This window comes from Macadamia integrifolia, chromosome 4 (assembly GCF_013358625.1).
Source record: "Macadamia integrifolia cultivar HAES 741 chromosome 4, SCU_Mint_v3, whole genome shotgun sequence".
Lineage (NCBI taxonomy): Eukaryota > Viridiplantae > Streptophyta > Magnoliopsida > Proteales > Proteaceae > Macadamia > Macadamia integrifolia.
In genome coordinates, this window is record NC_056560.1 from 29,348,088 (window position 1) to 29,420,176 (window position 72,089).

Below are 72,089 nucleotides of genomic sequence, written 5' to 3' on the forward strand. Positions count from 1 at the left end.
TCATGACCTAACACTATTGACATTCAGCTTTCCCCATTTGATGCAAGAGAATTTTCAAATAGGCCAACAACTTAGCACAATAAGCCCACAAGCCTAAGCGAAAGGATTGAAGTTGGAAATAAAGTTGCAGTCTAGGATTTTAGGGTAACTTAACGGTGACACCTATTCAAACTCAAAAGAACTAGAAGTCATGTCATATATAGATGGAAAGGTATAGAAGTCTATTTTCTAACCAAAAAAAAAAAATGGTGCATCATTACTATTTTCTTGAAGAAGTTATAACCATTTTGGTAAAGTGTGTCTCGCTAACTGCCGACACATAGAATTTTAGAATTCATTTTTTTAGTCCAACTTCGACTCAAATTTAGTTCTAGAACTTCTTGAGTACTTCAAGTATTATGTTTCTAGATTCTTCAAGATGTGAAAAATGCCTTTGAAAGTTCCCAAGTTCCTTTCCTATCGGATAATTGTTTGTCGTCCCAATGTTTATCTTTTCAGTTAGTCTTAATTTTATTCTTGGAAATTGCATATGCTTTGAAGGTTGTTCAATGCTCATCTAAATAAGCTTATACTAGTGAATGGAATGCATACTTGGGATTTATTCATAATTTTATTTGAGCCTTTGGCCTTTGAGAAGAAGTAGTTCTTCTTGAGTACTCTTATCCCTTATGTGGATTTTCTTTGGGTGGCGAGTTCTTTTTCTTTTGAAATGTTCAATTATGTTACCTCCTACTCCTCTACAAAATTTTTGGGTCAATTTGGTATCAGAGCTTAGGTACAGTGGCATGTCATCGGAGATGTTGACTAAACGTTGAATCAAAACCAAATCGAGAAAGAACATGATGATGGATCACTTAAGGAGACAAGTGCAACAATTTCAAGAGCGTTTGTAATGCTTCGAATCTTTAGAACATAATGATTTGTATCATGATTCAAAACATGATTCTTCTAATGAAGAGGATGTTAACCCCTTTGGTCGTGCTCGAGGTAAAGCCTCAAATGGAGGTGGTTTCCCTCAACATCATTATCAAGAACCTCATCAAGTCCAACATAATTTTATAAAGGTTGATATTCTCAAATTTGAGGGAACATACAACCAAAAGTGTTATTGGATTGGCTAAATACGGTGAACAGAGTCTTTGATTAAAAACACATACCTAACGATCGAAGGTGAAGCTAGTTGCTATAAATTGAAAAAGCATGCTTCAATTTGGTGTGAGCACTTGAAGCAACAAAAAGCTCATGAAGGGAGGAGTCGAATTGCAACATGGGAAAAATGAAGAAAACATTATAAAGGAAGTTCTTACCTGAAAACTACCATCAAGATGTATTCTTTAAGTTTCACAATTTTAGACAAAAGGAGCTATCTATGGAGGAGTATATAATAAAGTTTGATCATCTCATGATGTGTTGTGACATCTCCGAACCGGAGGAGCAAACCATTGTCTGTTATCTTGGTGGACTTCGATCAAAAATTAACAATATTGTCCAATTACAACCTTATTGGACTTATAATGATGCTTTTCAATTTGCAATCAAGGTAGAATGATAACTCAAAGAAGCATGTGGTAGTGGCGCTCAATCTTATTATAGAGAAGGTTATCGCAATCGTGCAAGTGCTTCTACTTCCAAACCCAAGGCAAGCCCATCAAAGCCACCCCTTAAGAATGTTGAAGCATCACGCTTCAACCATCCTACCTCTTTCAATTCACAAAAATATTTCAAGTGTCAAGGGTTTGGACATATCGCTTTTGATTGTCCAAAGTGTAAGATTGTTTGTTTAGTTGAAGAAGATTTTGAAGAAGAACAACAAGTGAACTCATCTAGTTCTAATGAAGGATCGAAAAAGGAAGATGTTGTCTATGGAGATCAAGGAGAGTCTCTAATCCTTCATCAAATTTTGAATGCAGCCTCTATTGAAGAAGAAATATGGCTATGAAACAATATATTTCACACTAGATGCATTTCTTATAGAAAAGTGTGTGAAATCATTATTGATGGAGGAAGCTGTGAAAAAGTAGTAGCTTTAACAATGGTAGAAAATTTGCAACTCAAGATGGAGAAGTGTCCTCAACCTTACAAGCTTTCATGGTTTCGCAAAGGAAATGAGGGAAAAGTAGATAAAGTATGTCTTGTTCAATTTTTCATTAGAAAAAAAAATTATAATGATGAAGTATGGTGTGATGTTGTTCCCATGTATGCTTGTCATTTGCTTTTTGGGAGGCCTTAGCAATTTGATAGAAAAACCAAGCATAATGGTTTCAAGAATACTTACACTTTTAAGAAAAATTGAATCAAAGTCACTTTAGACCCATCCAAAAATAGAGAGAAATCACTAACTTTCAAAAGGGGAGGGAAATGATTTACTCTCAAAATCTGAAGTTGATAAGGCCATAGAAGAATCAAAGGTGGCTTATGCTCATGTGGTGTTAGAAGAAAATGAAGCTAACTATGTTATTCCTTCTCAAGTGCAACCTCTTCTTCAAGAATTTAAGGATGTTGCTCTAGAAGATCATCCACCCGGTCTCTCACCCATAAAAAATATTCAACATTGCGTATATTTTATTTTGGAAGCCATCATTCGTGTTACACCCCGTCCACACAGAATCGGACCGGTGACTGAGTTAACTCTGATTAACCCAAACCTGTAAGGATCATCTGATACAGTACCCCACCATAGCATACCCACATCTGAGATAAGTGTTCAAAAGTTCAGCGGAAGACTTAAATTACCTGTAAATATCCCCAATATACTTGATACCCAAATTGTAGTATATAGCTAGGTACATGTGGGGCCATAGGCATGATATTTACACAATAAGAATAACAATTTATGTATCAAGTACACAAAAGGGGAGGTCATCAAAAGAATCAAAAAGCAAAATTCTGTACGGTGTCATTACTGCTGTCCCGCAGCACAGCCCTCTCACATGCAATCAGCACCGTGTTCGTACTCCTCAGGGACCCACCAATCCTCAACAGAAAAATCGACTATGGGGCCTGACTCCTGATCTTCAGGCTGGTGACCTGTAAAATCATCTAAAAAAGGTGTGCACGTGGGATGAGCTCACTAGCTCAGTAAGTAAAAACAAGGACCACACAAACATTCACATCCATATGCACTATATGCTATGCAATTCATTTTAAATCTTATCTACCTAAACAATATTACTAAGTCTTAGGTTATGTGCTACTCACAACCACAGTGCGTGTATGCCCCGGGTACGAGTCGTGAACTCCATCCCGCGATACCCCCATAGGGTTGTTGGAGAAGGCCTAGCGTGAGTACTAAAAAAAGTAAAGCATGTCGACTACCGGCTCTCAACATAAAAGTAAATGATAGAAATATAAAGGTGCCGACCCCAGTAATTTAAAAGTAGTATGATTGGTCCTCTTGAATATACCACTGAGGTTGCCGACTGTCCTAATGGCCAGCTGGGCGTATGTAAACCGCCACAGTGACCCGACAACCACGACTACTACTTCCCCCCAAGTGATAACCCAACACCTCAACCCTTGTTGGGAAGGGTCGTAGCACAAGGAATGATAATCCTAAACCGTATGCTCCTATATGACAAAGTACGATTGCATAGTACCACCACGTCCCATACCACAGGCCACCAGTGCACTTGTTTTCAAGCCAACTACGGCATCTAGTCTAATAAGGCATCATGCACAATAATCCAACCATTCATCACATAAGCACATCAATCATTTAACATTGAGAATCTAAGGCACAACACACATCATAAATCATTTGTTTAGAATGCACAAGCAATGCGTGAGAATGGCATACGAGGATGACTAATCTGCACATAACTTGCATGATGACATGGCTAGTCTAGATACAATTTAATGATGCAAAACAAGCATTAAAATAAAGTAAAATGTCCTCTCCCCACTTACTTGTTGGGTACAAAAGCTCACCTTCGGTATGGGTGAGATCCAGTGTGAGAAATGTAAATTTTAGTGGAACCTATCATAAGCGAATGATGTTAGAATTTCACCACCTTGGGGTCAAAACTAACGAGGTTTGATATTTAAATTATTTTTAAAATCATAAAAGAAGGTTGCTCGCCCGTTTTGGGCCCATTCGAGCTCAAAAATTCAACTGGTGGGCCATCAGGTGAGCTAGACAGCCCACCTGTTTTGGCCCGTCGGTCCAACAAGCGGGCCCGATAGCCCATCGGTTGAACCGATGGGCCCCCTCAGGCGGGAGGGTTCACCTGCTGGTCTTCGACCACCGGTGGGAACTAAGGTGCTGCCCCAACAGGCGGGCCCCTATAGGCAGGCGGCTTCGCCCGCTGGTCTTCGCCCACCTGTGGGGGCAAAAAACGACTTTCACCTTTAAAACATTCCTCAACCTTCGAAAAACCAAATGGAGCTGTTCGATCACATTTTCCACACATCTAAGGTCTTATAAGATGATTCTAACCTAGATCTAAGTTAGATTTAAGGATTGAAAAGCAATCTTACCTTCTTTGCTCAAGAACTCTTCCAAAACCTCAAAATCACCTCTTAACTCAAGAAATCACCAATGCTTCTCAAATCTTGTAAACACTTCTTTAAACCTTCAAAATCAACACATCGACCATCTATTAAACCTTAGATTCATCATCTCAAGTGGGATTAACAAGATCTCAAGGAACTCTACCCAAATCAAGGGTTTCACTTGGGGTTTGGTGAAAGTTTAAGAAGTATAGCCTTCGCTCACCTCAAATCGTAGGTCTCATGTTGGGGATCACTTTTTCGGTGCCGAAATGAGAAGATCAAACCTCGGCGTCGATTAAAATCATTTCTTCCTCTTTTTCTTTTCCTTTCTTCTTCTTCATTCTCTTTTCTTCCTTTCTTTTCTCTCTCTTCTTTACTCTTCTCACCCACTCTTTAATGTATTAAATGAGAAAAGGGAAAAACACAATAAGTACTAGTTATACTAGAAAATATCTAGTAACCATATGGGTGGGTCACACAGGTGGGCGGGGTCGCCTTCCTGTGACCGCCCACCTGTTGGTCAAAACTTAACGAAACAATTGAGATTTCGATGGAATTCGACTCTCGGCACAAGATATATAATACGTATACACTTTAGGATACGGCCACATACCAGCATTACTCGTACATGGCCTTATGATACGTGCATGTACACGGCTTGGGTACACCCATCTGCTCTGGCACTGACTCGGACTTGTCTGGCCAACCTGTGATCAAAGTCACCCTTGCCATCATGGTCTATAGGGAACCCACCTTAACCCTCTCTGGTTCGGGTCCTACATGGTTAAACTGGGTTAACCGTGTAAGTAAACCAGGTTTTAAAAGTAGGGTATCACATTTACCCCTCCCCTTTTTGAAAATTTTGTCCTTGAAATTGACATACTTGGTTGTTAAAAAAGATGAGGGTACTTGGCTTGGATTTCATCTTCTTTCTGCCAAGATGCTTCTTCAAGTGAATGGTTAGCCCATCGCACCTTTACAAAGGAAATGGAGCGGTTGCGAAAGGTTTTCACTTTTTGGTCCAAGATTTCGGTTGGCTGTTCTTTATAGGTCATATCAGCTTCTAGATATTCTGGTTCCACAGGTAACACATGCGATGGATCATGAACGTATCGCTTCAGCATGGATACATGGAATACATTATGAACATTTTCGAGCAAAGGTGGAAAAGCAAGCATGTAGGCTACTGAGCCAACCCGAGTAAAAATCTCAAATGGACCAATGTATCTCGGGCTCAACTTACCCTTTCTATGGAATCTATGCAACCCTTTAGTAGGAGAAATCTTGAGAAATACCTTTTCTCCTGCTTGAAACTCAATGTCTTTTCTACGGGTGTCTGTATAACTCTTTTGACGTGACTGAGCTACCTTAATCCTTTCTTGAATAACATCGACCTTGTCATATGTCATCTATATCATTTTGGGTTCTAACATTCGGCATTCGCCTACCTCATTCTAATACAGAGGAGTTCTACACTTCTTACTATATAATGCCTCATATGGAGCCATCCCAATTGTAGCTTGATAACTGTTGTTATAGGAAAATTCTATAAGGGGTATATATTCTTCCCAACTACCACTCATTTCCATTGCACATGCCCTGAGCATGTCTTCTAATATCTGTATGGTTCGCTCTGACTGACCATCAGTCTATGGGTGGAAAGTAGTACTCAAGTTCACTTGTGATCCCAAAGCATGCTAGAAACTTTTTTAAAATTTGGAAGTGAACCTTGGGTCCCTATCTGACACAATGCTCACTGTACTCCATGCAAGTGCATTATGTTATCCATATAAAGTTGTGCTAACTTGGCCATAGAGAATTTGGTCTTGATCGGAATGAAGTGAGCAGTCTTAGTAAGCCGATCACTATCACCCAAATTGCATCCATCCCCTTAGGTGTGCGTGGTAGTCCGGTGACAAAGTCCATCGTAATCCTATCCCACTTCCACTCTGGTATTGGGAGTGACTAAAGAGTAACATACGGTCGATGCCTCTCAGCTTTTACTTTTTGGCATGAAAGGAAAGTCACCACATATAGGGCTATTGTGGTTTTCATGCTTGGCCACCAGTAGTTTTGTTTGAGGTCCTTATACATCTTTGTACTTTCTAGATGGAGTGAGTACTCAGAGCTATGTGCTTCCTGCACTATCTTGTCTTGTATCTCCAAATCGGACACACACAACCTACCTCGAAACAATAATGCCCCGTCGCTGGCTAAAACAAGGTCAGGGTTATTCATTGTTTGCTCTTGAATCTTAATTCTGATCCATTGCAACTCAGGATCCAAAGGTTGTTTCATTATCGCCTCTTGCCTAATAGACGGGTGCACCTGTAGAGCTTCCAGGGATATAGCTAACCATTTAATGTTTTCTAGTTGATGTTCAAGCTCTAAGGTTTCTCCTTCATATAAGAGGGTTTCATCCATTAGCATCGCCTCTTGTACAAGTTGTGGGCTAACTGCTAAGTATGAGAGTGACATAGTCTGTGCCTTCTGACTCAACGCATCTGCCACTACATTAGCCTTGCCGGGATGATACTGAATATCGCAGTCATAATCCTTCATGAGTTCAAGCCATCTTCTCTGTCTCATATTCAAATCTTTCTGGGTGAAAAAGTACTTAAGGCTTTTATAATCAGTGTATATCTCGCACTTCTCCCCATACAAATAATGTCTCCAAATCTTTAGGGAAAAAATGACTGCGACTAGTTCCAAGTCATGAGTTGGGTAGTTCTTCTCATATTCCTTTAGTTGTCAGGACGCATACGCTATTACCTTACCGCGTTGCATGAGAACACAACCCAACCTGACCTTAGAAGCATCAGTGTAGATTGTCATTCCACCTGTGCCTTCAGGGATGGCCAACACAGGGGCTGACACCAACCTTTTCTTCAATTCCTGAAAACTCTTCTCACATTCCTCTGTCCATTCAAAATTTTCCCCCTTTTTGGTTAACTTAGTCATTGGTGCTGATATCTGAGCAAAATTCTCAATGAAGCGCCGGTAGTACCCAGCTAAACCCAAGAAACTTCTAATATCTGTAACGTTCTTGGGGTTCTCCCACTCTACTACTGCTTTCACCTTATCAGGATCCACCTCGATTCCATCCTTAGACACTATGTGTCAAAGGAATCCAACTTGCTTAAGCCAAAATTCACACTTACTGTATTTGGAAAACAATTGTTGTTCTCTCAGCCTCTGTAATACCATCCTCAGGTGTTGAGTATGCCCCTCTTCTGTCTTATAATAGATCAAGATGTCATCAATAAAAATAATTATCCATTTATCCAACATATTGTGAAATACTCGATTCATTAAATCCATGAATGCTGTCGGTGCATTGGTTAATCCAAAAGATAACACTAGGAACTCATAGTGACCATACCGAGTTCTGAAAGCTGTCTTGGGTATGTCACCGCTCTTTATCTTGAGCTGATAATAGCCTGACCTAAGGTCTATCTTTGAAAATACATTTGCACCTTGTAGTTGGTCAAACAAATCATCACTGCGTGGCAATGGATACCGGTTCTTAATGGTTAGTTTATTCAATTCTCGATAATCGATGCACATACGCAAGCTACCATCCTTCTTCTTGACAAATAATACTAGGGCACCCCAAGGTGAAACACTTGGGCGAATAAATACTTTCTCCAATAATTCTTGCAACTACATCTGTAACTCCCTTAATTCAGCTGGTGCCATCTTGTATAGAGCTTTAGACACTGGAGTTGCTCTAGGAATCAAGTCTATGGCAAATTCCAACTCTCTATCAGGCGGTAGATGCATCAGATCATCAGGAAAGACATCAGGAAATTCTTTAACCACCTCTACCTCTTTTAGAGGTGTAACCTTTGCATCAACATCAAGTACCGATGCTAAATAACCCTGACATCCACTTTCCAACAACTTTACCACTTCAAGAGCGGAGATGAGGACCTTTCTAGTATGTTTTATTTTATCTGCTTGGTATACCAGTTCTTTCCCTTCATCATTTGTCAACCTAATTAATTTTTCAGCACACATCACATTTGCTTGATGGGCTGACAACCAATCCATGCCCAGTATAACGTCAAAATTCTGCATATTGAATTTGATGAGTTGTGCATTCAATTTCTTTCCACTGATTTCAATTGGGCATGGCCCATACACCTCCTTCAACTGTGTAACTTTGCCTGTAGGCATACTAACAATCATTTCATGATCTAGTGTCCTGGGCGACATACTAAGTTTCTCAACAAATCTCTTAGATATGAACGAATGTGTAGCTCCTGAATCAAACAAGACATAGGCTGGTATACCCGATATAGGTAGAACACCTAGTGTAACAATGCATATAAGTATAGAAGGTCATCAAAATTCAGCATAAGGAAAATCTTAAATTAAAATGTACCTGCTACCACTTCCATGCTGGCCTCGACTTCCTCAGCTGATAAGGCATACATTCTTTCTTACGCTCGATTCCCCCGAGTTAAGGGAAGTCTGTACACAGAGGGCTGACTGGATGGTAAGGCTGGTCTGACTCTACAGTCTTTGGCAAAATTCCCATAAGAGTGACAATTAAAGCAAAGGATTTGTGACACGAAAACTAAGGCAGGGCCCCTTTGTACTTGACCTGATGTAGATGGAGGACGGGGAGGCCTTATGACTGTAGGCATCGTACTAGTGTTCGGGCAAAAAGATGTAGAGCCCGGACCACCAGCTGGTTGAGGAAGGTAGCCAAATGGCCTATAAGGATGTCTGTATGCAGGCCCAGAGCTATACAACCCACGGTATACCTTGGATGAGTTACCCATGTCCGGAAATGAATTAGTCCTCTTCCACAATCCAGGTGTGAGGGATTGTTCTCCCTTCTGCTTATCTTCCATGGTTTTAACTTTTTGCATAATATGGCCATAATTTATCAAATCTAAGACCTCGAGCACTGACCCAATAGATGCCTTTAATTCCTTTAGAAACTTTGTAGCATTTTTTTCAGCTGACCTCATATGCCTAGGGGAAAAATGGAACAAGCTTTCAAACTACTGCTGATACTCAAGGATATTCTTATTCCCTTGAGTTAAGGCCATGAATTTCATCTCTTTACGGTCTCTAAAGCTACGAGGGTAATGGTTTGCCAAAAACAACGCCTTGAACTGCTCCCATGTGGGTTCTGGATGTGCGGCAAACAATATAGGTTTAGAGGCTTGCCACCAAGAGTTGGCTTCATTCTTGAGTTGCAGCCCTACACAAATAAGCTTCTGTACCTCAGTGCACTCAACTACCTCAAATATCTTTTTCAGCTCTTGGATCCACTAGTCCGGTTCCAGAGGATCACTCCCTACCTTAGAGAATACAGGTGGCAAGTTCCTCTTGAAAGATTCCACTACCCTTGTCGTATTATTCATCGATGGGTAATTGGGTGCATATGCCGTATAGTAAGGGTACAGAGGGGGCACCATATATGGAGGAGTGCTGAGTGGCAGAATTGGAGGTGTATATCTGGCTTGTGGTCCCATACCAGACCCTACAGGTGGGTCTTATGGAGTAATTATCTGAGGATGTTGACTAAGTTGAGGAAGGTCTAATTGTTGCTGTATAGCAGCCATAAACGCCTGCTGCTACTGGAGCATTTGTTGCTAGAAGGCTTGCTGTGACTGCTGAACTATAGTCGCAACATCACTCGGAGTGATGACCGGTGGAGGATCCAGAAGTGTGGTCAAAGGTGGGTCCCATTGTGCCACACCCTGGTCAAGGGTTTCTTGAGGTTGTGGAAGTGGGGTTTGCCTCACAAAGCGGGACCTTGGAGGATTTGGTGGTCGACCAATAGGACGAGGACCACGTGAGGTTCCTTGAGCATTGTTACCAGATCTAGTGTGTACCATCGTGTCCTTACACCTGGATCATACCGTACACAAAACATTGGTTAAGTACCTTAGAATTTACATAAGCACATAATCATTTCCCATTCTATGACATAGTCCACGAAATCAATTTCACTCTATGGTTCACACACTCTTAGATTGACCTTAAACTTTCAGCCTGGCCATATGATCATATGCCAAAATATGGGGTATTGTAGTGTATGATGTCTTGTATCCAGTCATAGCTTAGCCCCGAGAGTACTGTGCTAGCACTTCGACAAGTAGGACAACGGTCCCGCTTATTTTTTTTTTTCAACCGGTGGGCCACCATTGCCGGGTGGCTCGGGTCGGGGCTCGTCGGTCCAACCCGAGGCGGACAATAAAGAAGCTTTTAAGCCTCTTTCGATCCTTATTTCTCCCATCTTCTACCTTGGCTCAACTCAGGGAAATTTTGGAGGGTTACTTGGCGCATCCATTCACGATTTCACTTAACGATTCCACAGATTTTGAAAGATTCAAGCACCTTTCACTCTCAAGTAAGTCTCTTCTCCATTTCTCTTCTTAGAACATATATTTTGGGTGTTGAATCCCTTTATACTTCCCAAAACTTGATTTTTTTTATGTTTCTTTCCATAAAATAATCATTCCATGAGAATATGATGCTTCCTTTATGACTAATTCATAGTTTTGGGCTTTACTACCCAATCTATGAGAGAAAATCCCAAATCGTGCCCTAATTTCTCCAATTTGTTTTCTTCTATCTCTACCCTTTTCTCCCCAACTAACAACTCAAATGGGATTTCTTATCCTTGATTTGCACTTACATTGTTGGAAAGATCATGGAAACTTGTATATGCTTGCAATTCCATCTCTTTTCCCATGAAAATCCATCTCTTTTGTATTAGGTTTTTTGAAAACAATTTCTGGATTTCTATGATTCTCTTCACTTCATTCCATACTTGTGAACAACTTTGAATCACTTACCATTAATTGTTGGTGCAATGATGTTTGACTTACACTTTGAATCTATACTTGTGAGCAACTTTGAATCTCTCTCATTCCTTGCACCTCAATGTCATAATAGAAATTTTTTTACATATTCTTGGTTGTATAATGATAGGTATTACTATCATTGACATGTAAGCTTCAAGTTTTACACTTTTATGGGATTTTCATTCTCTTGGATTGAACTTGCACATTGAAATTATGGGCTTTCTACCATTTGACATCAATTACCCCACTTGAGGAAATTCTTATGAGGCTTTCCATCACTTCTCACTTGCCATGCTTTATACTCCTTTGTTACTCTTCTATTTTGCAACATGCTAGTGGATGCCATGTTTGGGGATTTCCTCCTATTCATTTCTCCATGGCTTAACCACCCCTCTTTATAACGATCCACATTATGTATTTAGGTGCATTTACATGTGCTTGCTCACCCTCCTGTTTACTTCCTTTGTCATGCAACAATTTTACTTATCACTATTTCTTCTATTTTCTTACTAGGATGTCTTCTCGCAAACGCAAGGAACCCGCATCCTCTTCTAATAGACGTAGGGCCACAACTTCAAAAAGGAAGGGTGTAGGGACGAGTTCCCCAGCCCTTCGTACAAGGCAACAAGGATATGCCTCCATAGATCCTCTAGACTATGATGAGGGACTCTTATAGAGTTTGAGGGCGGAAACTAATTGGTAGACCTTTCTAAAGAAGTCTGTAATGATGGAGAAAACCATGGTAACTAGTGATTTCAACAAGATTCAACTACAAGAGAGGTTTACTGCACTGGGTTGACAGTCCATCCTTAATATTGACTACCCATGCTATGAACACCTTGTTCGAAGATTTTATTATAATTTGGAGGTCTCTTACCAGTATGGGGAGTACTCAATCCCCAGCATGGTGAAGGGAGTGAACATTCGTTTGACTGTGGACACTCTTGCTAGTATTTTAGATATGTCATCAATTAGGCATCAATTATATAGCCCCCGACGGAATAAGCCCGTGGGCCCATCCTTAAGTTCGGAGATGCAGGGCCACATTTACGAGACCATTAGTGGCAGCAAGGTGCATCTGGATTCTGAGATGACATTCAACCTGGAGGCTCGTGTATTTGCTTGCTTGGTTCAGTTTAATTTTCTCCCTAGAGGAGGTCATAGGAACCAAGTGGGCTTCATGGCAGCCTACATAGCCTTCTACATCTAAGGCCTTGGAGGGAGGTGTTGAGCATTTATGCTTGCCCTACATTATACTTAAGAATATGAAGCATCATGCCGCACATCCTGAGGTCAGAGGTTTCCCATATGGTAGGACCCTCACCAGGGTTTTTGAGTTCTTTGGGGTGGATTTGAGGGTCCTCCTCGAGGACCCTCACCAGAGAAAACCTACGCAGGATGGGTCTCCAAGCTCTTATGGATGTACCTCAAAGGGCAGGAGCTCAAGGAGGCAGGAACAGGGGGAATGTCCACATGGAGGAGGAGGAAAATAGTGAGGAGGATGAGGATTATATTCCTCAATTCGAGGAGGAGAACTTTCTGGATGAGGATATCCTCAAGGAGGAGCCTCTTGATTCAAGAGATGCTGATCCTGACTTTGCTAGGGCTGCAGACTCACAACATAGAGCACCACCACCTGAGAGTGGCACATTTGACTTTGAGAGCATGATGACCAGTATAAGGGCCTTGAAAGATGGACAAGATCAGCTTCTGAGAAGACTAGATGAGAGTGCTGCTAGAGAGGAAAATATCTTAGAAAGGTAGGCTACATTAGACAATTCCTTCCTAAGATTGAGCGAGGATTTGGACACAACGGCCAATGCTATTTCAGGGGACTTTACCCGACTCCGAAGGGATGTGCAACTAGTGAATGCAAGGTTTGATTATTACGATCGCTGGCTCAAAGTTAAATCGAGGCCTCAGAGGGATGGAGTAGTAGAGCTAGATGATGATGAGAGTCTCTGAGGACTTAGCTTGCCTATCCTAATCAACTTTTTACTTATCTCTATGTTGTTTATGTATTTATGGTGAACTATTATATATATATATATATTTTGTACTTTCTCTATAATTTGGACTTGCGAGTGTGGTGTTATGATGTTGTTGGTGACTTTAGTTAGTTTTGTTTGCTTAACAAACTTATTGTAATTCAGTTTTAATAGCGTTAGTTAGCCTTTGTTGATTATGCTTATTCATATATGTTTGTTGTCTGTCAGGTGCTTCTATTTGAAAATTTTGAAAAATCTTATTTTAGCGTTGTTATGCTGCCAAAATTTTGTTAAATCTGTACTCGATGGGTTATGCAATCAAATAACTAATCTTTTATTTATTCCAAGTAAACTTTTTCTAATGCATGCCATGAAATGCAATAATTAAATGCAACCATTTTTTCTTTTTTGGCTTTTAATTCTTTAAAGTGTTTTATATTTACCCAACTCCATTTCCTATTATAGATTCTATGGGGTCTAAATGGTATTCTATGAGTGGATAGAGCATCACGCTTTGATACCACCGTTGTCACACCCTGTTCACACAAAATCAGACCGGTGACCGAGTTAACTCTAGTTAACCCAAACCTACTAGGATCATCTGATACAGTACCTCACCATAGCATACCCACATCTAAGATAAGTGTTCAAAAGTTCAGGGGAAGACTTAAATTATCTGTAAATTTCCCCAATATACTTGATACCCAAATTATAGTATATAGCTAAGTATATATGGGCCCGCAAGCATGATATTTACACAAAAAGAATAACAATTTACGTATCAAGTACATAAAAGGGGAGGTCATCAAAAGAATCAAAAAGCAAAATCCAATATGGTGTCATTACTGCGGTCCCGCAGCACAGTACTGGCACATGCAATCAGCACAGTGCTCATACTCCTCGGGGACCCACCAATCGTCAACAGGAAACTCAACTATGGGGCCCGACTTGTGATCTTCAGGCGGGTGACCTACAAAATCATCTAAAAGAGGTGTGCATGTGGGATGAGCTCACTAGCTCAGTAAGTGAAAAGGACCACACAAACATTCACATGCATATACACTATATGCTATGCAATTCATTTTAAATCTTATCCACCTCAACAACATTACTAAGTCTTAGGTTATGTGCTACTCACAACCACAGTGCTCATATGCCCTGGGTACGAGTCACGAACTCCATCCCGTAATACGCCCATAGGGTTGTCGGAGAAGGCCCACCGTGAGTACTCAGAAAAGTAAAGCATGCTGACTAACAGCTCTCAATATAAAAGTAAATGATAGAAATGTAAAGGTTCCAACCACGACAATTTAAAAGCAGTACGACTGGCCCTCTTGAATATACCACTAAGGTTGCCGACTATCCTAATGACTAGCTGGGCGTATGTCTAACCGCCACAGTGACCTGACAACCGCGACCACTACTTCCCCCCAAGTGATAACCCAACACCTCAACCCCTATTGGGAAGGGTCGTAGCACAAGGAATGATAATCCTAAACCACATGCTCCTATATGATAAAGTACGATTGCATAGTGCCACCGCATCCCATACCACGGGCCACTAATACACTCGTTTCCAAGCCGACTACGGCGTCTAGTCTAATAATGCATCACGCACAGTAATCCAATCATTCATCACATAAGCACATCAATCATTTAGAATTGAGAATGTAAAGCACAACACATATATCATAAATCATTTGTTTAGAATGCACAAGCAATGCGTGCGAATGGCATACGAGGATGATTAATCTACACATAACTAGTATGATGACATGGATAGTCTAGATACAATTTAATGATGCAAAACAAGCCTTAAAATAAAGTCAAATGTCCTCTCCCCACTTACTTATTGGGTACAAAAGGTCACGTTCGGTACGGGTGAGATCTGGCGTGAGAAATGTAAATTCTAGTGGAACCTATCATAAGCGAATGAGGTTGGCATTTCAGCACCTTGGGGTCAAAACTAATGAGGTTTGATGTTTAAATCATGTTTAAAATCATAAAAGAAGATTTCCTTCCCGTTTTGGGCCCATTCGAGCTCAAAATCCAACTGGTCGGCCAATAGGTGGGCTAGACAACCCACCTGTCTTTGCCCACCGGTCCAATAGGTGGGCCAGATAACCCACCGATTGAACTGGTGGGCCCCTTGAAGCGGGCGAGTTCACCCATCGGTCTTCGTCCGCCTGTGGAACTAAGGTGCTACCCCAACAGGTGGGCCCCTACAGGGGGCGGCTTTGCCCACCGGTCTTCGCCCACTTGTGGGGGGGAAATTCGACTTTCACCTTTGAAACATTCCTCAACCTTCAGAAAACCAAATGGGGCTGTTCTGATCATATTTTTCACACATCTAAGGTCTTATAAGATGATTCTAACCTAGATCTAAGTTAGATTTAAGGATTGAAAAGCAATCTTACCTTCTTTGCTTAAGAACTCTTCCAAAACCCCAAAATCACCTTTTAACTCAAAAAATCACCAATGCTTCTCAAATTTTGTAGACACTTCTTTAAACCTTCAAAATCAACACATAGACCATCTATTAAACCTTAGATTCATCATCTCAAGTGGGATTAACAAGATCTCGAGGAACTCTACCCAAATCAAGGGTTTCACTTGGGGTTTGGTGAAAGTTTAAGAAGTATAGCCTTCGCTCACCTCAAATCGTAGGTCTCGTGTTGGGGATCACTTTTCTGGTGTCGGAATGAGAAGATCAAACCTCTCCGTCGCTTAAAATCATTTCTTCCTCTTTTTCTTTTCCTTTCTTCTTCTTCGTTCTCGTTTCTTCCTTTCTTTTCTCTCTCTTCTTTACTCTTCTCACCAACTCTTTAATGCCTTAAATGAGAAAAGGGAAAAACACAATAAGTACTAGTTATACTAGAAAATATCTAGTAACCATATGGGTGGGTCACATAAGTGGGTGGGGTTGCCCACTTATGACTGCCCACCTGTTGGTCAAAACTTAGCCAAGCAGTTGAGATTTCGATGGAAGTCGACTCTCGGCATGTATCTTACTCTTGGCACAAGATATATAATACATATACACTTTAGGATACAACTACATACTAGCATTACCTGTACATGGCCTTATGATACGTGCATGTACACGGCTTGGGTACACCCGTCTCCTCTGGCACTGACTCGGACTTGTCTGGCCAACCTGTGTTCAAAGTCACCCTTGCCCTCATGGTCCATAGGGAACCCGCCTTAACCCTCTCTAGTTCGGGTCCTGCATGGTTAAAGCAGGTCAACCGTGTAAGTAAACCAGGTTTTAAAAGTAGGGTATCACAATACCAAAGAAGGCAACCTATAGAATGAGTCCAAAGGGACATGAAGAGCTATAACAAGTAGATAATCTTATGGCTAGAGGAGTGGTTAGGGAAGCAAGAGTCTATGTGCTGACCTTTCCGTTCATGTGTCAAAGAAGGATGTATCTTGGCATATGTGCATTGATAGTAGAGTTGTGAACAAAATCACCATCAAATACCGATTCCCTATTCTCCATCTTGATGATCTTCTTGACTAGCTCCATAGTGCCAATATCTTTTCAAAGATTGATCTTTGAAGTGGATATTGTCAAATTTGAATGAGATTCGAAGACGAGTAGAAAATCGCCTTCAGGACAAGAGATGGCCATTATGAATGAATGGTTATGACTTTCGGCCTTTTTAATGCTCCTAATACTTTTATATGCTTTCTGAATCATATCTTTAAACCATTTATTGACCGTTTTGTTTTTGTTTATTTTGATGATATTCTTATTTATAGTTCTACCTAAGAGAAGCACTTGGTGCATCTCCATCAAGTTTTCAAGGTTCTAAGGGAGCAAAAGTTGTACGCCAACTTACAGAAGTGTCACTTTTTTACTCTAGTAGCCTTATATTTCTAGGCTATGTGGTTTCCAGTGAAGGTATCAAGATGGATCCTAGTAAAGTAGAGGCAACCACAAGCTAGCCTATCCCAACATCTATATATGATATTCAGAGCTTCATGGTTTAGCCTCATTTTATCGTCTCTTCATCAAGAATTTCAGCACTATTATCTCTCCTATCACCAAATGCTTAAAAGAAGGCAATTTTAAGTGGACCAAAGAAGCACAAAAAGCTTTGAACTCCTTAAAAAGAAAGTAACTAAAGCTCTTATTCTTGCACTTCCAAATTTTGATAAAGTTTTTGAAGTTGATTGTGATGCTTCAAATGTGTGAATTGATGCAGTTCTTAGCCAAGAAGAAAAACCTATTGCATTCTTTAGTGAAAAATTAAATAATTCCCACAAGAACTACTCCACATATGATAACGAGTTTTATGCTATTGTTAGAGCTTTGGATCATTAGCAGTATTATTTATTATTCAAGGACTTTGTTCTCTTTTTGGATCATGAAGCCTTAAAGTATATTAATACTCAACGCAAGCTCAACAACTGGCATGCAAAGTGGATAGAATTTCTTCAAGCCTTTACTTTTCTTATCAAGCATAAATCTGGAGCTCTTAATCAAGTAGCGGATGCATTAAGTAGAAGACATTCCTTACTACAATACAAGTGAAGTTCTTAGACTTTGACATGATCAAAGAACTATATGAAGATGATTCACGACTTTAGGAATGTTTGGAGAGCATGTTCTAAGGGATCCATTAAATAATTTTTTTTGCAAGATGGATTTCTTTTGAGAAACAATTGCTTATGCATTCCAAATGTTCTCTAAGGAAAGCCACTGTCAAGGAAAGCCATGGTGGAGGTCTAGCTTGACATTTTGGAAGAGATAAAAGTCTCTTTCTTGTAAAAGAAAATTTCTATTGGTATCGAATGGAGAGAGATGTTATAAGCATTACAAATGGTAAGGCCCCGACCCCATTAACATTGCACAATATTATCCTCTCTACTTTGGCTCGTGGGCCTCAAGGCTTTAAAATGCATTGTGCCATGTTAAGGAAGCTAGAGGTTATTAACTAGTCTAGGAATCTCTTCCTAGGCGATGTGGCACTAAAGTTTGCACACCCTCACTGATCTCCCAAATCCCTTGGTACTTACCATATTCTTGGTGGGGACACCTCACTGATCTCCCAGGTGGGTCTGGTACTTGCCGTATTCTTGGGCATCACAATAAGACATGTGGAGAGATGTAGAACTTGTCATATTGCTAAGATTCATACCCAAAATACTAGCTTATACACTCCATTACTGGTGCCAATGGCTCCTTGGGAAGATGTGAGCCTAGATTTTGTGCTTGGTTTACCTAGAACCCAAAGGAGTAAAGACTTTATCATGATGGTTTTGATTGGTTCTCTAAAATGACAAATTTTGTACCATGTGACAAGACTCTTGATGCTACTCATGTAGTAAATTTTTACTTTCAAGAGATTGTGAGACTTCATGATATCCCTAAGATAGTCACGTCTAATTGGGATTCCAAGTTTATAAATCATTTTGGCACACGCTTTGGAGGAAGCTTGGATAATGCTTCAATTCAGTTCCTCTTATCATCCTCAAACCGATGGACAAACTAAAGTTGGTAATAGAAGCTTGGGAAATCTTATGAGGAGTTTAATTCGAAGCAACTTATGCCAATGAGATCTTATTTTGACTCCAACTGAATTTTCTTACAATCTTTTTTCAATCTAAATAACTCGAAAATGTCCCTTTAAGGTTGTTTATGGTAGACATCCTCTCTGTTTCCCATCACTCAACATCTCAGTGGAGACGTGAGGATCAAGCTAACTACATCAAAAGGATGCATGAGAAAATCATAAAACATAATGAGAAGTATCATGAAAGAGCAAACAAGCATCGAAAGCTTGCTGCCTTTAAAGAATGAGATCTAGTGTATATCCATTTATAGAAAGAAAGATTTCCTCGAGGACGTTATGGTAAGCTTAAGCTTAGGGCTGATGGTCCGTTCAAAGTGTTACAAAAGATTAGAGAAAATATCTATAAAATTGAACTCCCTAGTGACTATGCTATCTCGACAACATTCAATGTTACGAACCTTTCTCCTTATCATAAAGAAGAAAATCTAGAAAACTCAGAGATGAGTTTATGCACAACAAAAGCGTATGATGCAGGACCATTTTTGAATGGGCCAACAACCCAGCACAATAAGCTCACAAGCCTAAGCCAAAGGATTGAAGCTAGAAATAAAAGTTGCAGTCCAAGATTTTGGGGTAACTTCACGATGACACCTATAACAATTCAGAAGGAACTAGAAGTCTATTTAAAAAAAAAAAAATAGACACTTAGAAAATGGATGGAAAGGTCTAGAAGTCTATTTAAAAAATAATAAAAAATAGGGTATATCATTTCTATTTTCTAGAAGAAGTTATGACCATTTTGGTAAAATGTGTCTTGGCTGACTGCAAGCACTTAGAATTTTAGAATTCATCTTTTTAGTCCAACTTCCATTAAAATTTAGTTCTAGAACTTTTTAGGCACTTCAACCATTTTGTTTTTATACTTTTCAAGATGTGAAAAATGCCTTCAAGATTCCCAGGGTCCTTTCCTATTGGATAGTTGTTTGTCTTCCCAATGTTTGTCTTTCCATTTAGTATTAATTTCATTCTTGAAAATTATCTATGATTGGAAGGTTGTTCCATGCCCATCTATATAAGCTTATACCAGTGAATGAAATGCATAATTGAAGTTTATTCATAATTTTATTTGAGCCTTTGACCTTAGAGAAGTAGTTTCTCTTATCCCTTAGGTGGATTTTCTTTAGACAACAAGTTCTTTTTCTTTTGAAGCGGTCACTTGTGTTACCTCCTAGTCCTCTAAAATTTTTTGACGTGACCATTAGTGTTTCAAACTCAAACTTATGACAATGAATTTGTCCATGTATGAGAGATTCTTGGAGCTTGAATTGGTATAATCTTTACAGCATCAAAATTTAGTGTGGGTCAATGTTCTTTGTGTCACCGACCTAACTAGAAATGGGGATCATAATGTTACAGCCGTATCCAAAATTCTAGATTAATTTAATTTAACTTCTGATCTTAGGTGATACACTGAATATGGAAACCATGGGTGATCTATGGCTTGTCATAACCTATTGTTTGGAAGGAAAAAATGACCCTTCATGTCAGAGCAGACTATATAGAGAGACTTAGAGGAGATTCAAACTTGTTAAGCCTTGGTGGTAAATATTCTTGATTTTATGTATGTACTTTGCATGAATAGGACACACCACATATGATCATACAAAGAATCCTATGGGAGCCACACCCCATCTGGACAGAGGCACCAAAGGGAATCAAGTAGACTGACACAACAGGGGTCATCGGTTAATCACCAGCTATGACACCCTACTTTCTAAACCCGGTCTAATTTATTGGTTGGTTAGATTTGATCTTGCAGGACCTGAATCCGAACGAGTCAAGGAAAGTACATTATGGAACATGATGGCAAGGGTGACTCTGAACTCAAGTTGGCCAAATTAGCTGGAGTCAGTGCCTAGTGTAGTCTGCGTACCAAAGTCATGCATTTACATGTATCATGAGACTATATATGCACAATAAAGGTATGTAGCCATTTTTATGATGAGGATGCATATAAATAGTCTACAAGGAGCACAATATGTGTCGGAGCCGAGCCCCATCGCAAACCCCAATGTTTAGGCTAAGTTCTGGCCGACTGGTAGGTGGTTATAGGTGGGTCGACCCACCAGTGTGACCTACCAATCTGGTCACTAGATATTTTTATCCCACTATAAATAGCATTTATTACCTCGCTTTCACCTCATTTATTGTTTTACACGGTAGTTGAGAAAAGTAAAGAAGAGAGAGAAAAAGAAGAAAGAGGAAAGAGGAAGGAAGAATGAAATGGGAAGGGAAACTATCATTGTGCATTGTCAGGGTCAAATCTCTTGAATCCGACATCGGATTAACGATCCTCATCTCAAGATCTACAATTTGAGGTGAGTAAAGTCCATATTCCTTAAGCCTTTATGAAACCTTAAGTGAAACCCTTCGATTTGGGTAGAAATCCTTTGGATCTTGCTACTATCTTTTGAGAATATGAATCTAAGGTTTAATAGAGGTTCTATATGTTGTTTATAAAGGATTTATAAGAAGACTTACAAGATTTGTGCAGCTTTTGTTGATCTCTTGAGCCAAAGAGAAGGATTTGATGGTTTGAGGTGTTCTTGAGCAAAGAGGTAAGATCCATGCTTAAGACCTTGAATCGACCTTAGATCCAGGTTGGAATCATGATTTGGAGCCTTAGATTTGTGAAAAATACGATCGAATCAACCCTTGATAGTTTCCCCAAGGTGGGATGAAGAGTGGGAGAGAGTAGCAAAACTTGGGTCACGAGTGGTGGGTGCTTGGAAATGGACGAGACCCACCAATCTAACGCCCGCTGTCCTGGGTGGGCTGCTGGCTTGACCAATGAGCAAGGACTAGTGGGTGCCTTGCCCATTGATCTAGCCCACTGGTCTATGCAGTGCTCGTTGATCTAGCCCGCAAGGACACCGGATTAACGATCCTCATCTCATGATCTACAATTTGAGGTGAGTAAAGTCCATATTCCTTAAGCCTTTATGAAACCTTAAGTGAAACCCTTCGATTTGGGTAGAAATCCTTTGGATCTTGCTACTATCTTTTGAGAATATGAATCTAAGGTTTAATAGAGGTTCTATATGTTGTTTATGAAGGATTTATAGGAAGACTTACAAGATTTGTGCAGCTTTTGTTGATCTCTTGAGCTAAAGAGAAGGATTTGAGGGTTTGAGGTGTTCTTGAGCAAAGAGGTAAGATCCACGCTTAAGACATTGAATCGACCTTAGATCTAGGTTGGAATCATGATTTGGAGCCTTAGATTTGTGAAAAATACGGTCGAATCAACCCTTGATAGTTTCCCCAAGGTGGGATGAAGAGTGAGAGAGAGTAGCAAAATCTGGGTCATGAGTGGTGGGTGCCTGGAAATGGACGAGACCCACCAATCTAATGCCTGCTTGTCCTAGGTGGGCTTCTGGCTTGACCAACGAGCAAGGACTAGTGGGTACCTTGCTTTTCTCTCTTGGCCCATTGGTCCAAGCAAAGCTACTAGTCCGACAGGCGAGCAAAGACTAGTGGGTGCCTTGCCCGTTGATCTAGCCCGCTGGTCCTAGCAGTGCTCCTGGATCAATAGGTGAGAAAGGACTGGTGGGTGCCCTACCCACTGATCGACATACCAATCTGACTTCTCAAATTCCGATTGGACTCAAATTTTTTGGGCAACCTACTCTGATGACTCTAAACACATTGGAATCATCAAACCTCATTGGTTATGACCTTAGTAGAGGTATACTAAACCTAACTCTTTTATGATAGGTTGTACTAGAATTCGTGTCATCGCACGCCGGATCTACCTTGTACCAAGTGTGATCATCGTACACGAATAAGTAAGTGGGAAGAGGACATTGCATGCATTGATGTCATTCTGGTTGTAGACTAGTCATGTCATCATTTATTATTGTGTAGACTAGTCATCCATGAATGCCATTGTATGCATTGATGTGTGCATTTTGAAATTCAATTATGATTTAACATGTTTATATCTTTAATTGTTAAATGCCTATTCTTGCTCGTGATGTGTGAGATGGGGGATTTTAACTATTGATTATGATGCTTGCTAGACTAGATACCATAGTCGGCTTGGACACGATTACATTAGTGGCCCATGGTATGGGACACAGTGGCACTATGTAGTCATACTATCTCACATAGGAGCATGCGGTTAGGATTGACATATCTCTGTGCTATGACCCTTCCCAGTAGTGGTTTAAGTGTTGGGTATATCCTATAGGCAATTTCAGTGATATAACAGAGGGCCAATCGTACTGCTTTTAAATTTAATGTCACTCTGGGTGAGCATTTTACTTTAATGTCTGTGTGGGAGAGCTCTGTGTGGGAGAGCAATTTACTTTCATGTTGCTCTGGGTGAGCATTTTATTTTTCGGTACCAATGGCTGGCCTTCTCTGATAACCCTATGGGCTCATGACTTAGACCCAGGGCTTATGCTCACGGTGGTTGTGAGTAGCACATAACCTATGACTTAGAATTGTTGTCTAGGTGGACTAAGATAATAAAATGAACTGTATGCATATAGGTTCATTTATATTGCACATAGTCAATCATCATTACAAGACCAAACTATACATTGATAATAATGAGGGCATGTTTTAGATATGTGGTGTGGTGTATCAATATGGCGTGTGATATGAAATGCATTGATTATGGGTATGTGTATGCAAATGTTGTGGCACTCAATCAATGCTTGCATTTTGGAATAATCCAGGTACAGAACACCATAGTACGCACCAGATCTGATGGTCATGCCCATGATGCCTCTCGTGGTCGACCACCCATTTCCTGTGGTCCGAGACCTGTGGGGCAATCCTCACATCCACCACCACAAGTGGATCATGATCCAGAGGAAGTTCAGGGTGACCCAACCATGAACAAAATACCGGGTCCCCCATATGTCATCACTCTTGGTGATGTGACGACCCTTATACAATAGTCATAAGGGGCTTTCTAGTAGCAGTTGCTTTAGTAGAAACAAACATTTATGGCTGCTATGCAATAATATTTGAACTTTACTCTACAGGGCCAGCCACCTAGGGTGGTTACTCCACAGGACCCTCCAGTGGGGTCAGATATAGGAGTATAGTCTGGAGAAACACAACTTGGGGTTGTACCTCAAGATTAACCAGGAGGTACCCCTCCGGTTCCACCATATGGCACTCCACCATTCATGATGCCTCCACCATATCTATACTATCCAAATATCATCCACCAGCCACTACTACGAGAAAGGTGGTGGAATCTTCTAAGAAGTATATAACACCCATCTTCACCAAGGTAGGTAATGACCCGTTGGAGCCGGATTGGTGGATCCAAGAGTTAGATAAAGTATTTGACATAGTGGAGTGCACAGAGGCACAGAAGCTTATATGTGCTGGGTTGCAACTTAGAAACGAAGCTAATTCTTGGTGGAAAGCTTCCAAGCTTATATTGATGGCAACTCACCCAAAGCCTACTTGGGAACAATTCAAGGAATTGTTCTTATTAAATTATTATCCAAAGAGCTTTAGAGACTGCAAAGAGGTGGAGTTTATGGCATTGACTCAAGGGAGCAAGACTGTTCTAGAGTATCAACAGTCTAAAAGCTTGTTGATACATTTTGACATTTAGGGTTGAGATTGGTGTTAGGTTGCGTACGAATTTTACACAAATTGGCAATCCCCAAAAAATAAAATTGTAATTTTTGCTTACCAATGAGATGAGAGTTGTTCCCTATCATGTGAATCCACTATTGCCATGTGGCAATGCTATAATAGTTAGCAGTGAAGAACTCAGCATCACATGGTGCAATGACGCTTAAAAGTTAGAAGCTTGTTCTACTTTGCTCCTCGCTATATGAGTACGGCTGAGGAAAAAGCCCAAAAATTCTTAAAGGGGCTGAAGACATCTATTGGTACAGTGCTGGAGGTATTGGACTTAATTGAATATGCACAGATTGTGTAAAGATCCAAGACAATGGAAGATAGGCAAAGGGGAGAGCCATCCCTTGCATCAGGATTATAGAAGAGGGCAAACTCATATGCTGATTCAGGTGGCCCGAGTAAGAGTTTTCATGGATCAAACTCCTATGATCCCACCTATAAGCAGCCCTATAGGCCATTGGGTTATCCTTCTCGATCAATTAGTGGTTTGAGCACCACATCTTTCTGCCCTACCACTAGTGTGGTGCCTATGGCTCCAAGACCCCCTTGTCCTTCGATTGCACTAGAAATAGTACAGAGAGCTCCTGCTCCTATTCAGTCATTACTAAACTGATGTTTTAATTGTCAATCATACCGGCACTTCGCCAAGGATTGTTGGTACCCAATAGTGCCCCATCTGATCGGCCCTTTGTTCATAGACCTGCATTAACTCAAGGAAACCAGCCTCAGGGTAGGATGTATGCCCTTACAGCTGAGGAGGCTGAAGCTAGTACAGAAGTAGTAGCAGGTACACTTTAATTCAAAAGACCTTATGATTAAAATTTGAGTAACCTATTATACTTATATGCAATGCAATGCTAGGTATCTTATCTATATCAGGTATATGTGCATTGGTCTTATTCGATTTTAGGGCATCACATTCATTTGTGTCTAAGCAATTTGCTAGAAAGCTTGATGTGCCATCGAGGACCTTAGAATGCAAGTTAGTGGTTAGCACACCTACAGGCGTAGTGGAACAGTTGAAAGAGGTCTGTGGGCAGTGTTCAGTTGAGATTGATGGGAAGACACTAGATGCCCAGCTTATCAAATTCAACATGTAAAATTTTGATGTCATTCTGGGCATGAATTGGTTGTCAGTTCATTGAGCAAATGTGATGTGTGTTGAGAAACAAGTTAAGGTGAAAGATGATAAAGGAGTTGAGCTTGTTTATCAAGCTGAAAGGTCAAGGTGACCTAACAAGACTATCATCTTTACATTGTAGGCGGTGAAATTGCTAGAAGACGGAGGTCAGGGCTACCTTCATCAGTACTAGATGTGGATGCGAAGGTTATGCCGCTAGAGGAATTAGAGGTAGTCAAGGAATTCTCTGATGTTTTCCCAAATGATCTAACTCAGCTTCCGCCTGACAGAGACTGGAGTTTGCCATTGACCTAGTTCCTGGAGCTACCCTAGTGTCTAAAGCTCCATACAGAATGGCACCAGCTGAATTAAAAGGGCTACAGACACAATTGTAGGATTTGTTGAAAAAGGAGTTTATATGCTCAAGTGTCTCACCATGGGGTGTACCATTCCTATTTGTTAAGAAGAAGGATGGTAGTCTGTGTTTGTGCATCATTTACCAGGAACTGAACAAGTTAACCATTAAGAACCAGTATGCATTGCCGTGCATCGATGACCTATTTGATCAACTACAAGGTGTTAAGGTGTTTTCAAAGATTAATCTCAGATTGGGTTATTACCAGCTCAATATAAAGGGTAATGATATACCAAAGATAGCCTTTATGAATTCTTAGTGTTGTCTTTCTGGCTAACCAATGCACTGGTTGCTTTTATGGATTTAATAAATCGGGTATTTCACGATGTCCTTGATAAGTGGGTTATCATTTTCGTATATGACATCTTGATTTAGTCAAAGTCAAAAGAAGAACATGTAAAACATCTGAGAATGGTGTTACAAAGATTAAAGGAATAGCAGTTGTTTGCCAAATTCGGCAAGTACGAATTTTGGCTCAAGCAAGTTGGACTCCTAGGGCACGTGGTGTCTGAGAATGGAATCAAGGTGGATCCAGACAAAGTAAAAGCCATAGTTGAGTGGGAAACACCCAAGAATGTAATAGAGATCAGAAGTTTCATGAGCTTAGCAGGTTACTATCTGCACTTTATCAAAAATTTCTCTTAAATTTTGGCATCGATGACTAAGTTTACCAGGAAAGGTGTAAAGTTTGAATGGTCAGAAGAATGCAAGAACAGCTTTCAAGAGTTGAAGAAATGGTTAGTGTCAGCTTCGGTATTAACCATTCCAAATGGTACACGTGGGATGACAGTCTATATTGATGCATCCAAGATAGGGTTGGATCTTGTTCTCATGCAACACGGCAAGGTGGTAGCATATGCATCCAAATAACTTAACGAGTATGATAAGATCTACCCCACTCATGATTTAGAACTAGTAGCAGTCATCTTTGCTTTGAAGATCTCGCATTATTACTTGTATAGGAAGAAGTGCGAGATCTACAGTGATCACAAAAGCCTTAAATACTTCTTCACCCAGCAAGATTTAAATATGAGGTAGAGAAGATGGGTTGAGCTTATAAAGGACTATAATTGTGATATTCAATATCACCCAGATTGACACTCTAAGTTGGAAGGCTTAGAATGTATTGCTTTCGTACTTAGCTATCAGTCCACAACTGATTCAAGAAGCGATACTAATGGATGAAATTCTTTTATACGAGGGAGCAACCTTAGAGCTTGAACATCAACCAGATGATGTTAAGCTATTGACTATATCTCTGCCAGCCTTATAGGTACATCCATCAATCAGACAAGAGGTGATAGTGAAGCAATCATTAGATCCTGAGCTGTAGAGGATCAAACTGAAAATCCAAGAGCAGACAATGAATGATTCTGACTTCACAATAGCCAATGATGGGGCATTAGTATTTAGGGATAGGCTATGTGTGCCTGATGACATGGAGATATAGGATAAGATTGTGAAGGAGACACATGGTTCTGAATACTCACTTCATCTTGGAAGTACAAAGATGTATAAGAATCTTAAACAAAGCTATTGGTGGCCAATAATGAAGACCACAATTGCTTTGTATGTAGCAAAGTGTCTCGTGTGTCAGAAGGTCAAGGCAGAAAGGCATCAACCATATGGCACTCTTCAGCCACTCCCCGTACCAGAGTGGAAATGGGACAAGATCACCATAGACTTTGTCATAGGCCTACCCCGTACACCCAAGAGAATGGATGCAATTTGGGTGGTAGTTGACAGGCTTACTAAGACTACTCATTTTATTTTGATCAGGACCAATTTCTCCATGGACAAGTTAGCCCAACTTTATATAAATAACATAGTCCGGCTACATGAAGTACCAGTACGTATTGTGTCAGATAGGGACCCAAGATTCACATCTAGGTTCTAGAAGAGTCTCCAACAAGCCTTGGGGACACAAGTGAATATGGGTGCTGCCTTTCATCCACAGACCGATAGGCAGTCAAAGTGAACTATACAAATACTAGAAGATATGCTCAGGGCCTGTGCAATGAAAATGAGCGGCAGTTGGAAAGAATATATACCTCTCATGGAGTTTGCTTATAATAATAGCTATCAAGCCACATTTGGAATGGCTCCTTATGAGGCATTGTATGGAAAAAAGTGTAGAACGTCCTTATATTGGGATAAAGTAGGTGAGTGACGGATGCTTGGACCAGAAATGATACATATAACGTGCGACAAGGTCAATGTCATTCAGGGAATGATTAAAGCAGTCCAATCACACCAAAAGAGCTATGCAGATAACCACAAGAAAGATATTGAATTTCAAGAAGGGGAGAAGGTATTCCTCAAAATTTCTCCTACCAAGGGTTGCATAGATTCAACAGGAAGGGTAAGCTAAGTCTGAGGTATATTGGCCCATTTGAAATGTTGGCTCGAATTGGCTCTATAGCTTATATGTTGGCTCTTCTGCCTTCTTTCAGCAATGTTTACAATGTGCTCTATGTGTCTATGCTGAAGCGGTACATCCATGATCCATCACATGTGTTGCCCGTGGAACCTGAATATTTAGAGGCTGATATGACCTATGAAGAGCAGCCCGTTGAAATTCTAGACCATAAGATAATGACTCTTCGCAATCGCTCCATTGCCTTTGTGAAAGTCTGATGGGCAAATCATTCGCTAGAGGAAGCATCTTGGGAGAAAGAGAATGACATTCAAGTCAAGTATCCTCATCTTTTTAGACAACAAGGTACCCCAATTTTGAGTACCAAATTTTTAAAAAGGGGGGTAAATGTTAAACCCTACTTTCTAAACCCAGTCTAATTTCCTAGTTGGTTCGAACTGGTATTACAGGACTTGAACTCGAGCGAGTCGGGGCAAGTACCTTATGAAACATGATGGCAAGGGTGACTCTGAAATCAGGTTGGCCAAATGAGCTGGAGTCAGTGTCTAGTGTAGTTCGCGTACCAAAATTGTGCACTTGCATGTATCACAAGGCCATGTATGCACAATAAAGGTACATAGCTATATTTTATGATGAGTATGCATATAAATAGTCTACAATGTGCGAAATACTTATCGGGGCCGAGCCCTATCGCAACCCCCAATGTTTAGGTTAAGTTCTGGCCAACTGGTAAGTGGTCAAAGGTGGGTCGACCCACCAGTGTGACCTACCAATATGGTCACTAGATATTTTTACCCCACTATAAATAGCATTTATTACCTCTCTTTCACCTCATTTATTGTTTTACACAGTAGTTGAGAAAAGGAAAGAAGAGAGAGAAAAAGAAGAAAGAGGAGACAGCAAGGAAGAAGGAAATGGAAGGGAAATGATCATTGTGTGTTGTAAGTGTCAGATCTCTTGAATCCAACACCGGATTGGCGATCCTCATCTCAAGATCTATGATTTAAGTGAGTAAAGTCCATATTCCTTAAGCCTTTATAAAACCTTAAGTAAAACCCTTTGATTTGGGTAGAAATCCTTTGGATCTTGCTACTATCTTTTGAGAATATGAATCTAAGGTTTAATAGAGGTTCTATATGTTGTTTATAAAGTATTTAGAGGAAGACTTGAAAGATTTGTGAGGCTTTTGTTGATCTCTTGAGCTAAAGAGAAGGATTTGAGGGTTTGAGATGTTCTTGAGCAAAGAGGTAAGATCCATGCTTAAGACCTTGGATCAACCTTAGATCTAGGTTGGAATCATAATTTGGAGCCTTATATTTATGGAAAATGAAGTCGAATCAATCCTTGACAGTTTCCCCAAGGTGGGATGAAGAGTGGGAGAGAGTAGCAAAACTTGGGTCACGAGTGGTGGGTGCCTGGAAATGGACGAGACCCACCAATCTAACGCCCGCCTGTCCTGGTTGGGATGCTGACTTGACCGACGAGCAAGGATTGGTGGGTGCCTTGCCTACTGGTCGACCTGCCAATCCAACTTCTTGAATTCCTGTTGGACCCAAATTTGTCGGATAACATACTCTTGTGATTCTAAACACATTGGAATCATCAAACCTCACTGGTTATGACCTTAAAGTGGAGGTATACTAAACTAACTCTTTTATGATAGGTTGGACTAGAATTCGTGTTATCGTACACGAACAAGTAAGTGGGAAGAGGACATTGCACCATGTCATCATTTATTATTTTGTAGACTAGTCATCCATGAATGCCATTGCATGCATTGCTGTGTGCATTATGAAATTCAATTATGGTTTAACATGTTTATATCGTTAATTTTTAAATTCCTGTTCTTGTTCGTGATGTGAGATGGGGGATTTTAACTATTGATTATGATGCTTGCTAGACTAGATGCCGTAGTCGCCTTGGACACGAATGCATTGGTGGGCCGTGGTATGGGGTGCGGTGGTACTATGCAGTCATACTATCTCACATATGAGCATGCAGTTAGGATTGACATATCCCTATGCTACGACCCTTCTCAGTAGGGGTTTAGGTGTTGGGTATATCCTATCGGCAATTTCAGTGATATAACAGAGGGCCAATCGTACTGCTTTTAAATTTAATGTCGCTCTGGGTAAGCATTTTACTTTAATGTTGCTCTGGGAGATAAATTTACTTTCAAGTCACTCTGGGTGAGCATTTACTTTCCTGTACCAACGGTTGGCCTTCTCTGACAACCCTATGGATGTATCATGTGATGGGGCTTATAACTCGGACCAAGGCTATACATGCACTATAGTTGTGAGAAGCATATAACCTTTGACTTAGAATTGTTGTCTAGGTGGACTAAGATAATAAAATGAACTCCACGCATATAGGTTCATTTGTATTGTGCATACTTGTGTGGTCTTTCTTTTCACTTACTAAGCTAGTGTTTGAATTTTAAAAGTAACCGTAAGCATACGGATCAGTGTAGCTAACGGGTCGAACACAAGGAGAGCAACCACTTTATTTTAAGCTTCTTCTAGTAATGTGAAAGTGTAATGATTGATTATGGTGATTTACTTCTAACTACTGTCCTAACACAAATGCATCTAAAAATGTCCTAACCAACAGATCTAGGGATGTTGGAATTGGAATTGCAATAAAATTGAACGACCTAACCATTCACATTTAGGAATTTAAATACTCAAACCACGCAATTAAAAAGCAAATAATTGAAAGTAAAAGTGCTGAAAAGTAAATAAATAAAATAAAAAGGGGAAAAAGCTAGAGAGAGGCACATAAGTAGGTATCTCTACTTAGCCTGCGGGATGCACCATAAATAATATGAGCTTTCCTACTTAACCAGAGAGTACTCTTACAAGGGCTTTTCTACTTGTCTTAAGGGAAGTGATGCAATATAAATAATCAAAATAAAAGGATGGTTCCATAGCAAGAAAGGGGCAAAGCCAACGCATAATCTAGCCATGAACCTTGGGGAAAAGGGAGAGCAAAAATGTAAAACTAAAATTTAAAACCTAATTTAAGAATGAAAGGGTAGTAAGAAGAGGGAATAAGATGGGGGGTGAGAAGACTACCATAGAAGCCCACTTACTTGAACTGAAAACTTGATCAATTTGAGATACTACCAGTACTAAAAATCAGATCTAGAATAAACCAAATCTGAAATTGCTAGTACTAGAGAAAAAAAATCTGAAAGAGAGACTTGAACTTGAAAGGAGTTGCTCCACAACTTGTTCTTGTCACCTAGAACTAAACCTAGAACTAAAACTTGAAAATTATAACTTCAATTGCATAAAATATAAAATTAAAAGACTAAATCAAAGACAAAAATGCTTACATTCATTCAATAAATGAGGATTACAAAAGTGTTTAATAGCAAAAAAAAACTAGAACTAAAGGGAAAGAGAGAAAGAGAGAGAGAGAGAGAGAGAGAGAGAGAGCAACTAAAAAAAATCCTAAGAAGAGAAGTAGATAGGAAGAGAGGGGCAACCCTTTAGGTTTGGTGGACTCCCTTTTATAGGGAATAGGAAAGAGAGAAGGATGTCCAAGGGTGGATCCCCTTGGACGTTTTTGTGGTGAGGTGGAGGAGAGAGAAGAGAGAGAATCGTAAAAAGTAGAAGGTTCCCATGATTTTTCTTTCATTTTTTTCTATTTTTTCTTTTTATTTTCTCTCTCTGCTTCAATCTTGCACAAAGCCCCCTCTTGTACGATTTTCTTCCCTTGATTAGATTGATTTGGACAATATTCTATTTTATTGGAAGTTCCATCATGCCCTTGTCTTTTTCTTTTCTTTTTTTTCTCTTCAACTTGCGCACAACCATCTTGGCCTACCTCCTTGCTTTAAGTGGTGAGTAGGAGAGAGAAAATCTTTCAAAACAAAATCTCCAAAAAATGGTAACTAAGAGGTTCGAACTTAAGACCTCCTATAAGGAAGGGATTTTGCACACCACAACTCACCAACTATGCTAGGTAGTTGTTGTTATCAAAAACGAATCTTTAATCTCTTAAGGATGGGGTCCATCGATCCTTGTTGGTATTTGAAATATTCCTTGTACCCCTAGGACAACTACAAATGGGTTGGTTCTGCATCTCTATTCAGTTCTGATCCATTATTCTTTTTCTGGCCTGAAAAGAATAATCACTTGTACGGGTGATCAAATGAATATGTACTTTTAATTGAACATGTCCATCTTGCTCAGAATTTTGTCCTCTACGCAATCATGAAAAGAAACAAGACCTCTTTAGTGTAAAATTAGAGATATAGCGTCCGATAGTCCTTGAGGCCTTGAGAATATAAAACCTACAAAAAGAGAGTAAAACCCAAGGTAGCTTCATTCTAAATTTGTAAATTGCATATTTTACTACCATAGATTTCACACATAAATGTGCTCATCAGAATTCCCCCACACTTAGACTTTGCTAGTCCTCGAGCAAAATAAAAAGAAAAATAATAAAAACAAAAATAACCTAACTCACTTTCGTAGGAATCACGGTTGCACTTAGCATGTGCAACAAGCCTTTAAACCCTTAGGTCACCCCTAGTGGACGAGTTATGTCTCGTGGGTGTTTGTAGTGAATATACACCCAAAACTCAAAATAAAATGAAATCCCAACCTTGGCTAAAGGTAAGGGCCATATGTAGAAACCCAATTTTGTCACCCTCCTCTGACTATGATGAAATATAGATCTTAGACGTGACTTTCGGCTTCTGACAAACAAAGATGTTGATAGAAAAATTCCCTACCCAAAATCCTGGAAATCCTTGCACAGGAGAGAGGAAGGTCTAATTTTGAATTTTTATATATGAAGGAATCTGGTCAAGATGACCATCCAAATGAATAGTGCTCAGAAATACGATTTCGACGATATATGATACGCCAAAATCAGACCGAAAGATCTCCGGCAATCATTCCCAAAAAATCACATTTTTCTGTGCGCATGTCGAGCCTTCCCGCACATATGTCGCGCACATTGACAGTCCCATTGGAAAGCTGAAAAATCCCTCACCTGACCCAAACACCCTAAAATTCATCCCCTACCTGCCCAGATAACTCTGAAACACTCCAGGGTCTGAAACCCTAGAAATCCCGTGCGAGAGGGAACGGGTCAAATTTTGACTTTTCATATATGAAGGAATCCGGTCAAAATGACCATACAGATGGATAGTGCTTGAAAATATGATTTCGACGATATATGATATGCCAAAATCTGACCGATGGATCTCCGGCAATCATTTTCAGAAAATCACGTTTTTTCATACACACACCGGCCCAGCTGGCCACCAAACTGGCCGGCCCAGCCAAGCCAACCAGCCCAGCCAAGCCTACCAGCCCAACCAGCCCAGCCAAGCCTAGCCTGGCCGCACACCTGTGCATGGGCCTGCCGCAAGCTGTGCACGGGCCTACTGTACGCTGTGCACGGGCCTGCATCACGCTTTGCGCAGGCCTGCTGCACCCTGTGCTCGGCCCCGCAGCACAGTGTGCAAGCCCCAGCCGCACACCATGCACACTGTGCCCGCACACCTGGCCCGCACACCATGCACGTGGCCAGCACACCATGCACACATGGCCCGCACACCGTGCACATGGCCCGCACACCGTGCACATGACCCGCACACCCATGCATTCACGTACCCGTGACACACCCGCACCCCTGGAAAAATTTTCTCTCTCCTCTCGCTTGTTCAAAAATTGCCTTTTCTAACAAAATTTTCTCTCTTGTTTTTTCAAAAACTGCCTTTTTCGATAAAATTTTCTCTCCCTTCTCTCTTGTTCAAAAATTGCCTTTTCTAGCAAAATTTTCTCTCTCTTCTCTCTTTTCAAAAACTACCTTTTTCGGTAAAATTTTCTCTCTCCTCTCGCTTTTCAAAAGCTACCTTTTCTGGTAAAACTTTCTCTCTCCTCCCGCTTTTTTGAAAACTACCTTTTCCAAACTTTCTCTCTCCTCTTGCTTTTTCAAAAATTTCCTTTTCCAAGCTAAAATTTCTCTCTCCTCCCATTTTTTTTGAAAACCCCCTTTACCCATTGGACAAAAACCCTCCCCACCTATTTTTGTCTTCACCCCCTTTTTACCCATCGGACAAAAATCCTATCTCTTCACTTTAGGCAAGAGCCCCCCTTTTGTCCACTGGATAAAGGGATTCCCCTCTCCTACTTAGTTGAAAAAAAACTATAAATACCCCTTTCTCCCTTAGGAAAAAGACACCAACAAACACCTGAATCCCCTTTCATAGTGAAATTTTCCTCCCCTCCCCCCTCTTGATTTTCTTCTGATTTTCGGAGTGATATTCATCAAGATCCAAAAACTCATTCGGATCTTCGAAGTATTCTTCGGGATCTAGAAGATTTTCAATCCAAAGCCTTAGTTAGATCTAGTTTTTAGCCAAAAATAGTATGTTTTTGAGCCACCTCCCTTGAGTGTTCTTGAGCTTTCTTGAGCGTTCTTGAGATAGAACCCCCCCTTTTTGAGGTTCTTCGGGTCTACGAAGAGATCTTTGTTAAGATCTGAAACTCTATTCAGATCTTCAAAGTGTTCTACGAGATTTTGGAGTTCTTCAATCCATTTTTAGGTTAGCCCATTTTTTTTTTTCAGAAATATCCTTTCCTAGCTGAACCTCTGTCCAAGTGTCCCTAGAATCTTTCCAAAAATAGCCATTCCCAGTGGAAGCTCTACTAAAGTGCCACCTCAGCCTAGCCCTCCCTTAGCCTATCCCAAACGGAAGCTCTGCCAGAGTGCCACCTCATCATCAAGCCTAGAAATACTATCACAATCAACATCTCTCAAGAAAGGAAGTGGGAGGCCAAGACCATCTTCCCTTGAGCCAGGAGAGCACGAAAGACAGTCCGAGCCAGTACCAATCAGGGGCCCACCCCTCTTGACCCAAAATAGGGGTCAAATTTAGGTAAAATCTCCCTCCCCATTCAAGCATAATGTAGACATCTGATAAGCCTTGTTTTAGTGTATATAATAGTTTGAATTCAATTAATGTATATATGTGTGATAACTTAGCCATACATGTGGAATAGTAATAATTGTGGAAAATGTTCGTTCTCAAGCATCTAGCAAGGAGACCAGTTGAACCGGGCAAATTGGGTGCTTAACAGCTCCCAACTCTGTAACCTAACACTTACCCTAAATCTCTGGACCAGACCAAAATTTGGGCCTTTTTCTTAGGAATCAGGCCAACCCCCGGGTCCTAGGCCCATAACCCTAGGTGGCAACTCCAAAACCCATTTGCATGATCCCGATCCCCGAATTGGACCATCATCAAAAGCCTTATCTCAAATGATGAATTTTACACTCTTACGAAATAGGCCTCCACGAATCTCCAAGTAGTGATACGGCGGTGCAGGGCTCGTAAGCGAAGCACATATGACTCGAGCCACCTTCCCCCTCATCATGAAGGTGTAGGGAGAGAGAGGAGGGAGGGCGGGGATCCATCTCTAGCCGCTACCCTCACAGTGGTGACTCTACTAGGGACTAATGTCAAGCTTCCAATACTAGATGCTACCTTTAAATGCAAGAACATTTTCCATCACATTTGTTTGAAAATGTGTTTGGCTAACCCCATGTTTATCGCTAACTACATCATGCATCATGCTCGAAGTGAAATCATTTGGTGAGGGACTCCCTATCATGCCTGCACCCTTGGGGAGGTCAGCGCATGACATGGAGAGTACTCTGAGAGCAAATGATACCCAATTCCTGTACAAGAATGAAAGGTATCATCAAACAGTGAGGATGTTGTATTTGTGCCAGCACCCTCAGGGAGGTCTGTGCACTTTATAGCATTCTGATATCGAATGCTTCATCAAATGGTGAGGATGTTCGTATTTGTGCCAGCACCCTCGGGGAGGTCCGAGCACTTTACGACATTCTGAGATTGAATGATGGTTACCCTACATTACACTTTTGTACATAATCACTCACGGTTCCACCACCCTGTGGCCAATTGCTTAACCTCGTGTGTAGTGACGAATAATGGGCAAGGAAGTCACCCCCTTGATCTCGTACCTATGGGTATATCAAAAGGATCACGTACCTTACATATATAGATCCTGTCAAGGAAGTCTTGTCGGTCCTATTGCATCCACCGCATGCTCGCATCATGTAGAAAATAGATGAAGAAGCTAGGAGCGCCACAAGCTAATTGTAGAACTTGTTTGCGGTCTTTAAAAGGAAGGTTCCTACACTATATTCCCATCGTAAAGAATTGCTTTCCTAAAGTGGGTTTCGGATAAAAGGTGTCCCTCCTCCTTAAGGAAAAAGTCCAGATACGTGACTCAGGGGCAATCTCACCAAAGTCACGTCAAGTCCCAAGAAGTCTTGAGAAAATCAAGAGGAAGGACACTTAGTGGGAAAAGAGCAAGGAAAGCATGAATTTATTATATGGAATGTCTTATGGGAATATTCTTGACAAGCCATTTATATGAATCTCCCACTTATGACATTGGGTGGACCAAGGGTATCGAACCCTATCCACCCCCTATCATTAAGCAGACTAACTTTGGATGGATCATTGGTTGATAATCTAGTGAATGTGTGAACAAAGGGTTGGGAATTCAAGAATCCTAAAATAAACCACTTTTGGTTTAGGCACAATTCCACATCTCAAGTATTCACCACGGTCCCTTCGGATGCGTCAGGGTGATTGGTTGACTCACCTTAATCCAGAATCACCTCCATCATCTCTTCGAGATTTTCTACTACCAATTGATTACAGCCCAGTAAGCATGGATCCACCCAACATGGAAAAAACTCAAACAGGACTGGGTCCATCCTGTGGAGACCTTGCAGACAGAGATGGCTGAAGTCAAAAGAGAAATAACTCAGATATTGCATACACTTCAGAACCCTCCCAGAGCTGACCACAGGAAGGAGCCGACACCGGTAACAGGAGATGTGGACCAGAATGGAGCTACAGTTTATCGTGGGAATTCTTCCCGAGTCGACTCAGGGGAACTAGAGCATGTTTGGCCAACCAGTCAAAGAGGATCTTCACCTACCCATCCCAATGGTCAACGAGGGGCCTATTCCAGGGTCCCTCCTCCTAGGGTAGTGATTGAAGATGAAGAAGAGGAATTTGCAACACACGTCCACTTGGAGCCTCTAGAGAAGGAGAAAGAAAGGAAGCTCAAAGAGCAGTTAGAGAAGTTAGAGAATATGATTCAAGTAGGAAAAGGGTCAGAAGGCCAAGCAGTGGATTCTGAGGAAATGAGTTTTTTCTCTGGAGCAAGAATTTCAGAAAAATTCAAGTGGCAGACTTATAGATTTGATGGGTCAGGAGACCCCAAGGCTCATCTCAAGGTCTTCTTTAGCATCTCCAAGTCGTGGTAACTTGTAGATAACCAGATGGGGCAAGCCTTCATGTTAACCCTATCGGGACTAGCACTGAGGTGGTTCACACGGTTGGAGTCATCACAAACTTCGAATTAGGTGACAGTAGTGAAGGCCTTCACCAAACAGTACTCATACAATACTAAGGTGGATGTGAAATGTCGGGAGCTTGAGACGTTGAGGCAGCAGCCTAAAGAAGGATTCATCTCCTTCTTGATGAGATTCAGAGACAAGGTCGCCAAGATGGCAGATAGGCCTTCAGAAGCAGAGCAGGTAGAGATGTTAATAGAGAACTTGTCAAAGCCCTATTATGATGTTCTTTACTATTAGCATTTGTAAACTTTTGATGCATTGATAGCCACCAGCACACGGGTGGAGAATAGAATTCTGAGAGAGGCCCAATATCAAGGATCCTCCCAAAATGCAAGCAAGAACACCTGAGTCAGATGGGAAAAGGGTCCAAAAACTAATATGGTAAGTGCAGCTCAGCAGTTAGTCTCACCAGCCACTTCTTCATAGCCCTTCATAATACAAGCAGACACACCCGCCCAGAAGGTTCCTGACCCAAGAAGGCAGTTTTTTGATCTAGAAATGCCCATAACAGCCGCATATGGAAGTTAAAGAAGCAAGGATTTCTAGGGACAGTGGCTCCAAGAGTGATCAGCAACCCTCCTCCAGCTTGGTATAGGGATCATGAGTATTGTGCCTACCACACTCAGAAGGGGTACAATACTGAAAGATGTTTGGGTTTACAGTATGCAATTCAGGACTTGGTAGACAATGGAAACATTGAGGTCAAAATCAAGCAGCCTCCCAATGTCAATACCAATCCACTCCTCGATCATGTGAATAATCTGGATGAAGAATCAACAGAGAGTGACCCTAGTCAACTCATGAGCTCGAAAGAATCATATGAATGCTTGCGCTTATAGGAAAATCATGAGTCAAAGGGCTGGAGTCATAAGAACCCCCAGAAGAAGAGAAACATCAGAGGAAGAGTCAGGAGATCGGGTGCCCCAAATCCATCCCTCCTCATCAGAAGAATCCATCGCATCGCATTATCAGCCTCTGCCATATTATCAGCCTCCACCATATCGTTAACCTTTCCCCCACCATCAGAGTGGAGGAACCTCTTCATCTTATCACCCCCAATCTTCATATCCTACCTCTCACATTACATCATCTTCATACCATCCCACTTCATATCCCTCATCACCCTCATACCAATCCCATTCTCAAGGTTTGGTGTATAACCCAAAAGAAGGATGGATGAATGGGTACGATTGGAAGGATATGCTTACACTATGAGATTCCCCAAAGATATGACTTCATCAACAGGGTCAGCAAATGCATTGGGGGAAGACCAGGAGAGTGATCCTACTTATCTAATTTAGCCTGCTATAACTTTAGAAGACAACCCAGAGATAATTGAAGAGATAACAGCTGATCTTGTAAGAGCAATAACCACATTGGCCATAGGGGAGCAAATCAAAGAATACACTTCCTTAATCCACATAGGGAGTGATATAGAGGATGATGAGTCAGGAATGGTCAAACTTTGAGCCAGTAATGATAGGACCAAACCTATAGAAATATTTCGGTCCGTATGCTCTGAATACTATGAGCATTTAGATGCCGAAGAGTTTGATAGTCCTAAGGAATCTGATGAAGAATCAAGTGGGAGTGAAATCAGCAAAGAAGAGGATGATGATAATGATGATGAGGATGAAAATGAAGATGAGAAGGATGGAGATGACTCTAAGGATGAGGGGTATCCAAACTGGGATGACTACTAAGGACCTTGGAACAATGATTATGATGATGAGTCAGAATATTACTCACCAGAACATCCGACATGTTTCTCAGTCTACTCTATTGGCAATGATGACCTAATAGCTGATCCAACAGGTAGCATTTACCCTTCCCTGTGCATAGAGGGAGATGATTCTACATCAATTCAGAAAATGAGGGGGAATCTAGAGAGCCAAAAAGTTTATATGGACGAATAGTACTCCACATCTGAGTTGGAAGAAAAACTGTGTGAAGTGTATTCCAACACATTAAAGATGCCAAAAGGGTAGAATAAATTAACAAAATGTTAGGGGAAGTAACCATCAGTGATCTTTACTACCGGGAGCAATTGGATGATCTGGAGGAAATAGGACCAGATGACACAATCGCAAAGGTGGTAGACGCTGCATTCTAACAACTTTCTAATGTTGTCAAGAAGCTATGAGCTAGGGCGGTGGATATTTATGGAGGTTCTCAGCTTTCCACCCCAAGCATGGAATGAGCATCAAAAGAAGATCATTCCATGGTGGGGATAATCACCCTAACCAATAGTGATGACGAAGATAGTTATCCCATAAAGATTATTGTGAAAAAACCAATCAATGTGATGGAAACTAGAAGTATGAAAGACTACAAGGGCAAGGCTCTAGCAGTAGAGCAACCAAGGGCTAATGAGGCCAGAACTAGTAGCATAAAGAAAGAGCCAGAGAACCCAATCTTGGCTCAACTCAAGAAGTCCCAGGCAAACATCTCCATTTGGGGATTGTTGATGGTGTCCCCTTCGCACTGTGAAGTAGTCTTGAGGTCTCTTGCTAATATGTAAGTGCCAAAAGAGATAAATCCGATGTACCTCACATATATAGTAGGAGCAACATATGTAGTGCAGTCTTTGATGTTCTCGGATTCTAAGCTTCCTAAGGAAACTCAACATAATCGGGCCCTCGACATTACAATTGAATGCCTTAACAAAGTGGTTCCCCAGGTTCTTATTGACAACGGGTCCGCTTTGAATGTGCTACCATTGAGATCAGCAAAGAGTATCGGTGTTAACTTGGAAGAAGTGAGGCCAACCACCCAAACCATAATGGCATATAATAATACCAAGAGGAAGATCCTTGGCATCATTACCCTTGCTATAAAGATTGGCCCAGTGAAGTTTGATGTTGATTTCCAAGTCATTGATATGCCGATAACTTTTAACATACTCTTGGGAAGGCCTTGGTTACATCCTGCGAAGGCAGTGTCCTCTAGTCTCCATCAAAAAATGAAGTTCATTCATGAGGGGAAGGTGGTCTTAGTGGCCGGAGATCCTGAAGTGGTTAACACTTTGGCCAACATTGAAAATGGGGAAGAAAAAGACCAGGAGGTGCAACTGAGTGGTTTTGAAATAGACACCACTTGAGTAGTCATTGCCAAAGAAGCTTCAAGGGAGAAAATCCCAGCTAACTATGAAGCCATCTAGAGTCCTCTAGCGAATCAGATGATGAAGAACATGTAGTATTTTCCTGGCATGGGACTGGGGAAATATCATTAAGGAGTTCCAAAGTAGCCTAGTTTGGCGATAAATAAAGGAAAGAATGGTATTGGGTACACTCCTCCAATTGTCAAAGGGCAGAAAGAGCTGAGGATGACTAGGAAGATCTCCATCACTTACTACCCTACTCTCAATGGGTACTTTGTGAAAGAAGGAGAAGATTTCCCCTTTTATGGAAATGTGGAGCCATGGTTTGATGAAACAGCCGCCAAAATGCAACCAGAACTTGAAATTTTCTTCCAAGATGAGTTTGATTGGGTGAGTCATGAAGTGGAACAACAGAAAATGCTAGTCAAAGAAGGTGACCAAGACAGTTGCATCACTGGGATAGCAAAAATTACACTAATTGAGACTGGGTCTTCCTCTGATGATCCTACAACATTGATCCAATCAAAGGAGGCACCTAGCCGTCGAGTTCTCATGAAGAGAGAATGGGAGAAGAAGATAAGGCTCACCTGGAGTCTGTCACTTCCCATTGATTTGAAAGGTTTCATTTGCTCTCTCCTACAAGAGCCAAGAGCCTGAGAGTTGCATGAGCTCAAGCCCCATCCTTTCAGAGGAAGAAGTGTGTATGCAAAGCAGAGGAGAGTACAAAGGATGATGGTTTGTATGTACTATGCCCAAACCAATTGTGATGGGAAGGCTCATGAAGGTGGTCAAAGATATGATCGAGGCACCAGAATGGCATCCCTCAATAGGCTCAAAAAGATAGACTTCATAGGAAAAGGATTGAGCAATCTCCATCGATCTTCACCACTCATAAAGTTTGGCTTCCAAGAGCACGAGATTGATCAGCTGGTATTCATGAAGAAGCAGGCACCTTTCCAAAGGAACCATTGCGCCACTAAGAAAATAGCAGTAACTTTCTCAAAAGTCGAAGAAGGCCCTTTGCCACATATGCTCATCCATCAAGCCACTGAAACACTTCTGAACTGGACAAGCATTGGGGAAAACTTCAAGTTTTCTTATGCTTTTGAGTCAACCAGCTTGTAAACCCCTGGTGAAAGCATCAAGCCAGTTATCGAGTCTGTAGTCAAATCTGTTGTTTATGATTCTATGCCAATCTCCCCTTTTGAGAAGAGTCCAGAGTCCTTTTATGACTAGTTTGTTACTCCTTTTATGAATCAAATTTTTTATTCCGAGTATGACTTGCCTCCTTTTTCTGATGATGATCTTAATAAATATCAAGAATTAATAAAACAATACAAACCAAAGAAAGCCCAACCCATCCATGAGGATACTTGGGTTATTAATCTAGGAACTGACCAATGCCTTTGAGAGGTAAAAGTTGACACTACACTTGATGATGAAGAAGTAGAATGGATGATTAATCTTCTAAAGGAATTCATCGAGGTCTTTGCTTGGTCTTATGAGGATATGCTTGGTATCGACCCCAACATTGTGCAGCATCGATTACCAACTTACCCTGGGGCAAAGCCAGTAAAACAAAAGCTCCAAAGAATGAGGCCAGAATGGAGTGAGAAGATCAGAGAAGAAGTTGTGAAACAATGGAATGCAGGGTTCCTACAAGTGGTAAAGTACCAGCAATGGTTGGTCAATATTGTACCAGTACCGAAGAAAGAAGGAAAGGTACGAATGTGCATAGACTTCTGAGATCTTAACAAAGTAAGCCCTAAAGATGACTTCCCATTATCTCACATTGATGTATTGGTGGATAATATGGCAAGGCATGCTTTATTATCATTCATGGATGGATTCTCGGGATACAACCAAATAAGCATACACCAGAAGATCGTGAGAAAACTGCCTTCACCACTCCATGGGGAACCTATTGTTACAAGGTGATGCCTTTTGGACTGAAGAACGTTGAGGCAACCTATCAAAGGGCAGCTACGGCCATATTGCATGACATCATGAACAAAGATGTGGAAGTCTATGTGAACGACATGATAGTAAAGTCTAAAGATCAGCAGGGGCATATTCCCGAACTAAAGCGATTGTTTGAAAGAATCAAGAAGTATCAGTTGAAGTTGAACCCTCAGAAGTGTGTATTCGGGGCAACGGTTGGAAAGTTGTTAGGCTTCTTAGTGAGTGAAAGAGGCATTGAGGTTGATCCTATCAAGATCAAGGCAATTCAGGAAATGCCCACACCTCAGACTAAGAAGCAAATATGAGGATTTCTGGGTCACATCCAATATATTAGCAAATCTATATCTTAGTTGACTAGAATCTGTGAACCAATTTTCAAACTTCTAAAGAAGGATCAGCCCACGAAATGGAATGACCAATGCCAACAAGCCTTTGACAAGATCAAGGAGTACCTTATGAACCCATCGGTATTGACACCGCCAGCAGAAGGAGAGCCACTTCTGTTGTATCTGTCTGTGGGAGAATATTCCATGGGCTCTTTGTTAGCACAGAAGGAAATGGAAAAGGGGGCAGAGCACACCATATATTACCTCAGCAAGAAGTCTCTAGAATATGAGACTCGGTACACAACTTTGGAAAGAACTTGTGCTGTATTGATTTGGGCAACTAAAAGGTTATGACACTACATGGTTTCTTATCTGGTGCATTTGATCTCAAAGATGGATCCCATCAAATATCTCTTCGAGAAGGATGGCCTGTTGGTTGCTTTTGCTATTAGAGTTTGACATCATCTATGTTACTTAGAAATCTATCAAGGGACAAGCCATAGCTGATCATTTGGTTGCTCACCCCACAGAAGATGGAAGATCCTTGGATGATACCTTTCCGATGAAGGAATCACTGTGGTAGAGGAAGAAGACAGTTAATGAATGGCAGTTATTCTTTGATGGAGTATCCAATCAGAAGGGATGTGGTGTGAGAATATTGCTTGTCATTCATAATGGTCTTTATTTACCTTTGTCATTCCACCTCGACTTCCCATATACCAACAACATTGCTGAGTATGAAGCTTGTGCTTTGGGGCTCAAAACTGCTTTAACCATTGGGGTGAAAAGGATCAAGGTTTACGGGTGATCCATTGTCATCTGTCAGACACAAGGAAAGTGAAAAACTAGAGAAGAGAAGCTGAAGCCATATCAAGAGCATCTAGAAGAGGTGATTGAACACTTTGAGAAGATTTCATTCGAATACTTCCAGAGGGATAATAACTGTTTTGCTGATGTCCTTGCAACCTTGGCTTCTATGGTAGAGTGCAACCCTATGGCTAGAGTCCGACCATTCTTGGTAGAACAAAGAAGCAGGCCCATTTATTAGAATTCGGTGAACTCTCTCACTGTAGATGGTTAGTCTTGGTTCGCTCACGAAGTGGATTTCATCAGGGAAAAGAAGTATCCAGTTGAAGCAACTGACAGAGAGAAGAAGTTTCTGAGAAGATATTCCACCCAGTTTATTCTCCAAGAGGATCTGTTATACAGAGAGTCCTATGACGAAATACAGTTGTTGTGTGTAGATGAGGAACAAGCTACAACGATCATAGAAGAAATTCATCAAGGTCCTTGTGGACCCCACATGAATGCCAAGATGTTATCTAAGAAGATCCTCAGGCTGGGATATTACTGGAACACATTGGAAGCAGATTGCGTGGACTTAATCAAAAAATGCCACAAGTGTCAGATATTAGCTAACATCATACATATCCCGCCAACAGAGTTGCATTCACTTAGTTCTCCTTGGCCATTATCCACTTGGGGCATTGATATCATTGGAAAGGTCAACCCTAAAGCATCCAATGACCACAAGTTCATCTTGGTAGCCATTGATTATTTCACCAAGTGGATAGAAGCTTAGTCCTATGCAATCCTCACATTTCTAAGGTGGCCAAGTTTATCCAGGAAACATCATTTCTCGATATGGAGTACCTCAAGAATTGATATCAGATCAAGGATCTCACTTCTAGGGCAAGACCGACAAAATCTACATAAAATTCGGTATCAGAAGGCATCGCTCTACCACTTACAGGCTGCAAACCAATGGGGCAGTAGAAACATCTAACAAGAATATCAAGGTCATTCTACAAAAAATGATGGAAACACACAAGGATTGGGCTAATAAGTTACCCCTTACCTTATGGGCATACCGGACTTCTGTACAATCTTCGACAGGGGCAACCCCTTTCTCTTTGGTATATGGGGTTGAGGTGGTTCTACCCATAGAAATCCTAGCACCATCCCTAAGGGTGCTTCTTAATAGTCAGCTACCTGAAGGAGAGTGCGTGAAGGCTAGACATAACAAGCTTAATTTTCTTGATGAAAGGCGCATGAAGGCCATAGATAATCTAAAGTATCAACTGAGAATGGCCAGGGCATTTAACAAAAAGGTGAAGCCCCGCCACATAGAGGTGGGTGAACTTGTTCTCCGAGAACAAAGAACCCCAATTCATGACCCAAGAGGAAAATTCAGGCCCAACTAGATTGGCCCATTCACTGTTATAGAAATTCTATCAGGCGAAGCTGTGAAACTCGTAGACCACAAATGCAAAGAAATACCTAGACTGCTTAACATGGATCAACTCAAGAAATATTATGTCTGAAATGGTGAATAGCCTGAACTACGTCAGACCTAATTCCTTTCGAGGGATATGCAGGCAACTTGATATGTGCAAGTGCGGTCTTAACCATCTAAGGCAATAAATTGGCTCCTTGATTAATAATCAAAGTACCTTAAAAAGATCATCACAGTTTGTGTCCCCCAAGAATCGCCATTTGGCATGAAAGGCCATTAGGTATCTATCATCTACCCATTGGTCCTTCACTTCTTACCCAGGATTCTATCCCCTAAGAATCGCCATTTGGCTGAAAGGCAATTAGGTATCTGTCATCCACCCATTGGTCTGTCACTTCTTACCCAGGATTCTATCTTCTAAGAATCACCATTTGGCATGAAAGGCCATTAGGTATCTATCATTCACCTATGGTCCGTCCATTCTTATCCAGGATTCTATCCCCAAAAAGAAAATCACCACCTGACACCAGTTTATCAAGGCCATTTTATTCTCCACCCTTCATCAGTCAAAGTCAAACGAAAAAAAAAAGAATAACTTGATGCAACAGTGGTAAAGGCTTGTTTGAATCATTAGCCAATAAGTAATACTTTGATAAATCATCATATCTCATTGTTTGTATTGGTTTCAGGAAAATTCATGGGCTCATTGGATAAGACGTTGAGGAAATGGACCTTGGACATAAATATGAGGGCACCAGGATTGCTGGAATCCATGAATGTGTCATTTCTTGGCCAAGTTGGATGTGTGAAGCTACATCACTAATTATTCCGATAGGTACCTCAACACTGGGATGCCAACCTACATATATTTTGGTTTGGATTAGCAGAGATTTTCCCAACTCATGAAGAATTTTTTGTTTGTATGCTATCTGGTAGTTTGTTCCAACCCTCTTTGAAGAAAAATTGCTTAGAGGAAATTCAGGATTTCTTTGAATGGAAAGAAGAAGAAGTAAAACATTTTGTCAAGTATGGGAAGATCGACATTCTGAAGGTGGCTCAGATCTTCATCCAATATCTACCAATGGGAGGAATCTATCAGCAAGGATCCTTGGATGCTTATTTACTTTGCATGATAGCTCGTTATCCCGGGTATGACATCGTCCCTACAGTTCTTGCAGAAACGTTCAAGAGATTTGATGACATGAGCTATGGCCATAAATTTGGACTAGACCATTATCAGGGGAGTCCTGCTATTTTTCAGAATTGGCTCCTCGAGAAACTGAACCTCACCACACCATTAAGGGAAAACCCACTCGGAGTGTTTTGTTACCGGGATAAGAGAGAAGTTTCAAAATTTGACCTTATCACCGATTGGAAGAGATACTTGCAGAAAAGGACTGTGCAGGATATTGCATGGAGGTGCCCAGAGAAGCCACAAGAAGATTTTTCAATGAAGACCCCTGGCCACAATTATGTCAGATTGATGGGATTGCAAACAAACAAAAAAAAAGAAGAAATATTTTCTTTGTGCCAAAAGTAAGTTTTCTTAGAGATGCTGAAATAAACTAATGAACAAACAAGGGGAGGGAAAAAGAAAAAAGAAAGAAAATATCTATGTGTTTGTGTTTTCAATGAATGCAGAAACAAATCCCAATGGGTCAAAAGCCATCATCAAGAATCAGATTCTAAACCAAAAATAAAGAATCAAGAAAAAATCAAAAAAAGATATAATTGACCCAGCCCCAGGCGGCCCAATTGCATTGACCCGGCCCCAGATGGTCCAATCTCATTGACTTGGTCCCAGATAGCCTAGCCCAGTTCGAAAGAACCCACCTAAAAGACCAAATAGCCCAGTCCGGTTCAAAAGAACCCACTTGGAAGACCAGATAGCCCAGCCCGGTTAGAAAGAACCCACCTGGAAGACCAAATAGCCCAGTCCAGTTCAAAAGAACCCACTTGGAAGACTAGATAGCCTGGCCCGATTCAAAAGAACCCACCTAGAAGACCAAATAGCCTAGCTCGGTTTGAAATAACCCGCCTGGAAGACCAAATAGCCTAGCCTAGTAAGACCAGATAGCCCAGCCCAGTTTGAAAGAACCTGCCTAGAAAACCAAATTCCCTGACCTGGCACATGTGAAGCCCAGCTAAGGAAAATCATAAAATCAAATGCTTTTTATTTATTACAAGATTGGAAGAACAGAGAGTTTCTCTTATAACCATCGGTTCCAGATAGTCCAGATTGGCTCGAAAGCCTCAGCCTGGAGACCATATTTTCCTAAACTGGCACATGCGAAGCCCAGCTAAGGAAGAATCAAGATCGAAGTACTAATATTTTTGCAGGATTGGAAGAGAATCGAATTCCCTTCCACAATTGACAGTCCCAGGTAAGTCCTCAACTTCAAAGTAGGTAGGAGATATTATCTGTTGAATTTTTCAACTCCTTCATAACTGAGCAAGATGATGGCAGTACATGCTCTGGATGACAAAATGTGGTCGTTCTTTTCTCTGCCTTTTGACCATTGGCACAGGCCTCGACCAAAGATGGGCATTCTATAGACACCCAATTTTACCACCCTCCTCTGGCTATGATGAAATATGGATCTTGGACGTGACTTCCGACTTCTGACCGACAGAGATGTTGATGGAAACATTCCCCTACCCAAAACCCTGAAAATTCCATGAGGGAGAGAGGAAGGTCTAATTTTGACTTTTTATATATAAAGGAATTTGGTCAAAATGACCATACAGATGAATAGTGCTTGGAAATATGATTTTGATGATATATGATATGCCAAAGTCAGACCAGCGGATCTCATTTTTTCGCATGCATGTCGTGCCTTCCCACACATATGCCGTGCACACGGACAGTCCCACTGGAAACCTGGAAAAATCCCTCACTAGACCTAAACACCCTAAAATTCATCCCCTACCTACCCAGATAACCCCGAAACACTCCAGGGTCTGAAATCCTAGAAATCCCCATGCGGGAGGGAAGGGGTCCAATTTTGACTTTTCATATATGAAGAAATCCAGTTAAGATGACCGTACAGATAGATAGTGCTCAAAAATATGATTTTGATGATATATGATACGCCAAAATATCACACATATCATGCACATCGGCCCGGCTAGCCACCCAATCGACTGGCCCAGCCAAGCCCAGCCTGGCTACACACCAATGCACGAGCCTCCCACAAGCTATGCATGGGCCTACCGCATGCAATGCACAGGCCTTCTGCACGCTGTGCAAGGGTAACTGCACATTGTGCATAGGCATGCAGGCCCTCTTGATCTTATTTTGATCTTCGGAGCGATCTTTATCAAGATCCAAAAACTCATTCAGATCTTTAAAGTGTTCTTCGGGATCTTGAAGATTTTCAATCCAAAGCCTTAGTCAGATCCAGTTTTTAGCCAAAAATAGTATGTTCATGAGCCACCTCCCCCTTGAGTGTTCTTGAGTGTTCTTGAGCGTTCTTGAGCATTCTTGAGATAGAACCCACCCTTTTTGAGGTTCTTCAGGTCTACAAAGAGATCCTTGTTAAGATCTGAAACTCTGTTCGGATCTTCAAAGTGTTCTTTGGGACTTTGGAGTTCTTTAATCCATTTTTAGGTTAGCCCATTTTTTTTCCAGAAATAGCCTTTCCTAGCCGAACCTCTATCCGAGTGTCCCTGAAATCATTCCAGAAATAGCCATTCCCAGCAGAAGCTCTGCCAAAGTGCCACCTCAGCCTAGCCCTCCCTTAGCCTATCCCAAGCAGAAGCTCTGCCGAAGTACCACCTTAGCCTATCCCCAGCAGAAGCTCTATTTGAGTGCCACCTCAGCCTAGCCCTCCCTTAACCTATCCCCAGCGGAAGCTCTGCCAGAGTGCCACCTCATCCCAAGCCTGAAAATAGCCTTCCCTAGCCGAAGCTCTGTCGGAATCCAAATCCAGAAATAGTCTTCCCTAGCCGAAGCTCTGTCCGAATTCAAATCTGAAAGCAACCGTTCATAGCTAGAACTCTATCCAGATACCATCATAATCAGCATCTCTCAAGAAAGGAAGTTGGAGGTCAAGACTATCTTTCCTTGAGCTAGGAAAACATGAAAGATAGTTTGAGGCGATACCAATCAGGGGCCCAACCCTCTTGACCTGAAATAGGGGTCAAATTTAGGTAAAATCTCCCTCCCCATTCAAGTATAATGTAGACATCTAATAATCCTTGTTTTAGTGTATATAATAGTTTGAATTCAATTAATGTATATATGTGTGATAACTTAGCCATACATGTGGAATAGTAATAATTGTGGAAAATGTTCGTTCTCAAGCATCTAGCAAGAAGACTGGTTAAAACAGGAAGATTGGGTGCTTAACACCTTCCCAACTCTGTAACTTGACACTTACCCAAAATCTATGGACCAGAACGAATTTTGGGCCCTTTTCTCAGGAATCGGGCCCACCCCCGGGTCCTAGGCCTATAACCCTAGGTGGTGATTCCAAACCCCATTTATATGATCCTGATCCCCGAATTGAACCATCATCAAAACCCCCATCTCAAATGATGAATTTTACACTCTTACGAAATAGGCCTCCACATATCTCCAAGCAGCGATAAGGTGGTACGGGGCCCACAAGTGAAGCACACACGACTGAAGCCACCTCCCCACTCACCATGAAGGTGAAGGGGGAGAGAGGAGAGAGGGCCAGGATCCATCTCTGGCTGCTACCCTCACACCATACTGATCCGGAGCAAAGATAATTCCTCTTACACTTGATCTAGGGACCCCCACACTTGAAGTTTTATTACCCCATATAGATTTCAGGCATAAGCATATTTCTTTAATTTGGAACTCCCATTGTTCCTTCCAAAACATCCTTATCTTACGGCAAGTCCACTTGTAATGTAATAGGGAACCAATGACTAAGGCATTGGAGTATTTTTGACCAAATATGTTACCAAGACATTGATGACATTTACACATACTTTCCTACTATGTGGTTTTGTTTCTCTTTTTTTTTTCATAATAATTGTATCCTACTCCACTACTGTTGGCTTGAATGACAAGGTGGAGCAAACACCAGACACCCAAGTTACATAGACAGTGATGCTAGAGTTCTTTTAGAAATTTCTTCCCTAAGAGTTTTGATTAAGACACCACGCTTCCTGAGGCGTAATGCCTTGTCTAGTTCTAAGGAAATCAACTCTTACTTTTCATTTAAATCACTTTTCACACTTAATTTAAAATTATGTATTTGTCAACACATGCCAAATTAAAAAGAAGGTCTCAATTCCAAATCAAGGGTACAAGGAACCCACAGACTTACATATGGTCCAACACTGTAAAATAAGGGTTTCTTATTTTTCAAAAGAGAGTCCCATCTCAAGACACAGGCTTGTTTCTTTTTTCTCAACAGGGTTTTTATGTGTTCAAGATGCGTACCTTAATCAAAATTATTTCTTTCATATATCAAGCAACTGAATCGTATGGTCATTAACCAAAAACCAAAGTAGGACTTCATCCTTAGCAAGCTCAAAAACAAAAAGAAAAAAAACTCAAACAAAAGAAATAGGCAAAAGTGAAAAGAAACTACTTTCCCTCCCCCATGCTTAAGTTATGCAATGTCCTCAATGCATGGAAAGAATTAAAAACAAAGACAATGTAAGGGGGTCATACCAGATTAAAAGTTAATCATCAATGTAAGGAGGTTCATGGAGATCCATAACCACTTCACTAACAGCAGTAGGAAACTCGAGGAATGATTTTAAACGCTGACCATTAACCTTTGAAACTACCCCTATTCTTGGATTCAGAATCTCCATAGTCCCATGGGGATATAGACAATGAACAGGCCATCCCATCAGGATCTAAGCTTACCAGGAAAACTATGCAACTGAAAGTTGTACAATAAGACCTTATCACCAATTGTAAAAGATTTACACAAAATGTGCTTATCATGGAAGGCTTTTGTATTTTTCCTATAAATCCTAGAGCTTTCATAGGCATCATTCTTAAGTTCCTCCAACTCAGATAGTTGGAGCCTACTATGAATACCCGCATCAGACAAATCAAAGTTGAGCTTCTTAATGGCCCCAAGGGCCTTATGCTCTAATTCAACTGGTAAGTGACATGCTTTTCCATACACCAGACGGTAGGGAGACTGACCAAGGTCGGTCTTGAATGCAGTCCGATGGACCCACAAGGCATCAATGAGCCTAAGGGACCAATCCTTATGGTTGGGATTAACAGTTTTCTCCAAGATTTGTTTGATCTACCTATTAGACACCTCCACTTGGCCACTACTTTTGGGGGTGATAAGGGGTAGATAACTTATGGATGATCTCATACTTTTTCATCAAGGCCTCAAAAGGCCAATCACAAAAATGAATACCCCTATCACTAATTATAGCACGTGGTGTACCAAAGTAGGAAAATATGTTTTCTTTGAGAAACTGGACCACTACTTTGTGGTCATTAGATTTACAAGGTATGGCTTCTATCCATTTATAAACATAATCAACGGCCAAAAGTATATACAAATTCCCAAAGGAGTTAGGGAATTGTCCCATGAAATCGATGCCCTACACATCAAAGATCTCAAATACCAAAATAGGGTTGAGGGGCATCATGTTCTTCTTATTGATATGGCCAAAAGACTGGCAAGCAGGACAAGCCTAGTAAAAATCAAAAGCATCTCTAAAAAAATGGGCCAATAAAATCCACATTGAAAAACCTTTGCTGCAATCTTTTTAGGTCCAAAATTTCCACCAATTGCATGATCATGACAAAAAGATAAGAATGAGTATTGCTCATGATTAGTCACACAATGTCTGATAATTTGGTCTGGACAAACTTTAAAAAGATAAGGATCATCTCAAAAGAAATGCCTAACTTGGGAAAGGAAACGATACCTATCTTGGGTGGACCAATGATCTAGGGTCACTTCTAAAACTAAGAAGTTGACAATATCAGCAAACCATGGTTTATTGGACACTGTAAGTAACTATTCATTTGGAAAATTCTCATTGACTGGAGAGTCGACAGTTAAGGAATTGAGAAGTCGGGATAAATGGTCTGCAACTAGGTTTTTAACTCCTCTCTTATCCCTAATTTTTAAATCAAACTCTTGCAAAATCAAAACCCACCTAATGAGACAGGCTTTGGCATCCTTCTTCTGAACTAGGTATCCAAGAGCAGAATGATCAGTGTACACCACCACATGTGACCCAACTAAGTAAGACTGAAACTTTTCTAGTGCAAACACAATAATTAAGAATTCCTTTTCAGTGGTTGTATAGTTGAGTTGTGCATCATTTAGGGTCATACTAGCGTAATAAATGACAGTGGGCATCTTATTAATCCTTTGATCCAAAACTGCTCCTATAAAAATATCTAAAGCATCACACATCAGTTCAAAAGGTTTAGTCCAAATAGATGGTTGAACAATGGGTGCATTGGTCAACTCCTTCTTAAGGTACTTGAAGGATTCTAGGCACTCTTTAGAAAACTCAAAAGTTTGATCTTTGGAAAGTAGTACAGTGAGAGGGTGGGATAACTTACTAAAATCCTTGATGAACCTTCTGTAGAAGCCAGCATGGCGCAGAAAAGACTGGATGTCCTTAACAGATTGGGGAGGTGTTAAATTATCAATTAAATCCACTTTGGCTCTATCTACCTTTATTCCCTCCTTGGATACTACATGGCCTAAAACAATACCAGATTTAACCATAAAATGACATTTTTCTCAATTCAAAACCAAATTCTTAGATATGCACCTTTTCAAAATTAGGGAAAGATGGTGAAGACACTCAGAATAGGAATTCCCATGAATTAAAAAGTCATCCATAAATACTTCTAAGAATTTTTTAACCATTTCAGAACAGATGCTTATCATGCATCATTGGAATGTAGCAGGGGCATTACAAAGCCCAAAGGGCATACACCTGTAAGTAAATATTCTATACGGTTATGTAAAAGTGGTCTTATGTTGGTCATCTAAAGCAATTGGGATCTGGTTATAGCCAGAATATCCATTAAGAAAACAATAGTATTCATGTCCAGCTAACCTCTCTAATATCTAGTCAATGAATAGCAATGGGAAGTGGTCCTTCCAGGTTATCACATTACGTTTCCTATAGTCTATGCACACTCTCCACCCTGATTGGATATGGGTTGGAATTAGTTCATTATTGGCATTAGGAACTATAGTCACACCAGACTTTTTAGGCACTACGTGAACTGTGCTTACCCATTAGCTGTCAAAAATAGGATAAATTATTCCATGATCCAAGCACTTTAGGATCTCTTTCTTAATGGCTTCCATCATCACTGGGTTAGCTCTTTTTTGAGGTTCCATGGATGGGTTGGAATCCTCTATAAGATGTATATGATGTTGCCCAATAGAAGGGCTTATACCCTTGATATCAGCCATAGTTCAACCTAGGGCTTCCTTATTGTCTTTTAACACCTTAAGTAATTCCTCTTCCTGGTTAGAAGTCAAATCTAAAGAATTTTTTATTGGAAGAGTCGGTCAGGCCTTAGGAAAGCATACCTCAAATTAGATGGCAACCCCTTAAGATCTAGCTTCGGAGGCTCAATTATAGAATGTTTGGGAATGGAATTGAAAAGGGGTCCCAAGGGCTCCACAGGTGTGTGAAGACCAAGACTTCAGAAAAGAAATTTTCACTATCATCATCCAACTCATCCATACACTCTTAGAATTCTGAATCAAAATTAATATCAAAGTTGGTAATTAAATCATCAGAAAAATACAAAAAATCCTCAAGCATATTGATCTCTTCTTCCATATATGGTTGCTTGCCTATCCTAAACATGTTAAACTCAACAATTTAGTTATCAAAAGATAACCTTAGAAAACCATTCAGGCAATTGATTAATGCATTACTGGTAGCCAGGAATGGTCTTCCTAGAATTATTGAGATCTCATCTTTGATTGAGAAGGGCTTGGTATCTAGCACAATGAAATCAACTGAAAAAATAAATTTCCCCACCTTGAGTAAGACATTCTCAACCATTCCTTTAGGAATCTTAACATACCTATCTGCCAACTGAAGAGTAGTTCCAGTGGCTTTCAATTCTCCCAATCCTAGTTGCTTGTATACATGGTAAGGTAAAAGATTCACACTTGCGCCAAGGTCAAGTAAGGCATGCTTAATGTAGGTGTTGCCTATGACACAAGCTATAGTAGGGCTCCCTGGATCCTTCCACTTGGTGGCTATAGGCTGAGTAATTATGGAACTAATTTTACATACCAAGAACACCTTTTTGGGCACACTAGTGATACTTTTGTGAGTACATAAATCTTTCAAGACTTTTACATAGGTGGGGATCTAGGATATGGCATCCAAAAGAGGGATGTTCACCTCTACCTTTTTTAAGACTTCTAAAATCTTGTCCATGGAAGCAATCTTCTTTTTGTTTATCAACCGATTAGGAAAGGGGATAGGAGGAACATAAGGACTGTTAGAAATTTTCTCTTTTTCAAAAGAATCATTTTTGGTTTCCTCAACCAAATCATCTTTAGTTTCAGAAGAATCTTTAGGTTTATCAGACGAACTTGACTTGTGTCCTCAACGGAAGGAGAGTTAATAGAAGTAGTAGATGGGAAAGATTTAGAAACACTCGATTGGTACTCTTTGTCACTCTTAAGGGCATAAACAACATTACATTGGTTGGAAAGCCCTTGTTGGGTATGACCTTGTACTACATTCAATGATGCATTAGGAGGTGCTTGTGAACTAACCTGCTGATGATTCCTAGAGTTAGGCTCTGGTTGACTGGGCAAAGTTTCCTTCTCCCGCTCATGTAAAATTGAGACAACTTGGGTGAGTTCTCTCATAATATTTTGATGGTTTGTTATGAGAAGGGCCATATTCTTTTTCATATCACTTACCCTACTTGCCTCTCTAGTGTTGGTAAACCTAAGGGGTTGCTGATAAGATGGTAGGAGAGGAAGCCTAGGAAGACTAGCCTGAGGTTCTACATTTGACCTAGAAAAATTATTTAGGAAAAAAGGTTGTTGTGCAAAGGGAAACCTTTGGGGTCCAGGTTGACCTTGATTATGGAAATTGGAAGGCACTGCTTGGTTGTCTTGGTTGTCTTGGTTCTAGAAGAAATTTGGGTGATTTCTCCACCCTAGATTGTAAGTGTTACTATATGGATTATTCTGATATAAGGCATTAACACTTTCATTGAAAATGTCCCCAGAGGTGTTGGGAAATTCTTCCATAACATATCCAGGGGACTGGCACCAATTGCACATCTTAACCATATTAACTGATGATGGTTGTCTAGGAACAATAGCGTCAATCCTTTTAATAAGGCTATCTAAGTGGGCTTCCTTGGCTACTAACCCATCCACAAAATATCCTTGCCTTCTTATGGTTCTTTCACTTTCTTGGGTTAACTCCCACTCACGGGTTTTGTCAACTAAGTCAAGTAAGAATTCCTATACATTTCCTTCATTTGTAAATGATGTGAATCTCCCAGGGCATATAGACTCTATCATTTGTTTAGTTAGGTAATCAATACCCTCATAAATTATTTGACATAAATGGCATAAGTTTAGGCCATGATGAGGGTATTCTTGGGGCAAACCCTTGAATCTCTCCATAAGTTTGGAAAAGGACTCACTAGGCTTTTGCCTAAACTGAAGGATATCACTTCTAAGCTTATTGGTCTTGTGAGTTGAGAAAAACTTCTTAAGGAATACAACTGTGAATTGTTCCCATGAGGTTATGAAATTTGTAGGTAACCCATACAATCACTTTTTAGCTTAGTCTTTCAATGCAAACATGATGAACCTAAGCTTAACAACATCATCAGAAAGTTGTTGGACTTTAATTAGGACATATACCTCTTCAAATTCCCTAAGGAATAGGTATGCATCCTCAGAGGGCAGCCCATGGAAGTGGGGCAACATAGTGATGTACTGAGATTTGAACTCAAAATTATTGCCCTGGGCTTATGGTAGAACTATGCAGGAAGGCTGGGCTCCTCTAGTAGGGTAGAACCTATCTTTCAAAGATTTAGGTGAAGAGTTTTGTTGTTGGTCTCCCATATTGAAAGCTATTGATGAGAGTATAGGTATAGGGTCACTACTTGTTGGATCTCTTTTTTCTAACCGATTCTTAGTATTATATACCCACTAACACTCATGCAACAGAAAACTACCCACAACTAGAGTAAGACAATCACAAAAGAATGGAAAGAAAAACTTATTTTTTTAATTTTTTTTGGGCTTTTTGGGAGCTTACTGGCAAGGATCCGGGGTTGCTCAATTCCTGAGGTATTGCTATAGGGTAGAACTTGTCTTTATCATACTGTGAGGCTTGGTGACCTCCACCGATACAACTATTATTGTAAGTTGTTCTTCTTAGAAATTCAATAAAAGAAAAAGAAAAAGAAGATAAAGCAAACAAAGCACTCCGATTTACCAAAAGAAAGCAAAAAATAACATGGAACTGTCTCCCCAACAACGGTGCCAAAAACGTGTTTAAATTTTAAAAGTAACGGTAAGCATATGGATCAGTGTAGCTAACGGGTCAAACACAAGGAGAATAGCCACTTTATATGCAAAAGTGTAATGATTGATTATAGTGATTACTTCTAACTACCGTCTTAGCACAAATGCATCTAAAAACATCCTAACCAACACATCTAGGGAAATTAGAATTGAAATTACATTAAAAATTAAATAACCTAACCATTCACATATAGGAATTTAAATACTCAAACCACGCAATTAAAGCAAATAAATGAAAGTAAAAGTACTGAAAAGTAAATAAATAAAATAAAAGGGAAAAAAGCTAAAGAGAGGCACACAAGTAGGTATCTCTACTTAGCCCGAGGGATGCATTATAAATAATATGAGCTTCTCCACTTGACCAGAGAGTACTCTTACAAGGGATTTTCCACTTAGCTTAGGAGAAGGGATGCAATATAAATAATCAAAATAAAAGGATGGTTCCATAGCTAGAGAGGGCCAAAGCCAACGCATAATCTAGCCATGAACCTTGGGGAAAAGGGAGAGTAATAATGTAAACTGAAATTTAAAACCTAATTTAAGAATGAAAGGGTAGTACGAAGAAGGAATGAGAGGGGGTGAAAAGACTATTGTAGAAGCCTACTTACTTGAACTGAAAACTTGATCGATTTGAGATATTACTAGTATTAAAAACCAGATCTGGAATAAACCAAATATGAAATTTTTAGTCCTAGAGAAAACAAATCTGAAAGAGAAACTTGAACTTGAAAGGAGATGCTCCACAACTTGTTCTTGTCACCTAGAACTAAACCTAGAACTACAACTTGAAAATTACAATTTCAATTGCATAAAAAATAAAATTAAAAGACTTAATCAAAGATAAAAGTATTTGCATTTATTAAATAAAAGAGGATTACAAAAGTGTTTAATAGCAAAAAAAAACTTAAACTAGAACTAAAGGGAAAGAGAGAGAGAGAGAGAGAGCAACCAAAAAAAAATCTTAAGAAGCGAAGTAGAGAGGAAGAGAGGGACAACCCTTTAGGGTTTGGTGGACTCCCTTTATACAAAATAGGAGAGAGAGAAGGATGTCCAAGGGTGGATTCCCTTGGATGATTTTGTGGTGAGGTGGAGGAGAGAGAAGAGAGAGAATCATAAGAAGTAGAAGGTTCCCACGATATTTCTTTCTTTTTTTTCTATTTTTTCTCTTGATTTTCTCTCTCCTTCAATCTTGTGCAAATCCCCCTCTTATACGATTTTCTTCCCTTGATTAGATTGATTTGGACAATATTCTATTTTATTGGGAAGTTCCATCCATGCCCTTATCTTTTTCTCTTTTTTTTTCTTCCCTATTTCTTTTCTCTTCAACTTGCGCACAACCCTCTTGGCCAACCTCCTTGCTTTAAGTGATGAGTAGGAGAAAGAAAGTCTTTCAAATAAAAATCTCCAAAAAATGGTAGCTAAGAGGTTCAAACTTAAGACCTCCTAATAAGAAAGGGATTTTGCACACCACAATTCACCAACTACGCTAGGGAGTTGTTGTTACAAAAAATGAATCTTCAATCTCTTAAGGGTGTGGTCCATCAATCCATGTTGGTATTTGAAATATTCCTTGTACCCCTGGAACAACTGCAGACGGGCTGGGTCTGCATCTCTGTTCAGTTCTGATCCATAGTTCTTTTTCTGGCCTGAAAAGAATAATCACTTGTATGGGTGACCAAAGGAATGTGTAATTTTAATTGAACACATCCATCTTGCTCAGAATTTTTTTCTCTTCGTAATCATGAAAAGAAACAGGAACTCTTTATGTGTAAAATTAGAGAAATAGCACCTGATAGTCCTTAAGGCCTTGAAAATATAAAACCTGTAAAAAGAGAGTAAAACCCTTGGTAGCGTCATTCTAAATATATAAAATACATGTTTTACTGCCCTAGATTTCACACATAAATATGCTCATCAGCTAGTGAGCTCATCACACATGCACACCATTTTTAGTTGATCTTGTAGGTTTGTCGACCAAAGACCTAGAGCTGGGACCCACCAGAAAATTTCCAGTCGAGGACTGGTGGGTCCCTAAAGATCTTGGGCATATTTATACCATATAGGGATTCTTTTTGATTATTTTTGAAATGTTAGTCCTTTTGGATTTTAGATGCTTAAATTATATTTCTTGTGTATATATCACACCTACGGGCCCACGTGTAGTTATGTTATATAATACAATTTGGGTATCAAGAGTATTGGAGTATTTACTGATATGTAAAGGTAAGACTTCCGCTGAAATACAAATTTTATTTAATTTAATGTGTGTATGTTGTGCTATAAATACTACGTCATATGATCCTGATAGGTTTTGGGTTAACAAGGGTTAACTTGATCACCGGTCCGATTCCGTGTGGAATGGGGTAGGACACTAGCGGTGGATCGGTGACATCAATTGGTGGTGTTGTTGTTACACCCATGCCCTAATTCGGTCTAATTTGAAATTATTGTGATAGGCCTCGGATTGGAGATCATAAGTACGATTGGGTTTTGGCTCGTGGCTGTGCATTGTCGAAGGGGTAGAGGTGACCCCACATATTCGTGCATCATGTACCTATCTAACTGGATGGGATTCATACCTTTCGATCCCAGATAGTAAGTGACCCGACTCCCCACACTTGAACTCCGGCACACATCAAAATTACTAAATAGCCTTGAGCATGTTTGAGGGCAACCACCCGTGCGAGACTAACCATGGGACAGTAAGCTGTCTTGGCCACTAGAAACAAGCCATCGGAAGTAGCCTAGGCTTGGATTCGGTACCTATTTTCGGTGGGTTGATAGGCTATTGTCAAGGTTTCAATGCCCGTGGTTCCCACCACTCGCATCGTTAATGACTCCGGATGATCCCAAATCATCCTCCACACCTTTTTTGTGATGTGAGGACTTTATGGACCTAAATGTGTGAGTCCTCGTGCCCCGAATTTCATTTTAACCCAATTGGTTCAAAAGAGGTCCAAACCAAACAGACCCTATGGCCCACTTAAGTTATAAGTTGGGAAATGAGGATTCATTTCCTCATTTCCCCTGTGCTCAACGTAGGAGAGGAGAGAAAGAGGAGATGAAAGAAGAAGAAGAGGAAGAAGAAGGAGGTTGGAGGCCTACCTTGGTGCCGGCTGCCGCCTTGTCACTGGAATCGTTACCGGAGGCAAGTACAACCTCCCATACCACTCTCTCTCTCTTCATTTTAACCTATACAAAGCTAGGTATGAATGGAATCTTGGTGTACAAACCATGTTAAGATTGTAAGATGTGTGTTATACCCTCCTAATGTTGTTGCTGAGCTCGAACCAAGCCCGGTGAGCTCCGGTAACATGTATTACCAAAAGGCCAACTAGGGTTTCGATCGTTTGATTGACATATGTCCCAACTTAGAATGATGCTAGGAACATCCCCTACAAACTCCACAGAACAAATCCCGATGATCGAGCCTGAGCTAAAAAGCCCCAATTCGAGTTGGACCTTTCTGTATTGCCATTGAAAATATGGCATAGGAAACACTAAAGTTGTTTTCGGTAGACATATAAGCCTTATGTGCTCTCTGTCACCTCCATCGGAAACATGACTGATATTTTCAGTGGAAATGCCCTATTTTTGGTGGTTGTTTCTGATGATAGTACTATCACTTGAGGACTGTGTCTATACCCTTTGGGGGTGACCTGTGTGGGTCCCTCCCGATGTTCCCGACACATATTGATGTACGATTCCCTGTGTTTAGGATAGTGACATGCACATGCCTAGAAGCTAGAATTGAATTGATTGATCGGTGGTCATACTTGAACCCGAACACACCCAATTGTAAACCAGGTGAGGGATGGAGTGTGTTTTATTTTGGATTATTTAATTATTATAGAATTCTTCACATGCATAGATTTAATATGATTAATTATATTGCTCATATGATGGTGGTGATTATCATATGTTACATTCTTATGGATTTCATACAAACTGTTCATTTATATGTATGATGGGATCCGATGTGACTGAGGTGGTACCGATACAGTGATCATCGTGTGTTTGGTAGTGTGTGTGAGACGGAATTCGATGTAGCCGAAGTGGTATCGGGGCTATGATTGCCATATGTATGTTGCATTCATGCATTGATTATGTGTATTAGAGTTAGTTGTAGTCGCAGGTTACACTTTGTGGCCACGGTCTACCTGGTATAGTGTACCCTGGGATTGCATTTGGAAATGGATGCACTTCGTGGCCGATGATTGGTACCGGTGTTGCGTAGTCCATATTCAACTGTGATATGTATGCTAGATTAGGTAAATGGTCTTGGGTTTCATTTTGTGGCCAAGGTCTCTCAGGTATCGTGTACCCGGGACTGTATTTGGAGATGGATTATACTTTGTGGCTGAGGTCTTACCGGTATCTTGTAATTCATACTAACTGTATCACTATAAAGACATGTAGAATGTATGTGGTTAGGTATCACTCCCTATGCTATGAACCCTTGCCAACAGGGGTTGAGGTGTTGGAAAACCCATTGTGGTATGTTCAATGTGCCTTTCCAGAATGCCACACCCACGGTATGATGCAATTGTTACTGGAGGCAGGAACCTATTCGGCATGGCCGATGTGTTACCGATGTCGTGACTACCAGGAGGGGCTTATCAAGGGTTTGTTGGGTGACCCATGGATGCATACGGGAACTGACAGGCTTCTATTCATGGCTAGGGTTTGTATCCTTGTGTAGTCAATGGTGGTTTCGAGATGAAGGATACAGCCTAATACACCGTAGTAGTATTTACTAGACTTAGTTTGTATTGTTAGGTGGATAATAAATAAATAAACTGCATCACGAGTATCATGGACTATGTGTTTAATTTTTGCTAACATGCATCATAAATTATTATTATGAATGTCTTATTGGATGTGCTTGAACCCCACCCCTCACTGAGTGAGTGGGAAAGCTCACTCCATGTATACACACTTTTTAGATGATGATGCAAGTACGGTCATGCTTGTGGCTATTGACTCTTTTTCCTCTGGACCAGAGTATAGAGTGAGTGATTGGTAGATGCCAGACGTGGTGGAGCATGGCCCCGACTGTGCTTCTGACTTTTGTGCATACGCAGCGCTATGAGGTGTTCAGCGTATGTTTTATTATGTTGATACAGGTCTATGAATATTATGTTTTAAACTTGATATATGTAAGTCTTGAAGGATTGTAAACAGAATAAATTCGTTAATGATATTATGTTTATCATTAGACGTTTTCCCATTTTAATTTTTATTCTGCTATTATACTCTGACTCCGCTGCTTATATTAGTTTATGTTGTGAGATTGTGAAAATATTAAGGTACTGCAATCAGAGATCTTGGTAGGTTTGTAAGATAGGTACGTGTCTTAATCACACCGCTGGTATTCCTAATGGTAAGTTGGGTCTACTGGGAGTGGGGTGTGATAGTTATGGTATCAGAGCACGATACTCTGCCTTAACTCACAATCTCAGTCAAATCATGATTCTGGGAAATTAGGATTAAATAAAAATCTCAAGACAACAATAATAGAAATTTTCATAATTAGGAGACAAGTATAGGTGTTAAAGCCTTTTCATTTTAATGGACAACTTGAATACACAGCTTACACTTTCATAAGAAAAATAAAGTATTAAATGCAGGAAATCCTAACTAGCCTAAGTCTAGGAAATTAAACAACTGAACCAAATGACAGAATGTAAAGAGTTCAACTAAACCTAAAACATCAAACTCAAATAAAAAATGGAAAAGGAAAATCCTAAAAACTACAGTGGCAAATATGCCACTACTCTTACTGCTGCTGGTTCTGTCCCTGTCCCTGAGCCTGGTTTGGACAGTACGTTCCTGGAGGAGGCACCGGAATACCAAGATGGAAGACCATCGCCTACATCTGTGCCTCTAGGCAGGCCACTCTATTGTCCATAAGACAATAGGTCTTGTTTATGCTGTTGAGGCGGCCATCTATACTCCTCATCAGAGATGCAGTGGTGTCTAGGCCGGCCATAACATCATTGAGACTGTAAGGCCTCGTACCCCTATTGCCCCGAGAAGTAGAAGCAGCCATAGAACCCATAGCCGGGGGATCAGGTGGTGGAGCCCCACCAACCCCAACAGCTTCTTCTCTTGCACCACCCACACCCCCACCAACATCACTGGCTTTGACCCTCTCCTGGGATAGGAGTCACCTCCCGTAGATCTATGGTCATCTTCCTTAGGGAATCTAGTTAAATTCTATGACCTCGTCACCCAAGCGTGCCTCTCCCTCCAAGTCCACCCCAAAGCGGCAGAAGATGTCAGCAAGTATCCTTCCATAGCATAGGCTTCCCGCTCGGCGATCCACTCCTTCAGACAGAAGCACCATGGTCCAGATAAGGAGTTAAGGGAGACATATCTACACCCCCATGTACATGCAGTAGGTCACGTAGGCTTGTAGTGCGGATACGTTATTGTAGTGCCCACAAGTGGGCAGGACATTCAACTGAATCGCATGACAGATAACCTTTGAAGTAGCAAAATAGTTGACTAAACGGTTCCATCCCTTGGCTTCCTTAGTCAGCATGTCATTGATCTCCTGAAAGATATCGAGACTCTAGAATTCATATGCTGGAGTCCGAGGTGGGCAGTACACTAGGTCACCGGCATTGCTAACCATCATAGTATTGGCCAGTTATCCCATGTCAAAGGAGATCTCCACCCCCTTCACATAGGAGGTGATCCGCATCTCTTCGCTACCCCAGTTCACGCATTACAAGTTGGAGTAGAACAACCTAACCAGTGTGGGATAGCAGTACTTGTTGGATTTTAAGATTCGGTACCACCCAACCTCATCAAACCGTTGACGGAGATGGAATGCACGGAAGTCATTAGTCCTCACATAGACTCCCGACTTCACATTGCGTCACTCAAAGAGTTCCCAACGGTCTCGCTCAGCCACTGAGTGGAATAAAATGGGATTTAACTGAGCGGCTACGTCTTGCTCCACTTGTTCAATGGCACGTCGGGTACGTACATGGCGTCCAAACATTGTTGTAATGTGATTCCTAAGGATTTAGGATGGGAAACCAGATTCAATGGTTGAATGTAAAGCTCACAGAGAAGAAAATCACAAAACTAAGTTATAGAGAGGAGGAACATACCTTTGGTGCAAATGCGGTGCCGATTGATCATAAAATAGCAAGAGGAAGGTAAGGAATGGATAGCAAAATCCTCCTCGGCCATTTCCACAACTTTCCCACAAGAGAAAATAGGTTTTTGTGTAAAGAGGCCAAGACCCGAGCCTATTTATGGCCATTTTGGTGCCACCAGAAATAGCCCACCGGAAACACTGGGCATGCTTCCAGTGCCTATTTCCAGTGAAGTGAAAATTTTTATTTTTGCCTCTATTTTGCCCATCGAAAATACCACTGATATTTTTGGTGGACTAAACCATATTTTTGGTGGACTCTTTTGGTAAATAAATCATTTTATTTTTCAAATCTAAAATTTATTTGGTTACTTTAGTAGTGTGCCCCTTTGGAATATGTGCACGATCAGATCCTAATATGTGTGGACCCCACTTATGCATTCCTTAACCCAAATTTTGACTATCATATACGTGTGGGACCTATTATGCATGCATGTGTTCCATTTCCATACAACATTGTTTATGCATGTGCACTAATCGGATTCCTTCACAGGAGTCATGTCACACCGAAACACCCGATCTCGATCCTAATCACACCCATCACCTCCCGCTTCCCCTATATGGAATCGGGGTAGACCCCGTAATGCACCTCCTGCTCCGCTGATACTTACAACCCAGGATGTGGCATCCATCATGAATAACATGATGTGGGAAGTGAAAGGAAGGCAAAACCAATTTATGACTGGGATCAATAATAGGATCCAAGCGGCAATGGAAGCTCGTAATGCACTGCCCACACCTCCTACTCCACCGGCACCCATTCCAATACCCATTGGATCAAATACCCTTCAAACATCTGGTGGGGCATAAGTGCATGGGCAGGTGCAAGACCCAATGTCGGAACAAGCTTAAGCCCATGTAGAGGGCTAGACAGACTTGACAAAAATGATAAAGAAGTTTCAACAGCTTAGGCCCCCATGCTTCTCCAAGGTGGGCCAAGACTCGTTGTATCCATTAAGATGGATTGGTGGGATGGAGAAGGTTTTTAGACTAATGGGTTGTACTAATGAGAAGAAACTTTTGTGTGCGGGCTATTAGTTACAGAATGAAGCAGATGATTGGTGGAGTGCCACCGAGCCTATTCTGAGGGCTAATAACCCGAACCCCACTTGGGCAGACTTCAAGTGGGCCTTCTTTGAGAACTGTTTTCCAGAAAGCTTTCGGGATAGGAGAGAGAGTGAGTTCTCTTAGATGGTTTAAGGTTCCCGGTCTGTGCTCGAGTATCAACAACGCTTCGAGGAGCTATTCCATTTTTCTCCTAAGCATCGCAGAGGTGATAGAGCTAAAGCGAAGAAGTTTGAAAAAGGGTTGAGACCAGGTATTGGGTCAACCATTATGGGGTTGAAGCTGCAAACCTATGCTGAGGTGGTCCAAGTGCCAAATCCATTGAAGATCGATACAGAGAAAACTTCACGGCCCAGCAAGGAACTGGAAAGAGGCCGATGGGATCTACTAATTCTAAAGGAGGCAGCAAACTTTTCTGATTGCCTTATGTTAACCCAACCCCAATATAATTTAGGAGCCCTGATGCTAGTCAGACTTCCCAGCCCTCTCGATCTAGTGTTGTATCTCAGTCTTCGGGATCGACCTGGAGATGCTTTCATTGTGATCAGTCGGGCCACATGGCGAGGACATGCCCCCACCAAAGGCCAGGTGATGCACCCTACACTACGCCACCTAGGCCCCAGTAGACATATTTAGCCCCTAGACCATCGCAGCCCCTATAGGGCCAGAGACCATAGGGCAGAGTGTTTGCTATGACTGCAGAAGATGCCAAGGCTACACTCGGTGTAGTGATAGGTACATTATTGATATCATTATTGCTTGCACATGTGTTATTTGACTCAGGAGCCTCACATTAATTCATGTCACTAGCATTTGTGAAGAAGATGAGCATTCCACCCAAGGGATTGACTCAATGTTTGGCTATGAGAACCCCTACATGAAGTGTAGTAGGTTTGAACTATGTTTATGAGCCCTGCCCAGTGACCATAAGTGATCATGAGTTGAATGCTCACTTGATCGAGTTGGATATAATCGACTTAGATATGATTTTAGGAATGGAATTGTTGTTCGCATACAGAGCCAGTGTGCTATGTGCAAAGAAGACTATCATTTTTAGACCTCGTGATGATGATGAGTTTGTGTTCCAAGGGGATAAGAACAAGAAGGTTATCATATCCGCACTCCAGATGAAGAAGCTACTGGATAAGGGATGTCAAGGCTACTTAGCATCTGTGATGGATACTGAGATAGAATTAGGCCATTGACAGAGCTAGATGTGGTGAGGGAATTTCTTGATGTATTCCTGGATGACTTGATAGGTTTACCCCCAGACCGAGATACAAAATTTGCTATAGACCTACTCCCTGAGACTAGGCACCAGTGTCAAAGGCCCCTTACTGCATGGCCCCCATAGAGTTGAAGGAATTACAGGTGCACTTTAAGACCTTCTGAAGAAGCGATTCATTAGACCTAATGTGTCTCCATAGGGAGCACCAGTGTTGTTCGTCAAGAAGAAAGACGGAAGTATGAGATTTTGTATTGATTACTGGGAGCTTAATAAGCTAACCATCAAGAACCGGTATCCTTTACCAAGGATAGATGATTTATTTGATCAGTTGTCGGGCACCATAGTGTTCTCTAAGATCAACCTTAGATTGGGCTACCACCAGCTCAAGATCAAGGATAGTGATGTCAGTAAGACAACCTTCAGATCAAGGTATAGACATTATAAATTCTTGGTAATGTCATTTGGGTTGACTAATGCACCTGCGGCATTTATAGACTTAATGAATCGGGTATTCCAGTATGTCCTGGATAAGTTTGTGATAGTATTCATTGATGACATTTTGGTCTACTCCAAGAGTGCAGAGGAACATGCCATTCACCTAAGGTTAGTATTACAACGGCTGAGGGAGAAGCAGCTCTATGCCAAATTCAACAAGTGTGAGTTTTGGCTGTCACAGGTGGCATTCCTAGGCCACATTGTTTCAAACAAGGGTATAGGGGTTGACCTAGGCAAGGTGAAAGCAGTTCTAGAATGGAGACTCCCAAGAGTGTAGCAGATATATAGAGTTTCCTAGGATTGGCCGGATACTACAGGAGGTTTATCGAGAGCTTCTCCCACATTGCTACTCCGATGACCCGACTCACATGAAAGGGTTTAAAATTTGAGTGGTCTGATGCTTGTGAGAAGAGCTTCAAGGAGCTAAGGCAAAATTTTGTATTAGTTCCAATTTTTACTATTCTGACTAGTACAGGTGGTATGGTTGTTTATAGTGATTCCTCCAAGCTGGGATTGGGTTGTGTATTGATGCAACATGGGAAAGTCATTACTTATGCATCTTGTCAGTTGAAGGATTATGAGAAGAACTACCCCACCCATGATTTGGAGTTGATAGCTATGATTTTTGTACTGAAAATCTAGAGACACCTGTATGGTGAGAAGAGTGAGAGCCTCAGTGACCATAAGATCCTCAAGTACTTCTTCACCCAAAAAGAGCTCAATATGAGACAGAGGTGTTGGTTAGAGATGATGAAGGATTATGATCATACTATCCACTATCACCGAGGAAAGGTCAATATGGTAGCTGATACACTTAGTCGAAAATCCCAATCACTGACTCTTGTATCACTGACCACCAATGAATATCTCCTAGAGAAGGCCAAGAAACTAGACTTAGAACTATTAGTAGAGGGTGTCACTTTGTCACTATTGGCATTGGTGGTGCAACCTAGTCTGGTGGATAGGATCACTGTAGCTCAGGTTACTGATACAGAGTTACAGAAGCTGATAACAAAATGCCAGGAAGGAACCCAAAAGGACTCAGATTTCTTTGTGACTGAAAGTGGAATTCTCAAGTTCAAAGGGAGGTTATGTGTGCCCAGTGATGGTGATTTGAGAGACACAGTTTTGAGAGAGGCACATAGCTCTCTATACTCCATTCACCCCGGTAGCAGTAAAATGTATAAGGACCTCAAAGGCTCCTACTAGTGGAAAGGAATGAAGAATGATGTGCCATGCATGTGTCCAGATGCCTCACATGCCAGCAAGTCTAGGCTGAGAGACAGAAGCCTCATGGGTTATTACAGTCCCTACCTATTTCGGAGTGGAAATGGTCGAATATTACTATGGACTTCGTCACAGGCCTACCCCGTACCCAAAAGGGTATGGATGCCATTTGCGTAGTTATGGGCTGCTTGACCAAGGCAGCTCACTTTATCCCAATCAAGATCACGTTTTCTATGGACAAGTTGGCCAAGTTTTATGTCGATAACATCATTAGGTTGCATGGTGTATTAGTTAGTATCATCTCTGATCGAGATCCCAGGTTCACTTCCAAGTTCTGGACATGCGTACAAAAGGCTATGGACACACAGTTGGCTTTCAGCACTGCCTTTCACCCTCAGACTGATGGTCAATCGAAGAGGACTATTCAGACATTGGAAGACCTACTCCGAGTATGTGCCTTGGATATGAGTTATAGTTGGGATGAGCATATTTCCCTTATCGAGTTCTCCTACAACCACAGTTATCAGGCCACCATCGAAATGTCCCCATTTGAGGCACAGTATGGTAGGAAGTGCCGAACTCCACTCTATTGGGATGAGGTTGGTGAGAGGCATATTTTGGGTCCAAACTTGATACAGGCTACTAGTGAGAAGGTGAATGTGATCAGACAAAGGATTGAGGCAGCTCAGACTAGGCAGAAAAGATACGCAGATGTTAAGAGGAAACATCTGGAGTTTAGAGTTGGAGACAAGGTGTTCTTATAGATCTCCTCAGTTAAAGGGTGATGCGGTTCAGCAAGAAGGGAAAGCTTAGTCCAAGGTTTATGGGACCGTATGATGTACTGGAGAGGATCGGATTGGTAGCTTACCGGATAGCTTTACCCCAGAGTTAGAAGGTACACATGATGTCTTCCATGTTTCTATGTTGAGGAAGTACATTCTCGACCCCACTCATGTCTTGACTTACATACTCTGTGAGTTGGATGAGGATTTTGACTATGTGAAGTATCCAAAGAAGATTGTTGATCAGAAGGACCATGTTCTTCGCAACCGCACTGTTTCCTTTGTTAAAGTGAAATGGATGAACCACCCCGAATAGGAAGCATCCTAGGAGCTAGAATTTGAAATGAAGCAGTATCCTGGATTGTTTGATTTTCCAGGTATATTCAATTTCAAGGACAAAATTCTTGTAAGGTGGGGGGAATGTTACACCCATGCCCTAATTTGGTCTAATTTGAAATTGTTGTGATAGGTCTCGGATCAAAGATTGGAAGTACGATAGGGTTTTGGCTCGCAGTTGTGTATTGCCAAAGGGGTAAAGATGACCCCACATGTTCGTGCATCGTGTGCCAATATAACTGGAGGGGATTCATACCTTTCGATCCCAGACGGTAAGTGATCCAACTCCCCACACTTGAATTTTGGCATGCATCAAAATTGTCGAATAGCCTTGTGCATGTCCGAGGGAAACCACCGTACGAGACCAACCATGGGATAGTAAGCTATCTTGGCCACCGAAAATAAGTCACTGGAAGCAGCTTGGGCCTCGATCCGGTGCCCGTTTTCTGTGGGTTGACAAGCTGCTATCGAGGTTTCGATGCCTGTTGTTCTTGCCACTCGCATCGTAAATGACTCTGGGTGATCCCAAATCATCCTCCACACATTTCTCATGATGTGAGCACTTTATGGACCTAAATGTGTGAGTCCTCGTGCCCCGAATTTCATTTTAACCCGATTGGTTCAAAAGAGGTCCAAACCAAACAGACCCTAAGGCAAACTTAAGTTATAAGTTAGGAAATGGGATTCATTTCTTCATTTCCATTGTGCTCAATGTAGGAGAGGAGAGAAAGAAGAGAGGAAGGAAGAAGAAGAGGAAGAAGGAAGTTGGAGGCCTACCTTAGTGCCGGCTACTGCCTTGTCGCCAGAATCATTGTCGGAGGTAAGTGTAACCTCCCATACCCCTCTCTCTCTTCATTTTAACCTAGAAAAAGCTAGGTATGAATGGAATCTTAGTGTACAAATCATGTTAAGATTGTAGGATACATGTTCTACCCTCCCGGTGTTGTTACCGAGCCCGAACCAAGCCCGGTGAGCTCTGGCAACATGTATTGCCAAAAGACTAACTAGGATTTTGATCGTTCGATCGGCGCATCTCCCAAATGGCTTAGTGAAATTGGAATTTTCTTGGCTTATAATAATGCTAGGAACATCCCCTACAAACTCTACATAATAAATCTCGGCGATCAGGCCCGAGCCAGAAAGCCCCAGTTCGAGTTGGACCTTTCTATACTGCCACCGAAAATATGGCACAAGAAACACTATAGATATTTCTAGTGGGTTGTTTCCAGTGGACATATGACCCTTATGTGCTCTCTATCACCACCACCAAAAATAGGACTGATATTTTTGGTGAAAATGCCTTGTTTTCAGTGGGTGTTTCCAGTGACAGTACTGTCACTTGGGGACTGTGTCTGTACCCTTTGGGGGTGACCTGTGTGGGTCCCTCCCGATGTTCCTGACACATACTGATGTATAATTCCCTTTGTGTCTAGGAGATTGATGCGCACGTGCCCCGAAGCCAGAATTGAATTGATCGATTGATGGCCGTACTTGAACCCGAACACACCCAATTGTAAACCAAGTGAGGGATGGACTGTGTTTTATTTTGGATTGTTTAATTATTATAGAACTATTCACATGCATAGATTTAATATGCTTAATTATATTGTTCACATGATGATTGTGATTATCATATGTTACATTTTTTTATGGATTTCATACGAATTGTTCATTTATATATATGATGGGATCCGGTGTGACCGAGGAGGTACCAGTATAGTAATCGCCGTGTGTTTGGTTGTGTGTGTGAGATGAAATACGGCATGGCCGAGGTGGTACCGGTGCCGTGATTTCCATATGTATGTTGTATTCAGGCATTGATTATGTGCATTAGAGTTAGTTATAGTCGCGGGTTACACTTTGTGGCCACAGCCTCCCTGGTATCGTGTACCCCAAGACTGCATTTGAAAATGGATGTACTTCTTGGCTAATGATTGGTACCGGTGTTGTGTAGTCCATACTCAACTGTGATATGTATACTAGATTAGGTAGATGGTCTCAGGTTTCATTTTGTGTTTAAGGTCTCTCTGGTATCGTGTACCCGGGATTGTATTTGGAGATGGATTACACTTTGTGGCCGAGGTCTTGCCAGTATTGTGTGATTCATACTAACTGTATCACTATAAAGGCATGTAGAATGTATGTGGTTAGGTATCACTCCCTATGCTATAAACCCTTGCCAACAGGGGTTGAGGTGTTGGATAACCCATTGTGATATATTCGATGTGTCTTTTCAGAATGCCATACTCGTGGTACGATGATATTGTGGGAACCTATCCAGCGTGGTCGATGTGTTACCAATGTCATGACTACCAGAAGGGGGTTATCAGGGGTTTTCTTGGTGACCCATGGACTCATACGGGGACCAAAAGGCTTCTATTCACGGCTAGGGTTTGTATCCTTACATTGTCGATGGCAGTTTCGAGACGAAGGATAGAGCCTAATGCACCGTAGTAGCATTTACTAGACTTAGTTTGTATTGTTAGTTGGATAATAAATAAATAAACTGTATCACGAGCATTATGGACTATGTGTTTAATTTTCGCTATCGTGCATCATAAATTATTATTGCGAATGTTTTATTGGATGTGCTTGAACCCTAGCCCTCACTGAGCGAGTTGGAAAGCTCACCCCACATATACACACTTTTTAAATGATGATGCAAGTACAGTTGTGCCTGTGGCTAGTGACTCTTTTTCCTCTGAACCTGAGTATGGAGTGAGTGACTGGTGTATGCCAAACGCGGTGGAGCATGGCCCCGACATTGCTTGTGATTTTTGTGCATACGTAG

At 41.0% G+C, this 72,089-nt stretch overlaps 1 protein-coding gene and 1 non-coding gene across 2 annotated transcripts; both read left to right on the top strand.

The window, feature by feature from the left end:
* The first annotated feature begins 25,239 nt into the window (after positions 1-25,239).
* On the top strand, positions 25,240-28,676 carry LOC122076384. Its single transcript, XM_042641687.1, has 3 exons — positions 25,240-25,291; positions 25,384-25,600; positions 28,493-28,676. Exons 1-3 carry the CDS (start codon positions 25,240-25,242, stop codon positions 28,674-28,676), a joined length of 453 nt encoding a protein of 150 aa, XP_042497621.1.
* Positions 28,677-56,035: 27,359 nt separating this feature from the next.
* LOC122077697 lies at positions 56,036-56,142 on the top strand. Its single transcript, XR_006139935.1, has one exon. It is a non-coding gene; the product is annotated as a small nucleolar RNA R71 (small nucleolar RNA).
* Positions 56,143-72,089: the final 15,947 nt, after the last annotated feature.

Excerpts from the sequence above, each read along its gene's own strand:
- LOC122076384 (XM_042641687.1), top strand. The coding sequence starts at position 25,240 with ATGTATGCCCTTACAGCTGAGGAGGCTGAAGCTAGTACAGAAGTAGTA. Across the intron at positions 25,292-25,383 it reads TAGTACAGAAGTAGTAGCAG|GTATATGTGCATTGGTCTTA; the intron begins GTACACTTTAAT and ends TATCTATATCAG. Across the intron at positions 25,601-28,492 it reads CAGCTTATCAAATTCAACAT|CAATGTTTACAATGTGCTCT; the intron begins GTAAAATTTTGA and ends GCCTTCTTTCAG.